Source organism: Hylobates moloch, unplaced genomic scaffold, assembly GCF_009828535.3.
Source record: "Hylobates moloch isolate HMO894 unplaced genomic scaffold, HMol_V3 SCAFFOLD_3, whole genome shotgun sequence".
NCBI classification, from domain to species: Eukaryota; Metazoa; Chordata; class Mammalia; order Primates; family Hylobatidae; genus Hylobates; species Hylobates moloch.
This window is the reverse complement of record NW_026652278.1, coordinates 282,315-345,802: the sequence shown is the minus strand read 5'-3', so window position 1 is coordinate 345,802 and position 63,488 is coordinate 282,315. Positions and strand designations below refer to the sequence as shown.

At 58.4% G+C, this 63,488-nt stretch overlaps 3 protein-coding genes across 8 annotated transcripts; 1 reads left to right on the top strand and 2 right to left on the bottom strand.

The window, feature by feature from the left end:
- Positions 1 to 10,554: 10,554 nt before the first annotated feature.
- On the bottom strand, positions 10,555 to 25,881 carry ADAM8 (ADAM metallopeptidase domain 8). Of its 2 annotated transcripts, XM_058435860.1 has the most exons (23): positions 25,766 to 25,881; positions 24,506 to 24,609; positions 23,171 to 23,247; positions 22,965 to 23,043; positions 22,776 to 22,852; positions 22,265 to 22,454; positions 21,963 to 22,025; positions 21,805 to 21,873; positions 21,424 to 21,593; positions 20,848 to 20,929; positions 20,461 to 20,609; positions 20,183 to 20,360; positions 19,838 to 19,927; positions 19,519 to 19,708; positions 19,374 to 19,443; positions 18,980 to 19,133; positions 18,330 to 18,407; positions 17,885 to 17,969; positions 17,186 to 17,300; positions 16,299 to 16,488; positions 15,720 to 15,785; positions 11,909 to 11,986; positions 10,555 to 11,365 (listed from the first exon to the last, which is right to left on the bottom strand). In XM_058435860.1, exons 1-23 carry the CDS (start codon positions 25,809 to 25,811, stop codon positions 11,288 to 11,290), a joined length of 2,478 nt encoding a protein of 825 aa, XP_058291843.1. In that variant the 5' UTR covers positions 25,812 to 25,881; the 3' UTR covers positions 10,555 to 11,287. The 2 variants fall into 2 exon arrangements, with proteins under 2 accessions (XP_058291843.1, XP_058291844.1); XM_058435861.1 differs by lacking the exons at positions 10,555 to 11,365; positions 17,186 to 17,300 and having other exon boundaries at positions 11,910 to 11,986; positions 16,299 to 16,436.
- A 2,729-nt stretch (positions 25,882 to 28,610) lies between these two features.
- TUBGCP2 (tubulin gamma complex component 2) lies at positions 28,611 to 55,605 on the bottom strand. 4 transcript variants are annotated; one of them, XM_032174507.3, is made up of 18 exons: positions 55,554 to 55,602; positions 49,699 to 49,887; positions 47,313 to 47,441; positions 46,657 to 46,833; positions 45,135 to 45,294; positions 40,756 to 40,963; positions 40,232 to 40,431; positions 39,704 to 39,893; positions 38,320 to 38,465; positions 37,347 to 37,527; positions 36,720 to 36,900; positions 34,075 to 34,247; positions 33,708 to 33,836; positions 32,454 to 32,574; positions 31,748 to 31,891; positions 30,859 to 30,978; positions 29,875 to 30,038; positions 28,611 to 28,872 (listed from the first exon to the last, which is right to left on the bottom strand). In XM_032174507.3, exons 2-18 carry the CDS (start codon positions 49,846 to 49,848, stop codon positions 28,737 to 28,739), a joined length of 2,709 nt encoding a protein of 902 aa, XP_032030398.1. In that variant the 5' UTR covers positions 49,849 to 49,887; positions 55,554 to 55,602; the 3' UTR covers positions 28,611 to 28,736. The 4 variants fall into 4 exon arrangements, with proteins under 4 accessions (XP_032030398.1, XP_032030405.1, XP_032030413.1 ...); XM_032174514.2 differs by lacking the exon at positions 30,859 to 30,978 and having other exon boundaries at positions 55,554 to 55,605; XM_032174522.2 differs by lacking the exon at positions 55,554 to 55,602 and having other exon boundaries at positions 47,313 to 47,428; positions 49,699 to 49,769.
- A 35-nt stretch (positions 55,606 to 55,640) lies between these two features.
- ZNF511 (zinc finger protein 511) lies at positions 55,641 to 59,988 on the top strand. 2 transcript variants are annotated; one of them, XM_032174553.2, is made up of 6 exons: positions 55,641 to 55,826; positions 56,244 to 56,317; positions 56,629 to 56,830; positions 57,017 to 57,141; positions 58,641 to 58,766; positions 59,632 to 59,988. In XM_032174553.2, the coding sequence occupies exons 1-6, from the start codon at positions 55,674 to 55,676 to the stop codon at positions 59,708 to 59,710; spliced, it is 759 nt and encodes a 252-aa protein (XP_032030444.1). In that variant the 5' UTR covers positions 55,641 to 55,673; the 3' UTR covers positions 59,711 to 59,988. The 2 variants fall into 2 exon arrangements, with proteins under 2 accessions (XP_032030444.1, XP_032030434.1); XM_032174543.2 differs by lacking the exon at positions 59,632 to 59,988 and having other exon boundaries at positions 55,646 to 55,826; positions 58,641 to 59,624.
- Positions 59,989 to 63,488: the final 3,500 nt, after the last annotated feature.

Genomic DNA, 63,488 nt, shown 5'->3' with positions numbered 1-63,488 from the left:
GTGAGGAACTGGGTGATGCCTAGAATTGCCCAGGGCCTCCCTGCTGTCTCTGTCTCTCTGTCTTGTGCTGTCTTGGGCTCAGGCTGCCGGGTGGAACTGGTCAGAGGGGCAGGCGGCCGAGGGACCAGGTGTCAGTGTCGCCTGGCCATCCCGGCTACGAGTCCTGGAGGTCCTGAGACCCCTCAGGGGATTCTGTGAGGTGAAGGGAGGGACTCAGAGCAAACCCCAGCCCCTGAGGGCCGAGGACCCCCCCAGGTGGACCCCAGGCTTCCCGACAGGCGCACCCCACACACCTGCCCCGTCCCGAGCTCCCTGTGGCTCGCCAGTGCTTTGAATGAAACCCAGCCTGTGAGCAGCAGCACAGGGCCCATGGGGGCAGCCCCACCTCACCCACTGGAGGCCGCACAGCCTGGCTCCCACCCATCCTGGGGACCTCCTGCCGGAGATTTGCAGAGCAGGGGTGGAAGGGCCTGAAAGGAGAGGACCCCCACCCTGGGCATCCTTCCCACCATCCCGGGGCCTCCTGCTGCACCGCCCACCCCAAGAAGGCCTCCGCAGTCCAGCCAGCACCAGCCGGGAACTGTGTCCTGGTCCTTCCCCCATCAGCAGGGGTCAGGATGGCCACCTGGGCAGGGGCCCCGCTGCGGGTCCAGACACTCCCTGGGCACCTCGGACCCCAACAGCAGCCCCTCCACACCAAACACACCGGCCACCCTCCCTCCCTCCACCAGAGACAGAAAGGATCTCTGTGGGTCTGGCAGACGTGCTTGGCACGGAGCTGGCAGTGATAACGCATGGCCTTCAGGCAGCTCCACTCCCTCTATTCCATTCCTTGTGGGGCCTGGTGGAGGGCGGGTGGCGGGGGTATCCCTGCAGCTGTCTCTGGCCAAAGGCAGCCCACGGTTAACCCTTGGTGGACTCTCCCTGCTGAAGTTTGCGAAGAGGGTGGCCTGCTCCTCCTGCGTCGCACGTGGAGACCTCAGCCACACCCTGAGGCTGGGCCCAACCCTGCCCCGCAGCCCGTCCTGCCCTATCTCGCCCTGCACCCCACCATGCCCCACTCTGTAGCCCGGCCTGCCCTGCCCCCCATCCCTCCCTGCACCCCAGCCTGCCCTGCACCCCAGCCCACCCCGCACCCCAGCCTGCCCTGCACCCCGCCCCACCCTGCACCCTGTCCTGCCCTGCACCCCATCCCTCCCTGCACCCCATCCCTCCCTGCACCCCAGCCCACCCTGCACCCCATCCCTCCCTGCACCCCAGCCCGCCCTGCACCCCATCCCTCCCTGCACCCCAGTCCGCCCTGCACCCCATCCCTCCCTGCACCCCATCTCTCCCTGCACCCCAGCCTGCCCTGCACCCCAGCCTGCCCTGACCCTGCCCCACCCTGCACCCCAGTCCGCCCTGCACCCCATCCCTCCCTGCACCCCGTCCTGCCCTGCACCCTGTCCCTCTCTGCTCCTGACCCTGCCCTGCAGCCCCCACCCCGTAGGGCCAGTGTCCCGGGAGTCAGCACTTCCCTCAGGTTATATGCTGGCCCCACCGACCCCTGAGTTGCAGGTCAGGCAATGTCAGTGGCTACCCCAGAGAAGCAGCCAAGGCCTAGAGCAAAGCTGACCGCTCCTGGCCTCAGTTTCCCCACCTGTCAAAGGAGGTGCTGGAAATAGAGTTCCCTCAGAGATGGGCAGAGTCTTACAAATGAAACCTGTGTCCACCGTGTGACCTGGCAATTCCTAAGCATTTAGGAATTGTGACCTGGCAACTCCTAAGCATTTGCAAAGAGGAATGAAATCATCCGTCCCCAGAAAGACTTCAATAAGAATGTTGTGGGCCGGGTGTGGTGGGTGGCTCACGCCTGTAATCCCAGCACTTTGGGAGGCTGAGGCGGGCAGATCACCTGAGGTCGGGAGTTCGAGACCAGCCTGACAGCCTGACCAACATGGAGAAACCCCGTCTCTACTAAAAATACAAAATTAGCCAGGCGTGGTAGTTGGCATCTGTAATCCCAGCTACTCAGGAGGCTGGGGCAGGAGAATCGCTTGAAACCGGGAGACAGAGGTTGCAGTGAGCCAGGATTGTGCCATTGCACTCCAGTCTGGGCAACAAGAGTGAAACTCCATATAAAAAAAAAAAAAAGAAGAAGAAAAAGAAGAGAAAGAGAAGGAGAAGAAGGTCTTCAAACAGGAACCACTCCAAGTCCCCAAGTCCCCTTCATCCACAGAGAAATGGATAAAAAATCGTGACGACTGTACAAAAAAGCAGCAGATACACAGGTTCTCGGGCCTCCCCAGAGCAGGCCAAACCACATGGGGTGACAGGGCCCCCGGTAGAATGTTCCGTGGCCTGAGGAGCAGGTGGTTACACGCTGGGCGCATTTGCCAGAACCCTGGGCTTGTACGCTTGAGACTGTTCATTCCACAAAAAATAAATAAAATAGAAATAAAACTTGGGGCTGTGCGGCGGAGCCGTGGGGGTGCCCGCTCTGCAGTGGTCAGCTGACCCCGGGATGCCCTGGTCAGAATAACACGGGGCACAGGGTCAGATCTGCGTCTCAGAAGAACACTGACCATTTCTCAGGATAAATATGTCCCATGAAATATTTAGGACGCATTCACACTAAGTTTTCATTGTTTTGCTGAAATTTGAATTAACTGTTGTCCTGAATTTTTACTTTTGCTACGTCTGGTGGCCCCACACCAAGTTTACGGAGAGGACGTGAGCTTGGAGCAGTGACCAGGACCCAGGTCAGTTCGTCTGTCTTTGGGGGCTCCCGGGATCCAGGTCAGACTGAGGACCTGAGGCGTGTTGGGGCTGCCCCAGATCATGTGTGGAGGGCAGTGCAGCTGGTGACCAGGCCCTGAGGCTCCTGAGGCCCTGGGCCCCCATGGAATGTCCCCTTGCGGGCCAAGCCCTGGAGTCTGTGTTCCAGGCCGGCTGTAGGGGAGACGGAGCGCTGGGCCTGCACCCAGAGGCTGATCACTGCCTGGCCCCTGGCAGGGTCTGGGATGGTCTCAGGGGGCTGGTGGGCCAGGGGCTCAGCTGAGCCACTGTAGGCAGCCCCCAGCCCCGGTGGGAGAGGGAGGCAAAGAGTTAATCCCCGGCCCTGGGAGAGCCCTGCCCCAAGCTCAGGGCCGGCGTTTCAAGGCTGCGTGTCTGTGACTCCCTCAGAGGAGATAATCACGGCTTCTTGATATTTTCTTTCTCTTCTCCTGTGCACACCCACATATCAGGAGCACTCGCTGGGCCATGAGAACTTTCTTCTGCCCTCCAGGGCCACGGCGGGCGGAAGGGGCCAAAGCCACTTTGTTCAGGAGCCTTTGTCCCCTGGGAGCGCCTGGCCAGGAGCTGGGGCCACCGGGCTGGACCCCCTATGTCTCACGTGCACACGTGCCACCCAACACACACACCACACATGTATACACTACACATATATACACACCCCTCACCCCACAGGTACACACCACATATATATACACACCCCACACACCACACATGTATACACGACATATATACATACCCCACACACCACACCACATGTAGACACACACCACACACATACACACGTCACATGATGCGTACAGCTCTACACACACACCCCCCACACTCACACAGCACACTACATGCACACTCACTCACTTGCAGAGCCTACCCCTTTCTCTACCACCTGGGGCTGGACCCCACACTCAGCCCAGGTCCCAGCCCCGGGTCTCAGGCCCCTGTGCGGTCACCACTGTCCACTCCCGGGGGCCGGGGGTCTTTCTCACTGAGGACAGGGCTGAGCTCCCCCAGGCTGAGGAGGGCTCTGCCACCTCCAACCCCCGCTTAGCGGCTGCAGCCCCTGCTCAATCTCCTTGGGTCCTTGGTGCCCTGAGCCGATGCCGGGGCTGACCCTCAGCAGCCCCAGTTAGGCTGGCCTCAGTTGGGTCGCTGTGTGTTCCTCTGGGAGCCACAAAAAGGCAGGTGAACTCGGCTCCACACTCCGCACCCAGGTCCAGCTGCCGGCACCACTTGGTGGCCACCCAGGGCAAGGGTGGGATTACCCAGGATGCACAGCCCCTCTGTCCCGTGGTCCCGCCGCCCACCCTCCTTGATACCCCGCCACCCCTCCTTGGGCAGCCATGGGGAGCTGTTGGAGGGTGGAGTTCAGCACAGAAGGAGACAAAGACCCCCAGGGACAGATGGGGTGGGGACCACCCTGCCAGGGCACTCTGGCCTCTGGACACCCCCATCAACCCTCTCCGGTCACACGGCTCTGTTTTTCCTGGCTAGGGCGTTGCATGGATGGTGGGTGAGGCCCCCGCGCTGGGGTTCAGCGGTGCACACGATTCAGCCACATCCACAGCTTTTCTTTATTTCAGGGTCTCACTCTGGCCCAGGCTGGAGTACAGGGGTACAATCTTGACTCACTGCAGCCTCCATCTCCCAGGCTCAAGCGATCCTCCCACCTCAGCCTCCCAAGTAGAGGGGACGACAGGCACCACGCCGGGCCAAGTTTTATATTTTTTGTAGAGATGGGATTTTGCTGTGTTGCCCAGGCTGGTCTTGAACTCCTGAGCTCAGGTGATCCGCCCGCCTCAGCCTCTCAAAGTGCTGGGCTTACAGGCGTGAGCCACTGCGCCCGGCCTTCAGTGGTTCTTTGAGGAAGTTATATGTATATTTTAAACATATGTGTCCTTCTCAGAGTCTGTGAGAAGCGCGCATACAACTGTAAACAGATTCCAGAAACACCGGGAGCAGCAGGGCTTTGCAGCCGCCTCTCTCCAGCAAGCTTTGAACAGCCATCGTTTTCATTTATTCCTGCTTGTAAAACGATACATTGTTATGATGGAGAAATGTGAGCACTGCAGAAAAGAAATAAGTTTTGCCACCAAAGGCAATCACTGTGGATCAGGCCGGTTCCTGTCCAGCCCGGTTCCTGCACACCTGTGGGGTGCTCCGAGCCTGGACTCCCCACGCGAGCTCCTCGTCCAGACGTGCTCAGGGTGGCCTCTGCCCTGCTTACTCCTTTGTGCTTTCATTGCTAATAATTTCAGTCAGTTGTGTCTGCTCTGCTAATTTACTATTTGAAGTTATTTACAGCTTGATCTAAAGAAGCTGGCCAGTCGCTGTGGCTCACACCTGTAATCCCAGCACTGTGGGAGGCAGAAGCAGGAGGATCGCTTGAGCCCAGAAGTTCAAGACCAGCCTGGGCAACACAGTGAGACGCCATTGCTACAAAAAATGAAAAGAATTACGCAAGACGCAGTGGGTGACGCCTGTAATCCCAACACTTTGGGAGGCTAAGGTGGGCGGATCACCTGAGGTCAGGAGTTTGAGAGCAGCCTGGCCAATATGGTGAAACCCCGTCTCTACTAAAATACAAAAATTAGCTGGGTGTGGTGGCGGACGCCTGTAATCTCAGCTTCTTGGGAGGCTGAAGCAGGAGAATTGTTTCAACCCAGGAGGTGGAGGTTGCAGTGAGCTGAGATTGTGCCACTGCACTCTAGCCTGGGCAACAGAGTGAGACCCTGTCTCAAAAAAAAAAAAAAAAAGGAAAAGAAAAGAATTAGCTGGACGTGGTGGCACGTGCCAGTGGCCCCAGCTGCTCCGAAGGCTGAGATGGGAGAACGGCTCCAGCTGCAGTGAGCTGCTCTCCAGCCTGGGCAACAGAGCCAGATCTGTCTCAAAAATAAAAAACAAAAAACAGAAGCTTTAAGAGATTTTTAAATTCTTTTTTACTTTTTTTCTCCTTCATCTACCCAAGATCGTACTTTGTGTGGTGGGTTTTTGAAGTAAATTTCATGACAGCACATCATTCGGCAGTGAGTTTCGGACCATCTGTTCCCATTTTTACAACTTTTGTGCACCCTAGGGTGTTTTCCCCTTAAAATTGTTGTTATATTTCACACATGCAAAAATTAACGCCAGGTGATGTGAGGGGCGCCCACATCCACCTTCCCGCTGAGAAACGCGCTGGCCGCCCCCAAGGGGAGCCCTCATCCTGCGGGTTCCTCCGGGGTCCTGGAAATTTAAAATGCGCTCCTTCTGGGAGGCCTGGGACTCTTCCTGCCAGCTCCACCTGGGAAAGCTCCTCTCCACCTCCCCGGCTCCCTCCGGGCCTCTCACGGCTCCCCCCGCCCCTCCTCTGCCCTGGGGCCTGTGCTCCTATATCCCGGGCCGGCCGCAGCCCCGACAGTTCCTCCTAATTTCCTGACACTCCCCGCTCCCTGGCGGGACATTTTACTCCTTGCTCTCCTTCCCACTGGAGGGCGCGCGCTTTCTAGCTGGCCGCGTGGGCAGGGAGAGGACCAGGTGCAGGCGGGCGCCGGAGGACAGGACGTGGAAGTCAAGCGGCATCTTGGCCGTCCAAGGTCTCAGCACGGGCACTCAGAACCCCTGAGCCCAGGGAGCTCCCAAGGGTCTCATTCTCCTCTGGGGTCTTTGCTGGCCGAGGGCAAGGCCGGGTGAGGAGGGCGAGAAGCAGCTCCTCCCCACCACACACCCAGAGCTGGGAGGGGCCAGGATTTAGCACCCTCTGGGGCCGGGACGGCAGACGCTGCGGGGACCTGGCGCTGAGGTCCTGGCTCCCACTCCAGCGTGGCCTGGTGGCTTCTCCCCAGTTGGGGTACCATGCACAGGGGTTGCGGTGCCTCCCAAGGGCCAGCCCCGCCCTGACAACGTCTCCTCCAGCCAGGATGGGGTCCACACTCCATCAACAGGGTTCCTGGCTTCATCACCCTCCACCAGCCTCACGCCGCCAGGGCCCTGGTCATGCTGGGGACCCTGCAGAGGGCCTCCGGGGCCTGTCTTCCGGCGGGTGAGCGGGCCCTGCCTGTGGGTGTCTGGGGTGTGGCCTCCGGGCACCAAGCACCCGCTGGCTCCTGATACCTGCCTTTCTGGCTCTGGTGTCTCTGGCCTGGCGCCTGCTTCTGAGTCCTGGAGAGAGCAGGTTCCTCGCAAGTGGCAGGCAGCCCTGTTTGTGTGTGCATGAGCGTGTGGGGGCACCTGGAGCTGAGCGGTGGCCTGTGCTGTCACCACCTGGGGTGGCAGGGCAGGGTCTGGCGCTGCCACAGCTCCTGACGGAAGCTGCCTGGGCCTGGGTTGGCTCGGGCTTCTCGGCCAGGCCCTTCCCCAGCACTTCCTGCCCAGCCCCAGCTGCAGGACCTGCTGAAATCTGTGCTGTGGGAGCCCTGTCTCTGAGGCAGGAGCACCGCTCGCAGCCTGCCACGTTCATGACCCAGCATGGCCTGGACTCCTGAGCCAGGACCGAGAGTCCCCAGGACAGCAGGGAAGCGGCGGACCCTGGGGGCTGGTACCTGCCGTGGCCCTCCCCAGCCCACTGTGGCACTGAGGGGTTGCTCCCCTGGGAATGGCCCCTTCCTAGAGGCAGCCCTGGCCTGGCTTCGAGAAGGGCTCTGGGAACAGGCGGCCCCGGGTAGCTGACCACACCTGACCAGGCCAGTCTTTGGGAAGCCACCCTCTCAGCCTATGTGCTGCAGGGACACTGGATGGAGAGGGCTGTGCCTCAGTCGCCCTGCAGGGCCGTGCAGCAGCCGGCCATGCAGGGGGAGGGGGCCTTGCCTTCTGGCTCAGGGAGGAAGCGGCTGCTTTCAGCTGCCTTCGCCTCGCCTCTGGAGGCGGCTTTGAAACCCTCCTGAGGTTTGTGGCCCTGAAGTTCCTTCCTGAGACCCCGCAGGGGACCAAGCCCTTGGCCCAGGGGCACCGGGGAGGGCAGAACCTCAAGACAGGGGCCCAGGACGCAGGATAGAGTGTGTGGGGCAGGTGTGCAGGCTGTGCCCAAGGTGCCTCGGGGTCAAGGGGCTCTCGGAAATGATGTCGACATCACAGCTCCTGAGCGGTGCCCAGATCTGGATGAGCTGTTTTCTGGAGAAAGCAGGAAAGTGACGTCATTTCGTGGCTTCAGACTGACCGCAGCCTGGCAGAGAGGAAGTGGTGGCAGGAAGTGAAGCTGCTGGCTTCCCGGCCACGGCCTCCATGGTCCACGTGTGGCAGCGTGAATCACAGCCGCATTATGACGCCCGGAGGGAAAGCAGCTCAAGCGGCAGTTTAAGGCGACTCCACGGAGTGCCCTGGCTTAGTTGTTGCACAGCATGGGGTCAGATGGATGCGCTGGAGGAGTGAGCAGAGACTCCCCAGCAGGGGCAGCGAGTGGCCCGGGCCATGAAGAGCAGGCACCTCCTGTGTCCTCTTGCAGAGGCCCAGCACCCTGGGCCGTGCTCCTCACGTGCAGGCCGAGGCCACCCTGCCCTTTGCTCTGAGCAGGGACACTGTTGGGATGACCGGCGAGTGGCGTTGGGTCCACATGGGGGCCCTGGTCCGGCTGAGTCCGCTGAGCACAGGCCTGCCCCTTGCCACCTAGCTCTGCCATATGTGGCCGTCACTCCTGGGCTTCACCTGGGAAACGTCGTTTGAGGCAGCTCAGCTTTTCCACGGTGGAAATCACGCTGTTTGCTGCTGGAGACTGGCTGGGTCTGTGCTTCCAGTATAGGAAGGTTTAGGAGGCAGTCAGCAGACCTGTCGCCACTGTGCCTGAGGCAGGTGCCTGGGGTGAGAGGGATTCTTCCGGATGCGGCCGTGCACTGCCCAGCAGGCCTGGAGTGAATGTCTGTGTGGGGCCAGGGCTCCCGTCCAGCATCCCTTAAGGGTCCTGATGGCTGGAGCTGGGGGAGGCAGGTATGGCGAGGGGCTTCCTGCATGCAGGAAAACTGGAGACCCCTGGTGAAAGAGCCAGATGTGCACCTGCAGAGCCAGGCCTGGGCCCACAGAGCCTGTCAAGCCTGGTTTACACCACAGAGCCGGGTGTGCACTGAGAACCAGGTGTGCACGGAGAGCCAGGTGTACACTGCAGAGCTGCCTGTGCACTGAGCCAGGTGTCTGTGGAGAACCAGGTGTGTGCAGAGAGCCAGGTGTGCACTGCATATCTAAGTGCTCAGGTGGAGTCTTGGGCTGGGCAGGTGCTGCCCAGGACCCTGGCTCTCTGGCTGTCTTCTGTGCATTTGGGGATCGGAGAAGGGGCTCGGCTGTGGCTGGAGGGCAGCCAGGCAGACTTGCCAGCCAGCACCCCAAGGTGATAAGAGCTGATGCCCACAGGTACTCAGCAAATGTCTGCATTTTGGGGAGGGCTGGAGAAAACGAAGGCCATGCCCTCTCTGCAAGGCTTGGCACAGGCTCTGTTTCCCAGTCCTTCAGCCACAGGGTGTCCAGGCAACAAGGGTGCCAGGTCGCCTGCACCCTGTCTCCTGCGGAAGGGACAGCGCCTGCGCCTTGTCCTCCAGTAGCTGCTGGACTCCGGGGTCTGGGTGCTCTGGCGCCCGGCAGCTGGGTCCCCACTACAAGGCAGACACCAGCCTTGAATCCAACTGTCAAGGAAATGGGGTGGGCGGCGGAGGCTGGGGAGACCGGGAGGGAGGGAGGTATGGGCGGTTGGAGGGCTTGAGAGACAGGAACCCACCCTCTGTAAGTGCAGTGGCCTGTCCCCTCAGGAACGCTCTCATTCTTCGCGCTGAAGGGAGCTGGGGGCGTGGCAGGCCTGCGAGACGAATGGGCGCTATCAGCTCAGGGCTCTGCCTCGGAGGAGCCACCCGGAGGCAGCACCCATGGGTGTGGGGGCTTGGCCACAGGGGACGTAGATGGCCAATGTCAGGCCTCCTCGGTGCAGCACCAGATGCGTCTAACAGCCTCCGCCCCGTGGGCGCCCACTCAGAGTTGCTGCCCAGGTGCCTAGAGCAGAAGCCACCTCCTCAGAGGCCAGCGCGCCAGCCTGGCACCACGGGGACGCTCCCAGGAGGTGCCCACAGGGAACGTGGGCATCGGGCTGGGTACTGCGGCGCGTGTGGGCCGTGAGCCCTGCCCTGTGGTCGGACACTGGAGTCCGACACTGCAGATCTTAAAGGCTGAGTCGGATGCAGCAAAGGCGAAGCGGGGTTCGCAGCCCCAGACTCTGGCGGGGGTCAGCAGCCGGGAGGCGCCCCGCGGGCCATTCGCCGCTTCTCTTGGGCCGAGGGCGCAGGGCCCGGCCGCGGGGGCCCCTCGGACTCCACGACTTCGCTGACGCGCGCCCACCGCCGTCGCTGAGGTCCCGGGCCAGGCAGCGCGTGGGTGGCTGAGCGGGAGCGCGTCCAGCCAGGCGTGGAGGCCGCGCAGGGCCGGGGGCGAGCCCATCATGGCAGGGGGCGTGCGGGGCCGTGGCCGGGACAGGGGGATGGGGCCGGAAGAGGCGGGGCCGTTGCCGGGAGACGAGACGGAATGGGCGGGGCGCGGGCGGGGCCGTTGCTGGGAGACGGGGCGGGGCGGGGCGGGGCGGGGCGGGGGTGGCGCGGGCTCCTCACTGCATCGCAGCGAAGTCGCCTTGGGCGTGGGTTCCTGGATCGGACCGTCTGCCCGCGGGAGGGGCGGGACTGCAGTTACGCTGGGGAGGGCCTGAGAAATCCAGGGAGAAAGGAAGGTGGCTGTTGACCTCATCTATTCGCAGTCTGCATTTTACCAAGCGCCGACCCTTGTATCTCGTGAACTGAAACCCGCCACCCTTCCCCGTTGATCTAACAAGAATCTACAGAACTCGGTCAATAATTTATTAGTAAAATATACATTTCTCATTATTAAAGAATAAAAGCTTTCAGCCCTGCTGAATACACATCTGAGGTCTCAAGAAAACCAGACAAGACAGCTGACTCTCCCACGTAACCCTTTCCATAAAGGCGGTTCCTAAGCTTAAACACACACAAAGCTGGGGGGCTGTCCCGCTTGAATCCCATGGGAAACAGGCTGCAAGATCAGGGGACCTGGAGTCGGGAGCCTGGGGTGCAGTCCGCTCACTGACACCCTCTCGAAGTGCACGCAGGGGAACCTGGTCCTGGGATGGAGTCTTTCTGGGGATGCCCCACGTCTGCACTGCCTGGAACCGGGTGCCCAGGGCAGCCGGCTCAGCAGGCCCCGGAGCAGGGGCAGGTGTGGCTGGGAGGGGCTGTGTATGTGGCCTCCTGAACACGGGGAGACCAGTGGCCACCTGGAGACACCTACACACACATGCACCCACAGGCACACAGCTCATCCCAGCCTTGTGCCTGCAGACAGCTGGGGCTACGTGTGGCCAAGGCGGGGAGAAGGAAGTGGCTGAGGGCATGGACAGCAGGCGCCTCTCAGGTAGAGGCATTCCTGAGGTCACAACAGCAGCTGAGCCTGCAAAGTCAGGGTCCAGGGCTGAGCGGTGCTAGCTGGACCCTGGAATGCTGGAAGGCATGGCTTCTCCGCTGCAACTTCTCCAAATTTCCACACAGGCACAGGTACCCCCCTAGGGTGCTGTGGGAGCTCCGGCCCCTTGCTTCCTCTGGATGGGGGGCTTCAGGGCAACCTTTGGGCCAACAGCACTCTGGGAGGAGGAAAAGATAACCGATGTTGAAAAACTACCTGCTGTAAAAGGCATATAAAGGGTACAACTAAATTTTACATCCTTTAACATTTCTTAAAATGTGGATTCTTGGTTCATCCACCAACAACGTGGCTCATCCACACAATGGCACGTGTGGCAGTAGCAGTATATATGGCTGACAGAGGACAGACTCTCCTCCCTGCGGTTGCTGGGAGAAAGTCAGGCACCACTGACAGCTGGGGTCAGCGTCTGCTGAGAAGTCCCTTGATTATAGTACAGATGCCACAGTATACCCAACTGCCAATGCCTTTCCCTTTTCTTTCAAACAGTCACCCAAGTTTATCCACAGATAATCAGAAAAAAACCCCACCCTCCAGGGCAGTGCCACCGTCAGCCCCGTGGGGAGGCCGTGCCACCATCAGCCCCGTGGGGAGGCTGTGCCACCATCAGCCCCGTGGGGAGGCTGTGCCACCATCAGTCCCGTGGGGAGGCCATGCCGTCCGTTGCACAGTGGACTCCGACTGGTGTGTGCTGGGGCCTCACCTCAGCTGGACCAGGGTTGGCCGCACCAGCCCCCGGTTTGACTGGGGGCACTGGGGGCGCGAACGTCGGCTTGATGACCTGGGAGGGAAACAGACACAGCTGACGTGGGTCCCCCAGGCAGTCCCGGCCCTAGCCTGGACATCACCTTCCCTGGACCTGGAACGAAGCTCCCCACAGGACTCGCTCTGACCCCCAGGGGGCCTGCAGGCTCCGCCCTCACTGAGCTTGCTACAGAAAAACTCTCCTGGCTGCCACTGCCCACAGAATAAAGCCCATCAGTGGCAGAATGCCATCCTAGGCCCACCTGCCCAGTCCAGCTCCGGCCACACCTTCCACATCCCCTAACCAACCCCCATATTACCCTCGAAGAGCTTTTTTCCTTTTCTTTTTTTTTTGAGTCAGGGTCTCCCTCTGTCGCCCAAGCTGGAGTGCAGTGGCATGATGTTGGCTCATTGCAGCTTCCTCTTCCTGGGTTCAAGTGATCCTCCTGCCTCAGCCTCCTGAGTAGCTGGGACAACAGGCACGAGCCACCACACCCAGCTAATTTTTTATTTTTTGTAGAGACAGGGTCTCCCTATGTTGCCCAGGCTAGTCTTGAACTCCTGGGCTCAAGTGATCCTCCCGCTCCAGCCTCCCAAAGTGCTGGGATTACAGGCATGAGCCAATGCGCCCGGCCCGAAGAGCTCTATAAATTGCTGGAATGTGGGGTTTTGGAAGCTCAAAGGCCAATAATTAGCTACTAAAACACCTGTTTCTTTGCATTTCAGCTTTCCCAGGGTAGGGAGGCTAGATGTCTACCACACAGAGCCGTGGAGCTCACTCCTGGCTGTGTCACACAGAGCCTGGGTGGGCTGAGCATTTGCAGTTTTCAGCAGCTTCCAAAGGACGCTACTGAGCAGCCAGGGGAGGCCCGTGAGAGTGAAGAGTGCGTGACTTCCCTCCTGCACAGTCCTGCCGCAGCCTTTGCCCCATCTACTGCCACGCCCGGCTCCTGCTGTTCCTGCTGCAGCCTCTGCCCCATCTACCACCACGCCTGTTCCTGCTGCAGCCTCTGCCCCATCTACCGCCACGCCTGTTCCTGCTGTTCCTGCTGCAGCCTCTGCCCCATCTACCGCCACGCCTGTTCCTCCTGTTCCTGCTGCAGCCTCTGCCCCATCTACCACCACGCCTGTTCCTGCTGCAGCCTCTGCCCCATCTACTGCCATGCCTGTTCCTGCCGCAGCCTTTGCCCCATCTACTGCCACGCCTGTTCCTGCTGTTCCTGCTGCAGCCTCTGCCCCATCTACCGCCACGCCTGTTCCTGCTGTTCCTGCTGCAGCCTCTGCACCATCTACCACCACGCCTGTTCCTGCTGCAGCCTCTGCCCCATCTACTGCCACGCCTGTTCCTGCTGCAGCCTCTGCCCCATCTACCGCCACGCCTGTTCCTGCTGCAGCCTCTGCCCCATCTACCGCCACTCCTGTTCCTGCTGCAGCCTCTGCCCCATCTACCACCACGCCTGTTCCTGCTGCAGCCTCTGCCCCATCTACCGCCACGCCTGTTCCTGCTGTTCCTGCTGCAGCCTCTGCCCCATCTACCGCCACGCCTGTTCCTGCTGCAGCCTCTGCCCCATCTACCGCCACGCCTGTTCCTGCTGCAGCCTCTGCCCCATCTACCACCACGCCTGGTGACCATCACTTCCTTGGCCAGAAACCTCTCTGTCCCCTCCAGGCCCGTATTGCCTGTCCAGACCCCTTCTAGGACTATTTCTGCAACTCATGTACAAGTCTGAAGTTAGTTCAAATAAAAACTTAAAAAGGAAAGAGAGAAATAGACAATCACTATTAGGACCAGGCGTGGTGGCTCACGTCTGTAATCCCAGCACTTTGGGAGGCCAAGGCGGGCAGATTACGAGGTCAAGAGATCAAGACCATCTTGGCTAACACAGTGAAACCCTGTCTCTACAAAAAAAAAATACAAAAATTTAGCCAGGCGTGGTGGCGGGCGCCTGTGGTCTCAGCTACATTGGGAGGCTGAGGCAGGAGAATGGCGTGAACCTGAGAGGCGGAGCTTGCAGTAAGCTGCGATTGCGCCACTGCACTCCAGCCTGGGCGACAGAGCGAGACTCCATCTCAAAAAAAAAGAGAGAGAAAATCACTATTAGGCAAACAGCACAGAACAACTGTTGCAGCCAATATTCACCAATGGATGCCAAAACCAGTGGGTCCAAGCTTAAGGTTCAAAGAGTCTCAAGGTATCTCCCCGAGGCATCTGCTAACTATAAAAAGAAGATGGGGCTTTCTAAGGAAAAATCTGTGGACGCTGCTCCAGCTAGGCGCTGTGTCAATATCACCCATGACCAAAGCTGCATGTGGGCCAGGCCTGGGCTGTGCCCTGGGAAGGATGTGTCCAGTGCTGCCCCTGCCAGCAGTGCACGGCCCTCATCCACACGAGGAAAGATGGGACAAACCCAGGCTGAGGGACTCTGAAAACACTGCTGGCCACACTTCCAAAGTGCAAGCTGAGGCAAGGCAGAGGGGCCGGGGGCTGAGTGCCTGGGGGGACCATGGCCAGAGAAGGGCGTCCAGAGGGAGCGGGCGGTACCGACTGGGTTGCACTGGTGATGTTGCGCCTCGGCTGTGCACCCACACCGTGGCCACACGGGAGCTGACCCGGGACGTGGCACCTCAGCTGTGCACCCACACCGTGGCCATATGTGGCACCTCGGCTGTGCACCCACACCGTGGCCATACGTGGCACCTCGGCTGCACATCCACACCGTGGCCATACGTGGCACCTCGGCTGCACATCCACACCGTGGCCATACGTGGCGCCTCGGCTGTGAGCCGACACCGTGGCCGTACGTGGCGCCTCGGCTGTGCGCCCACACTCTGGCCACATGGGAGCAGGCCGGGCGAAGGGCATGCAGGATTCTCTAGGCTATTTTTGCAACTTTTCTGTAAGTCTAAAATTTGTTAATGTTAACCAAAAAAAGCCTCTACCCAGAGGGCAGGGGCTCTCCTGCCCCAGGTCTTCCCTGCACAGCCCAGTCCTAGTCCTAGGGCTGACCAGGAACCTCTGTGGAGGGGTCCCCGGAGATGCACCTCTTCACACAGGCACCTGCCCAGGCCCAGCCTGCCCACCACCGTCCTGCCCTCTCTGAGGACAGAGGCTGCTCACAATGTCCAGCTGAGCCAGTGGCCCCAGGAAGGGAGCTCAAGGGTCCTTCTCCACCCACCGCCAGAGCGGTTCCCCAGGGCTGAGGCCAATGAGCTGCCCCCACGGGGTCCAAAAAGGGCTCCAAGGTTAGCCCAGAGGTGGGAGCCAGGGTGCAGGGACAGGACCCCAACCCTGGTGGGGACACAGAGGCCTGGGAGTTAACCCTCAGCATGCCAGGGCTCCAGTGATTCGGGTTTTCAGAGATCTTTTTGAAACCCCCCAAAGCCCCCAAACCCAAGGGAAGCGCAGAACGTGTCCCTGCCCTGAGCCCCCCCACCCATCTGTCCTGCAGGGCCCCAGGGAGTCCTCTTCTCTGCCACAGCTTCAGCTCTGGGAGGGGCTTGGTGGGCGGAGCAGGTCTGAGTGGAAGGAGAAGGAGCCAGGACCCCCAAACCAGCTCCATCGCAGGACAGGACTGAGCTCCTGCCTTCCCGTGGCCTTGCTGACCTGCCTTTCAGTCTGATGTCCTCATGAGGCTGGGCTAACCAGCCGTCTGTGTATAGCGGGGGCCACCTGGGGATCCCTGGCCCCCAGTGCAGTGCACAGACCCCAATCCCATCGGGAAGGCCTGGACACCCTCAGACGGCTTGTCTGCCCAATCACCACCGCTTACCTGCTTTGGTGCCTGCCGGGTGTAGACAGGAACTGGGAAGGGTGGGCTGGACACAGTGACCGGAGGCTGGAGGAGACAGGGCCGAGAGCCTGGGTCACAGCTGGGACCGCACCCCGTGCCCCTCCGGCACCCCCAGCTCCAGGATCTGAGGTTCCTGCCTCCTGTGTGTGCTGGAGGGGTCTGCGTGGCCCATAGGGCCCCACCCCAGATGAGAGGCCCCACCCCATTCCTCCCCTCAGCCGTGTGATCCCCAGCTGGGGGCCAGAGAGCATTTGCGTCTCGACACTGTCCTCTGATGGGCTCTGTTGAGGCCAGGAAGCTTCCCTGGCCTCGGAGCCCCAAGTTTAAGTTCAAGCTCAGATTCTGTCATGGCTCAAAGGGGTCTGGGAAGTGCTCACTCCCAAAGCCTCAGTGTTCCCAGCAGGGCGACCATGGCAGCTGCTCTGGGCTCGGGGCCACCGCCGGCTCATGCGTGAATTTAATGAAAGGGCTCTGCTGGCCTCGGGCTGGACTTGGGGTCGCAGGATGGGGCCTGGGCACTGCTTTCAGCCTCATGAACCCGGCAGGGGTGGTGCTTACAGCAGGGGGCGGCCTCTTCAGAGCCACCGAAGAGGCCGGGTGTCCGGCGGGCTGGCCCAGGTGGGTGGTGGGGACCGGCTCTTGGGGGCCCCTGGATGGGGCCGGAGCCCCGCCCTTGGCCGGCATGCGGCTGGCAGCCTGGTGGAACAGGGGGTTGGAACGCCCCATGGTGGTCTTGGGAGCCACGTTCCTGGGGAGGAAGCACAGGACGCGTGGTCAGTGTCCGGCCATGGGGCTCCAGCACCATACCCTGAGTCTGTCCCTCTCAGCTCCAGCCGACCCGAGAGGCTTCAGGGCGAGAGGACGCGGCCATGAGACAGACAGGCCCAGGAGACGGGGCGGACCCTGAAGAGGCAGGGATACCCTCCATGTCCTGGGGGCCCCAGTCAGGTGGGCGGGAGATGCTTGGAGGCTGTAGGGCCAGTGTGTCCTGCTGCGTGGGGGTCTCCTGCTGTGTGGGGGTCCAGGTCCCTAGAGCACGGCTCAGCAAGAAACTGGCGGGTGCTCACGGGGCTGGGTCAGGGTATGGGGGACTGCACCGGGCCTCTCTGGATTTGCTCCAAGCCCAACCTGCCACCAAAACCATGCCCTGCCCCAGCCTCGGGGGATGGCGGAGTCCAGAGTGGCACCGACCGAGTGGAGCCAGGAGGGCCCTTCAAACTCAGCCCAAGCTGGGGGGCGTCACAACATCGGGGCACAGAGGAGCCTGGGTGTCCGTGCCGTCCACCGTGCTCCTTCCTCTGGCAGCTGAGCATGGGAAGCACTCACCGTCCTCCGTCACAGCCCCGGCCACCCTCCGTCACAGCCCCCGCCACCCTCCGTCACAGCCCCGGCCACCCTCCGTCACAGCCCCCGCCACCCTCCGTCACAGCCCCGGCCACCCTCACCTGCTCAGGATGCGGCTCCCGGCTTTGTGGTAGACGATGATGCCTGCCACGGTGACCAGCACAACTGCCAGGAGCACCAGAACCACCACCACGAAGACGGGGAGGCTCCCGGACGCTGTGGGACACACGGCCCCACATCGGGCAGGCAGGCCGTGACCTCAGGCAGGAGCCAGGGAGGTTCCCAGACACAGCCTTTCTCAGCACCCCCAGGCCGTGCCCTGTGGACCCCTCAGGGAGGACCCGGTACCTTACACCGGCACTCCCAGCTCACCAGTGACAGGTTGGAGAGCTTGGCAGGGTGGCCCTGGGCCACAGTGCTGTGGGCACGGCTGTGCCTTTGAGGCCTGATGCTCTGGACGACCATGTGCTCAGTGGCCGCCAGGGAGGAAATGCTGGGTGGCCTCAGGGCCCCGGGCCAAGGAGGGGCTGGAAGACACAGGCTGAGGACACGGGAGTCTCAGCTCATCGCCGTGCCCTGCCCTCGGCCACTGCCTCCCTCTGGGACAGGGCTCTCCCCTCCTCTCATCAGCCTGGGGGCAGACAGGCTCTGCCTGTCTCACACCTGTGTGTCGACGCCTGTGGTAGCAAACTGGCACCATGAACACCACCAGCTTCCCGGCCCGCGGCTTCTGCCTGGGCTCTGTTTGGGCCCTGTGAGCTTGGACCTCAGCCCCACCCGCGCTGGCCAGGGAGGCCTACCTGCGTGCACCTCCATCAGCAGCTTCGCGCAGTGGGGTGGGGCCCAGCCTGCGTGGCAGTGGCACTCCTGCTTGTGGTTGCACACCTGCGGGGACGGCTGGGTTCAGGGCCAATCCTGGCGTGGATCCCAAGGGGCCGTCGGGGCCATGCCTCCAGCATGAGGGCCCCGGGCCAGCCCCACCCCCGAGGGCCCCTTGGTCCCCACCCACGTGCACCGACGGCGAGGCCTCTCCATGTAGCCCCTGCCCACTGCCCGGTGACCACGCAGGTTCCATCCACGGAGGCCACCCAGGCCGGGCCTCAGCCGACAGGGGCTCCACAGAGACCCCCACGGACAGGACACGCTGGGCTCCCCCAGCCTCAGGCTCCCGTGTCCAGAGCGGCACCGGCTCCCTCAGAGTGGCAGCCTCTGTGCAGGGGCCCTGTCCCAAGAGGCCACACATACCCCGTGGTTGTGGCACTGGGCAGAGCAGTTTCTGGATCTGTAAACGTGTAAGTCCTGGCAACGTCCTTTCCAGCAAACCTGGGGGTAGGAGGCGTCTCTCAGGCAGCCACTCTGGACCCCTGCCCTGCCAGTGTCCCTTGAAACCACGGGGTAAGCTGGCGGGGACCCTTGAAACCACGGGGTAAGCTGGGGGGGACCCTTGAAACCACGGGGTAAGCTGGCAGGGACCCTTGAAACTGCGGGGTAAGCTGGGGGGGACCCTTGAAACTGCGGGGTAAGCTGGGGGGGACCCTTGAAACTGCAGGGTAAGCTGGGGGGACCCTTGATACTGCAGGGTAAGCTGGGGGTGGGCTGTGGTCACCACATCCAGGGTGGCTGTGCTTGAGCCCATCTGCCGGCTGCCTACCCCCAGAGCCCCTGGGAAGTGGCCCTCCTGGGGCATGTGGCAGCCGGCGATGGCCATCAGATGAACTGAGAACCATGTCTCTCCCCACCCCCCGGCAACCTTTCAGTCTCTACTAGAAGCGCAGAGAGAACTCTGTTCCCACAGCCTCAAGCAGCTGCCAAGCTCAGAAACACATCTGCACCCATGTGGGACACATGCCCGGGATGCCTGGGGGGGTGGCGCGGCCTCTGAGCCAGGGGCTCACCTTCTCTGGTCCGCACTGGGTGCCCTCGGGCACTGGTTCATAGGCAGTGCCATCCTCTGTGGTGAGCGCATGGCACACGAAGTTCAGGGTGCAGGTGCCACGCCCCAGGGGCTGCTGCCCACCCTTGCACTGCAGAACGCCACACATGTCAGCCCTGTGGACAGAGGGCAGGTCGTGGGCCAGCTTGCCCAGGCACATGCTGGGGGGCCCAGTAGGCTGGGGCCACAGTGACCCACCCCCCTCCCACAACACGGTGCGCTTGAGCCTGGGGTCCACGGGTCCAGGGCAGACCCTCATGGGAGCAGAACTCCTTTGTGGAGGCCCTTCTGGGGCTGACCTGCTGTGGGAACATCACATGTCCTGGGCCCAGGGGAATCTGGTCTCGGAAGCTCACCTGTACCGGCTGGTCTTGCAGCCTGGTAGGACGTCGTAGGAGAAGCAGGACTCCTCGGCAGCTTGCCCACCTGCAGGACCAGGAGCGGGTTAGCCCTGGCAAGGCCTGCAGCCACCCTGCCGGGCCAGCTCTGTGCCCACTTCACCTGGCCCCCAGAAGGCCTGGCACTGCTGGGCCAGCGTGGGGCAGGTCCCGTTGTAGCAGTAGCCCCCAGAGCAGGGCATGCCGTTCTCCTGGAAGGCGTCTTCGGGGCACTCAGGGTGCCGGCCGTCACAGAACTCCTCGAGGTCACACGTGTCCTTCTTGGGACGGCACGGCTCACCAGCTGGCTTCACCTGGCCCAGCAGAGAACAGCTCACCATGGGGACAGGTCCACGCAAGCTGCCTGGTCCCTGGCGCCCCAGGGTCCCTTCCCACCTGCCAGCCATGGGCTCTGGAGGTCCCCGGTGGGAGGCTACACTCACCCTGCACTCCTGGCAGCAGGTACCGTGTGCACACTGGGCCCCCTCAGCCAGCTGGCAGGTGGTGGAGTTGCAGCAGCGGTTCCGGCAGTCCTGGGGCGACGGCAAAGGCCTTGGCAGGCTGCACTGGGGACGGGCCAGGCTCCAGGGCGGACCTGGCTGCCTCCCGACCACTGGGGTGCCCCCCGACCACTGGGGTGCCCTGCAGCCACTCCCTCCCTGTGACCACTTTGGACACCAACGGAGCCCCAAGTTCCACGTGTGGCTGTGCAGTGGTCATCCTGACCTGAAGGGACCGAAGTTGTGGCACCCCATGCTGACAGGAGCAGGTGTGGGGCATGGACGCACCTCGGGGGGGCCGCAGTCGCACTGCTCCCCACGCTCCACAAACAGGTTCCCGCACACAGGGCCGCCCACCAGGTGGCTGAGGTCAGGGGCGTTGGCGAGGCAGGCTGACTGCGGCCGCTCCAAAAAGCTCTCCAGGTAGGCCTGGCTGCAGTCACTGAACATCCTGGGGAAACTGGAGCTGGGGAGAGGGGGTGGCATTGGGGGAGGCAGCCCAGCCCCTTCCCCACCCACCTCGCACCTCCAGCATTCGCTGGCTCTGCAGGGCCTGGCCGCCTCACCCAATGCTGCCTGCCATGATGCAGCGGCCAGCCTCGGAGTGTTCCCGGCAGTGGCAGCCCTGGACGTTCTCATCGTGGTCCATGCCCAGGTTGTGGCCCATCTCGTGGGCCATGGTGCAGGCCACACCCACGGGGTTCCTGCTGTGGTCCTGCAGGAGGGTCTGTGCTCTCAGGAGCCATGTGGCCAACTCCCCACGCCTGCCACCCTCACCCCCCCAGGGCCCAGGACTTGGCACAGCTTCCCGCCACCACCACCTTAAAACACAAAATCAGGCGTTAAACCTGGCCTGAGGGGAGGTGGCCTGCTCCAGAGACCCAGACCCAGGCTTCCCCTCCCCTATCCAGCTCTGGCCTCGGCCTGGCAAAGCCGAGCAGGAGCCCCCTCACCTGGTTCACAGCCCCTGAGCTGTGGGAGCACATGGCAGACACTCTGGCAAACCCCACGGTGGTCCCGGTGAAGTCGACGCCCCTGGAAGTGGGAGTGACACAGATGCCCTGGATGTGGCTCCCTCCCCACTTCCCTCCCACCCCAGCCCTGCTCTCCCTTCCACCCCAGCCCTGCCCGCCCTCCCTCCCCAGCCCTCCCCACCCTGCCCACCCTCCCCCCCAGCCCTCCCCACCCTGCCCACACTCCCTCCCCAGCCCTCCCCACCCTGCCCGCCCTGGGGGGGTGTTGCCACGGGGTTCATTCCACCTGCTCCAGCTCTGCCTGGCACCTGTGCCTGGCCCCACCTCGCAGTGGGACAGGTGCATCCTCCGCCACCCACCCTCCCTGCTGCACCTTCCGCTACCCTGCCTGACCCCCAGGACTCCACCACCTCTCCAGCTATATCAGAAACTCAACTTCCGTGTGGTCCTGGTGGCCCTGCAGATTTCCCCTAGCCAGGCCAGCTTCCACGCCAGCCCTCCCCAGCCCTCCCCACCCTGCCCGCCCTCCCCACCCTGCCCGCTCTGCCAGCTCACGTGATGAACTGCACATTGTCATGCAGGTGCCGCTGTGTCAGTTGCCGCGCCTGCCAGGCCAGGAGGTTCTCCAGTGTGTCATTGGGGTTGGGGCTGACGTGGAACCTGTCCTGACTATTCCAAATCTCCAGGCCCACCAGGACCACACGGAAGTTGAGTTTCTGATATAGCTGGAGAGGTGGTGGAGTCCTGGGGGTCAGGCAGGGTAGCGGAAGGTGCAGCAGGGAGGGTGGGTGGCGGAGGATGCACCTGTCCCACTGCGAGGTGGGGCCAGGCACAGGTGCCAGGCAGAGCTGGAGCAGGTGGAATGAACCCCGTGGCAACACCCCCCCACCTCCCGCCAGGGGCTCCAGCACCTCTACAGCCAGGACTGCTGCCCACCTTGTCCACGTGGTTCACCACCTCCAGCACCCGATGGCGCACGGCTGCTTCGCTCCCCAGCATCTGGAACTGGGGACACGAGACCCTCAGGCTGGAGCCCACACACTCCCCATGCCCCCCCGCTGGCTGCTCTCCCACCTTCCCCACCCCCAGCGCACCTCTGCATTGTCCACGACCACATACAGCTCCACGTAGCGGGTCTCTCGGGATGGCACAGAGCCCTGGGGAACAGAACAGCCACAAGAAGCCAGTCAGCCTTCCCAGCCCCAGGGCCTGGACCCTCCCTCAGGCACCCGGGGCCACTGTCCAGCCCCTGTCCAGTGCTGGGGGAGCGTGGCCAGGCCTGCTCCAGGCTGCAGACGATGGGCAGCACCCAGTGCATGGGGAGCCAGGAGGACTCACAGGCCAGGCAAGCGGACACCGGCAGGACCAGCCAAACACGGCAGACGAGGGTGCTCACCCCGGGCCGAGGCCTGAAGACAGCTGCCGTCCGGGGCCCCAGGAGGCTGCCCAGGCTGTCGTCGCTGACCCCGCAGGTCCCGGCCGTCTGCAGCAGGTGCTCGGCCTGGTACATGGCGTGCCGCCCGCCCTCGCCACCTTCATCCAAGGGCTCGATCAGGTGCAAGTCTGAGCCGACCTGGAAGAAACCCCTGAGGGGAGTGGGAGCCGGGTGTGCCGTGGGCTTCAGAGTGGCCTGGTCCTGCCCTGAAGGACCAGAGGCTCCAGTTTGCTGCCTACAGCTCCTCCTACCCTGCCGCCAGCAGCCCCCCCCAGCAGGTGACTTCAGGCCCCAGGGTACAGGAGGGTGAGTCTCTTGGGCTTGGGGTCGCCTGAGCAGACCCCTCTGCAAGACAGTGAAGGCCTGAGTGGGAGAAGGAGGCACCCTACCTGCCTCCCTTCCCCAGCCCCGCCCCAGGCTTAAGGCTTCCTCTCCACCTGCGGGAGCCCTGGCGTTCATCCGCCGCACCCACCTGAGGCCGGCACAGGTGCTGAGGCTGGCGGCTGAGTCCGGGTGCCCCTCCACGTGGCCCTGGTAGAAGCAGTGGTCCTGCGGGGAAGCAGGAGAGGGGTCCACAGGCTGTGCCCCCACGGCCCCACAGGCTCGGGGAGGGCCGCCCAGCAACCTACCTGCCTGCCCAGCTGCTCCGCCCAACCCGTACCTGCCCGCGAGGCTGCTCTGTCACCTCGGAGCCATTGGCAGCCGTGTAGGTCTCCGTGTAGCCGGAGCCCAGCAGGTCCCTGGAAAAGAAGTGCTGTGGCTGCCTCGGCCCCCTTGGTGAAGAGGCTGGCCCAGAGGCAGGACGCCGCGGACACCAGTGTGCTGGGGCCAGGCCCAGGCGGGGGGGCTGACCCGAGACCCACTCACCTGTTCTTCCGCAGGTGCAGGGTGAAGTTGTGCCCTGTGGCCCCAAGGACATAGCTCACCCTCTCTGGGTGCAGGCCCTGAGCGAGGAGGGAAGGGTCCCGGGTGAGCAGCCTGCCCGGGCTGTGCCCACCTCCATCCTGGGGGCCAGAGAAGCTCAGCTTGGGGGGAAGGGGTGCCGGCCTCCAGCCCCAGGTCAAGGATCCATCCTGGAGGGTCCACAGCCTCAGGCAGGGTAGAGGGTGGAGGGTGGAGGGTAGGGGGCAGGGGGTAGGCTGCGGTGGTTGGAGGGTGGAGGGTGGGGGGGGGGGTTGGAGGGTGGAGGGTGGGGGCGGGGGTTGGAGGGTGGAGGGTGGGGGCGGGGGTTGGAGGGTGGAGGGTAGGGGGCGGGGCTGTGCTGAAGGCGACCGGAGGAGCCCAGCACTTGGGTGGACAGGAAGGACACAGTGCTCCTCGGTCCTCCCAGGCCTCAGTTTCCCCATCTGACCATGCATGGGTAACGACAATGCCCCTTCCCCGAGAAAGCATAGGGTTGGGGAGACACAGCCTGGGCCAGGCAGCAAAGGAGGTGGGCGGCGGGGATAGCACGCACAGGCCCCTCCAGCGACAGCTGCCTGCCTCCAGGACCCGTCCCTCCCAGCAGCTGCCGGACCTGGTGGTGCCTGCAGAGCCTCCTCCTCGACCACTGCGTCTCCAGCCCCCATATGCAGGCTGGGACTTGGCCTGCTGAGCCCTGGGACAGCCTTAGCTGTGCCACCGGCTGGATGAGCCCAGGGCAGCAGGCAGGTCAGTATTAGGTTCCCTGGATGCTGAGGTAAGGACAGGGCTGGAGCCAGTACTGCCCTCCCTGGAAACATGCACACACATGCATGCAGTGCACATGTGTATATACCCACCCACTCAGGTTTCAGGAATCACCCTCGGGCAGCCCCAGTCGGGGAGGGGGGCCGTTCTCAGTTCCTAGCCCCGGGAAACCCCCGCCAGGCCCCCCCATACACAGGAAGGTGTGTCAACTCTGCGGTGAGCCAGCGTCACTTCTCAAAGAGGAATTTGGCTTATCAGCCTTGCCAAGGGAAACTGGGGAGGGGCCCGGGGCCAGCACAACCTGCCCCTGCTCCCTTCCAGGGGCCCATAGAGTTCCTGAAGGAACGAGGAGGCCGTGAGACCCCAGGCAGCGCTGGAGGGAGGAATGGAGATGGGCCCCAGGGGGCTAGAGCTGTACAGGGCAGCCCCAGACGCTCACCTGGCCTCTCACCACTTCCCATAAGCTAAAGCTCCTTTCACAGAAACAGGCTCAGGGGCCAGCCAGGGACCCTCCCCAGGCCAGCTTAGACTCACCAAGCTGGAGGGCAGAGCTCGGCGGACTCGGGGTCCCGGCAGACGCCGCGGCACCACCACCTCATACTGCTCCACGTGGGCCCAGGGCCGGCTGGGGGCGATCACTGCGGGAGGGAGGGTCAGCAGGCATGAGGGGCCGGGGGGCAGGGGGTTTCCTTCCCAGAGGCCTCCTGGGCCCTCCGATTCTGTCCCTTGCTGGGCTTGACCCTCCCCTGGGGAACTCACCAGATAGCTCGGGGACAAAGAGTCAAGTGAGGGTTCTGTGCCTAAAAGACCCCAGGAGAGCCCCCAGGCATGGCCAGCCGGTGGGCCTGTGTCCTGCAGCACCCACACACAGTGCTCAGAGACCCTGTGGGTGCCAGCGACTCCACAGGCCTCCAGGCTGTCTCAGATCTCTGGAGGGGCCCGAGGGCAAGGATGAACCTTCCCCCCAGGGAGGAGGACTCGGGCCGCCGACCTGCCCGTTTCCATCTCCTCCTCCATTCTTCTGATCATCTGATCGCATCTAACTGGGGAGCAGGAAGGGCCTCCCTGAGGCTGTTCACCTCCCAAGAACTGGAAACTCCCTGGTATCCGAGAGCAGAGGGCAGGGACCTAGCACGGAATGGGCAGGGTTTCGGAGACCACCAACCCCAGGACCTTTTGCTCCCGTTAAGCACGATAGTGGACGTGTCTCCATGACATCTCCAACCTGGAGAGGCAGCAGGGGAGCGAGCAGCCAGCCCCCATATGCCCAGGAAACTGGTGGGAAGCACCTCGGCCTCCAGCACACCCCAGCCCGAGTCACTCCAGGAGCAGGGGTGGGATCCAGGGTCAGCAACCCCGCGTCCTCCCCCAGGCAGGAGACGGGTCCCCTCAGCCCACACCCCTGCACTCCAGGCCTCAGCTCCTCTGCCCTCCCTTCCCTCCCTGGCTAAATAGTGGGGGTGGGTAGCCCCACAGGTGAATCCCAGGAACCCAGGGCAGCAGGTGAAGCGTCCTGCTTGGCCCGGCCCCCACCCCACTAACAAGCTCAGAGGCGGGACTTCCCTCTCACAGTTCACCTTTGAAGGTTCCCTCCCACCTCCCCGGCCTTCCCGGCCCAGGTCTCCCCACCCAGAGACCACTGTGCACCTGACGGCCCGCTCCCAGGGACCAGCCCGAAGCCGGGCCAGGGTGCGGGGTGCGGGCAGGCCAGGGGCTCGGGGCCCGCGTCTCGTCCTGCGGGGAGAGCCACCCTGCCCCGCGCCGCGCCCGGGACGGCTCCCTGGAACCACTCACCAGGCAGCGTCACCGCGCCCAGCAGCCAGAGCCCGAGGCCGCGCATGGCCGGGTCGGGGCGCGGAGGCGGAGGTGAGAGCCCCGCGGGACACGGTCTGGTTCCAGCGCTTCTGGCGGGAGGCTCTTTTCCGCGCGCCCCGCCCGGGCGCCCCGCAGCCAATGGGCCCCTCGGCCGGTGGGAGGGGCGGGGCGCGCGGCACCTGGGGGCGGGGTCCGTTCCCCTCCCCCCACAATCCTGCATCCTCCCTTGCACAGGTGAGGGAACTGAGGCACAGCCTGTCCCAAGTCCTGCCAGAGCCCCGAGAGGGGGCCTCTCGGCGGACCCGGCGTCTGGAAGGAGGTGGCGCCAGGCAGGTCCTGGAGGGGAAGGGACTTGTGAGGGCCGCCTGGCGGTTTCAGGAGAGGGGGGCTCTGAATTCCTGGGGGACAGAAAGCCCCAGGCAGGGGCAAGTCATGGCTTTGGGGGCATAGGTTCAGCCCTGTGGGAAGCTCTGCCAACGCCCCTGCCCAAGCCCGCGCCCTGTCCACCAGGCTGAGGCCTCACTGGAGTGGGATAGGCATGGGCCTGCAGCTGTCCAAGTGGGGAGGGGGAGCCCTAGGTGGGGGTCCCAGCCCAGGTGATGGCAGGTGCAGGGGCTGTCCCCAGCCTAAGATCCCCAGACAGCAGCTGACGCTGGCCGACGTGGACCAAAGCCTGCAGCAGCCCACTGTGGCCTGGCTCCGGCTTCTCCAAGCCTGCGGCCAAGCGTGCTTGCCCTTGGTAGCTACATTCCCCGTGGTGGGCTCAGCCTCGAGGGTGCAGGTTCAGGCTGACACCACAGCTCCCCAGACGGTCCACCCAGCACCCCTCCCTGGGGCTTTCACAGCCAGGCCTCCCTCCTGGGCTGGGAACAGTGGTGGTGGCAGGAATGGCAGCTCAAGCTGACCCTGGGGAGAGGCAGGGCAGGGCCAGCAAGGGGCTGGAGTGAGTCCTGCCTGGAGAGTGCCCCAGGGCAGGGCGAGTCAGGGACCTGCACGGGCCTCAGGGCAGAGGACAGAGATCAAGGGGCAGTGGCAGGAAGAGGCCGGGGCCTCGGACGTTATCCTGGGAGGACAGGGAACCCTGAGGATCTAAGCTGGCCTGAGTGATGCTGTCACATTTTGTCTCAAAGCCATTCTTACCCCAATGTGAATGGCATGAAAAGCAAGAAAGCAGAGGCTGGCACTGGGCTGCAGGTGACTTCTGCTGCCTGGGGGTGTGTCTGCTTGCCTGTGTGGCACAGGACGAGGCCCCCCAGGCTGCCAAGAGGCGCCCAGGTAGGGCTGGGGATGCTGGCCTGTGCCTGAGCTCATGCAGGTGACCCTGTTACTATAGAACAACGGCCAGCCGGCAATCACCCTTCCCTTCCTTGACCTTGTGGTGCAAGTTACTCAACAGCAAAGTGCAAAGGCGGCACGCTGGTCACATCAGAGGCACAGCAAGGCCCCTGCCGATGCTGAGCTACCAGGGATTTATTCTTAAAAAGACAGGACCAGCTCGGGCCAGAACAGGCTCCTCCCACGCTGAGGAAGTCCCACCCAATCCCACAGAACACAGCTCTCGTCTCCAGCAGGCGCGGGGGGGGGGGGGGGGGTCTGGGAGCCTGAACCCCACAGCCCTGGAGGCTTCCATCCCCTCCTCCTGTCACCACCTGCAAACCCCACTTCTCAAGGCCCAGGGCTTCTCAGAGCCCAGGACACAAGACCAGGGGTTTCTAGGCCTCAGCGCCAGGCAGGAAAGCTCGCAGGCTCCTCTCTGCTCACAGGTCCGGTATTTGCACAACACTGAGACTGTGACAACTTGGGTTGCTGATAAATGTGTTTACTCACAGGCCAGACCTGCACAGGCTGCAGACAAGGAGGAAGCAGTTTGTGGCTGGAGAGTTGGACACCCCCACACCCCCGCTCTGCGGTGCTCTCAGCGAGGCAGCCCCGGGTGAGAGCCGCCCACACCCTTCCCCACAGGATCCTGTTCTAGCTATCCTTCCTCCCAACCTCGCCTCCAGGGCCCTTCCTCACTGCCCAAGGGGACCAAGGTGCTGAGAGCTAAAGGTGACAACAGTACACATGCAGGTCAGCAGGAAGGGGCAGCTTAGCCAGAATGTAGCCAGAGCAGACCAACCTGGCCGGGGCAGCCCTGAGGCTCCCAGGACCGTGTCACACTGGGGATGGCTGTGCTGCCCACTGTAGCCCTGGAGGTGGGAAGACAAAGGGCAGATGATCGCCCGAGGGGGACTGGGTAGGGTGTCAGTCTGCTGAGTAACTTCTACGTAACAAGGCGATACCGGATAGGGCGGGGTGGGGGTTCCGGCCAGCAGCAGAGCCTGCCCCTCGACCACTCTTCAGTGGGTGCGTCCCACGGAGGGGGAGGTGTGGACTCCCAGGGTGCCTGAGGGCCCTGTCTGTGGCCTCCGGCCCGGACCAGTTGGAGCAGCAGCAGGAGGGGCGTGGAGTTGGGTGAGTCATCAGGAGAAGGAGCCGGGCTGCCTCTGGGGCCGAAGCAAACCCGACGCCCGATGCCCGGTGGGTTTCTGCAATTCCCTGACCGTTTCCAGAGGCTTGTCCCGGTTCCAACAGACCTCAGGGAGCCCGGCCCCAGCTCACCTGGAAGGATGTGGACACCAGGCCTGGATCTTACCCCGCATACATCTTTGCTTGCTCCTGGCTTAAACACCATGTATTTCCACTTTGAGGCCAAAAACACCCAAAAAGGTGATAGTGTAATTTTAAAAAGCAAACAGATTAGCGAATCCAGGGAGACATCCACCCTGTCTGGGCAGCTTCTATAAAACGAAACCCAGCGCCTTGAGAAACAAAATGAGCTGAGTTGATCATTCCTGCTTTATATTTAAACTGCAAAGACAGAACATACAGCATTCGATTTGAAAATTCTGGATCCATGTGCGCCAGTCCCTGCTGACCCCATACCCTTCCTTCCTGTTGCAGCCAGGGCTCACTGTGCAGTGACTGCGACCCTGGGTGCAGGAACCGGGGGCCCCCGCAGGACAGGCACTTGGGGGGCGGCCTTCTGGCTCCTCTCTGCAGACAGGCGCTCCAGGCGCTCCGTGTAGAAACCATTGAAGTCAAGCCTGTGAGGAAGGACAGTGGAGCTGGGGCGCACAGCCCTTCTGCGGGTGCGTGCTGGGCAGCAGGAGTGTGGAAGGACAGTGGAGCTGGGGCACACACCCCTTCTGCGGGTGCGTGCTGGGCAGCAGGGGTGTGGAAGGACAGTGGAGCTGGGGCGCACACCCCTTCTGCGGGTGCGTGCTGGGCAGCAGGGGTGTGGAAGGACAGTGGAGCTGGGGCGCACACCCCTTCTGTGGGTGCGTCCTGAGCAGCCCTGCTCCTGCCATGGGGAAAGTGTTCAGCTACAGAGACCATAAGAGGCCCTGCAGGGTGAAGGTGAGGCACATCCCTAACGTTTCCACAGGAAGGTTTTCAGTCCTGTTCAGTCCTGCTCAAAGGCACAAACACAGGTTTCTTCTCTCCTGGCCCCAGAAAGTTGGGGCTCCTGTCACCCCAGCAGGGCCTGAGGTGTCAGGGACTTGGAGAACCAAGCAGTGGTTCTCAATGCAGGGTGGCCTCAGAAACCCCTGCTCAGAAAATCAGAACATTTGTGGGGGCACAGGGCACAGGGTGGTCCAAAAGCACAAATAGGCACCTTCCCAAGGACAGCACCCCCAAGGGCACCACCCCTTCCAGGCTGGCAGCTTGGCCACCTGGCCCTTTCCCCCAGGCTAGGTGTTAGTGCAGCATGAGGGAAGCTGATCCAGGCCTGACCAGCCCCATAGGACACACACAGTCTAAGGGTGCCAAAGGGGCAGCCCAGTTGTACAGAATGTCACACCCCAGGGAGAGCCGGGCTAGCCTGACTTCAGGGAGTGGCACACGACCAGCACGAGCACCAGGACACAGACCTGCCCCACCTTCTGAAGGAGGCTACACCAGGGGGACCAGGGGAGGCTGCAGGGGAGATGGGGCCTGGATGCCGGGGCAGGCGCTGGGCTGGGGCAGGTGCTAGGCTGGGCTGGGGCAGGTGCTAGGCTGGGCTGGGGCAGGTGCTGGGCTGAGCCGGGGTGGCGCCCACCCACCTGGAGATGACGCTGGCCATGCCGTGCTCACAGTCACTGGTGCTATAGATACTCAGCCGGGCCAGGAGGTCCAGCAGGTGGGCTGAGAAGTTCTTGTCAAACTTGTTGATGGTGGCCTCGAAGCCGGACACCAGCTGCGCAGCGTCCGCGTGCTCGGCCAGGTGCTGGAAAGAAAGCCGGGGCGCATTTGCCATGCCCACCCCCACCGCGGGCCTTCCTGGCTCCACTGTTCCCAGCAAGCCGGTGTCTTTTCCCTTCCTCTTTTCTTAAATAGAAAACATGGGTTCCATGATGTTTTCAGGGGATTCAAGGTAAAAAGGACGTCAAAAAACATTCCTGAGAACACAGCACTCAGAGAAACACTCCAGGCCTCGTGGGATGAGGTGGTCAAGGCTCAGACCGCACAGGGCTGTGCCTCGAGCTCTCCTTCTCCTTTGGGGTCACATCTACAAGCAAAGCACAAGCTTTCCCAGCCACTTCTCAGCAAGGAGGTCGGGGCGCCTCTGTGTCCCTCACCTGCGGCCCCCACATGCTTCCAAACCCAACTCCTCTCTGCCAGCTCCAGCTCCAGCGTGTGAACACGGAACTGCCCACCCCACCAGGCCACCCCGGAGCCGGTGACGCAGGGCCGTGCCTCCGAGGACATGCGGCCTGTCGGTGCCTGCTGAGAGCCTGACGGTTCTAACTCAGGACCGCGCTCAGCAGGGACAGCGGGTGCGGCCCCGCCCTCACCCGGACGCCCTGCATAACGCTCGCTCTGAAGATCTGTGGGGTTCCCTTGAGCCCGACTGGCTGAAGTGGGACCAGAGAGCTGAGAAGGTTGTGAGAGGCTGTGCTTGGAAGCTAATTTTAAGTCTTTTCTTCAATCCGAAGGGAGATGGAAACAAAAGAGGGGAGGTTTGTTCTCCCTGCGTCAGGACACTCAGGCTGCCGCCCCAGCCAGGAGGAAGCGTCTCTCTCTGGCCAACCCTGGAGGCCACGCACCTTCCTGGCGAGCTCCTTCCGGGCCCGCTCCTCAGCCCCTGCGGGCAGCCCCGGGACGGCGCCGTGCTCCAGCGTCTGCCCGCCCAGCTCGCCGTCTAATTTCATGCTCTGTGTAAATTTCTAGGGGGTGGAGAGTCGTAAGGAAATGCTTGTCTTAGTTAAAACCACAACGCTTTGCAGAAAAAACAAGTCCTGCAGGTACGTCACCCTCCGCACCTCTGTTGCAGCCTGCGGCTGGAGGAACACACGAGCATCTCTGAGGCTGCAGGGGAAATGACTTATCTCTGCCGACACAACTCCCGGGTCTGCCTTCCATGGTGACCAACTGATTTTCCTGACAACAGTTTTTTTTGGTGTTTCCCTATTTGGGAGCCCGAAGTGGCTCTTACGTGTCAGCAATGGCTCGCAGTGCCCGTGCCCTCCTCCACCTCCCCACTCGCCCTCCTCCGGACCCTCCCCATGGCACTGCCTGGAGAGCCTGATTCTCAGACCCCTGCTTCTGCCACTAGATGCTCAGGTTCTGCACCATCGCCAGTCAGCAGCTGCTTGTGACTAGTGCCTGCAGGTCCTTCATGGAATCAAATAACTCAAGTGCTGAGGAAAAGAGCACGCAAGGGCCATGAGCAAAGGCCCCGGACAGAGACTAGCACCACAGCGGCGGAGGGATGGTTCGGGAGGAACACAGCCCTGCCCACGCTGCCAGGGCAGGGGCTCCAGGAGGGAACCACCCGGCCAGGAAGACCAGGAGTTCTGGAAACACTCAGATCCCAGCGGCTCCTCCACGAACACGAGGGCAGGAAAAGGTGAGCAGGCTGCGTGCGGCCACGCTCGGGACACGGTCTGCCCACCCACGCCTGCCCACCCGACGGTGCTACCCATACCCGCGCACCTGCATGCAGTTGGTGAACATGACGCACACGGACATGAGCTTGGAGAAGACCTTAAGCAGCTCGGGGTTGGTGAGCATGCAGTCCTTCAGGCAGGTGTCCAGGAAGCCCGTGTGGTGGCCAAGGACGTCGTCAATGTTGGAGGCCTGCGGGGAACAGGCCAAGCCCCTTCTCAGAAAGACGTGGCCGAAAGATGGGCCCTGCGTGCGCATGTGCTCAGTTCTGGCTTTGCGCATTCCTGTTTACACACTTCTACCTCTTAAATGGGCCTTGGGCTTTTAGGGGAAAACTTCCAGACACCACTAAAAAAATGATGGGCACACCCCGAAGGGGTTTCAGTTCTTAAGGCAGAAGACAAGAAGGGAGGCTGCGGCTGCTTCTGGAATTTGGTACTAACAGATTCTGCCTTCAGGCCCCTCAGCCTCAGATGCACAATGTAGGAGGGACAACCTGGGGGGCAATGACGGCTCAGAGTCCCCAGAGGACGGCAGGCAGCAAGGGGTCCTGTATGTGGCCAGCAATGCCAGTGAAGCCCCACCCTGGGGGCTCCCTGCCTCTCCCCCCGCCCCGCCTCTCCCCCCGCCCCGCCTCTCCCCCCGCCCCGCCTCTCCTGCACTCCCTGCCTCTCCTGCACTCCGTGTCCCTCACGTTAATTATGTGAGAGGAAACTGGCTTTCAAACGTTATGATCTGTGGAGCTAAAACTCACGGATTTCAGGTTTTTCTCCAGGATGTGCCAGGTCGGTTCCATCACTTCGAACATCATGTAGTATTGAATATTCTGGACAAAGTTTAGCATTCGCTGCCGCAGAGTGAAAGCCCCAGCAAACCTGAGTGACACAGAGGACGGAGGACAGTCATGGAGGACGCGGCCCCGACGGCGCCCACTGAGTGACACAGAGGACGGAGGACAGTGATGGAGAACGCGGCCCGAACGGCGCCCACTGAGTGACATTTTGGATGGAGGACAGCTATGGAGGGTGTTCTCTGGACGTGGCTATTTCCTCTGCAGAGCAGGCGCCCCTCCCAGCACACCACTCACGGCCGCTGCTCCTGCGTCTGCCCGCACAAGCTGTCACCGTCTACCAACCTGTGCCCTGCAGGGACACCCCCAGCCAGCTGGGCAGTGGAGACTGGGACGCGGACCCCTCGGGGCCCCAGGAGCCCATGCCAGGAAGGTGCCACACAGCAGGTGCATATTTGTGCTTCATCATCGAGATGAGTTCTTTTTCTTCTAATTTATTTTTTTTTCCCGAGACAGGGTCTTGCTGTCACTCAGGCTGCAGTGCAGTGGCACGATCTTGGCTCACTGCAGCCTTGACCTCCTGGGCTCAAGCAACCCTCCCACCTTAGCCTCCCAAGTCGCTGGAACTACAGGCATTCCCGGCTAATTAAAATAATTTTCTTTTTTTTTTTTAAGAGATGAGCTCATTACACTGTCCAGGCGGGTCTCGAACTTGTGGGCTCAAGCAATCCTCCCACCTTGGCTTCCCAAAGTGCTGAGATTACAGGCATGAGCCACCGCACCCGACTGGACAAATTCTTAAGAAGCTCTGCCATCGACCCCTTTTTTCAACACCCTAGAGCCACAGAGCTGCAAAGCACCTCTGGTCCCAGCAAGATGTGGCTGCCCGCCCTCGGGAAGAGCTCGTGTCCTGCACACCGACCTGGGCAGTCTCCATACCTGGGCAGTCTCCATGCCCGTGCAGTCACCACAAGGCTCCAGAGAGGGCTGAGGGACAGAGCCAGCATCCCCTATGGGGTGGACGGCAGCGCCGCGCAGCCCCAAGACAGGAAAATGAAGCATTATGATCTAAAGCTACCAACGCGCGCTTCCAGATGACACTTCCAGAAGCCTAGAAAACTGTCTACCAGGAGGGCACGCGGGGGGCGCTGCACCACTGGGCGGAGGGCAGCGAGTGCTGCTTCAGGAGGGCACACGGGGGGCGGGGGAAGAACGCACCACTGGGCGGAGGGCAGCGAGTGCTGCTTGGCGGTTTTGTTGCTGATCCAGATGCTGCAGAGCTGCCGCTCCACGTGCTTGCAGTAGAACATGTGCCTGAAGAGCATCTGGTAGCGAGTGAGGGCTTTCCTGCAAGAGAGGCGGCACCTCAGGCAGGCCTCCGTGACCGGCGGCGTCGTTGACATGGCGTCTGTGCTCCACAGTCTGCACGGTGGCCCCCGGACAGCCCGTGAGTCCCCTGGACACTGAAGGCCAGGGAGAGCCGCCTTGGGTCCTCTGTGGGACGAGGTGGCCGCTGCATGGCACGGTTCTCGCTTCTGCCAAACCTGAGTGAAGATTTAGCAATGCCCGAGCAGCCGACCCGCACCTGTTGATGATGAGCGAAAGGGGCCACTTGACGATGTAGTCGAAGGAGAAGGCCTCCAGGCCGCTCAGCGTCAGCTCCGTGGGGTCGGCGTGGGCCATCGCCTTCTCCTGCTTCGTCTCGATGGCCAGAACGCGCAAGAGCTGAGTGATGAGGTCATGGGGCATCAGGTCGATCTTGGAGGGAAGGAAATGAAACAGAACATCCCATTTTAAGGAAAAGACCCGAAGTCCCGCCCTGATGCCATCCACGCTCACAGACCCAGTGCTGACGTAAGGTTCCCTACATTCCGATTCTAAACATCAGAGGCTTTTTGAAAACCCAAACATCTACTGATAAATCAAATTCAAAACTGAACCACTTCCTGTCAGAATAAAACAAGAAAAATTCAGATGAATTAATTTGTAAATACCCACTGCTGCTGTGGGTGGTATAAGGGAAAAACCGCTAGGGACGGTGAAAGAAACGTAATTCCTTAGGATGGAAACCTTTGTACCATGATAAGCACCAGGCCCAGGTTGAAAAATAAAGCGTATTTGATGAGGGACATAATAGTTATTACACACAAGTAATACTGTCCTCACATTAATCATTCAAGTATTTGCTAAGTTCCAACCACCCATGACAGAGTTCCTATAAAACCATTGCACAACGACAGGACAGAAAATGAAGGGCAGAGCGTAAAGCAAGAAGAAACAAGCAGCGGACAGACAAAATCATGACTGTCACGAACGCAGAAACAAGCCCCTGACGTCACTTCTCCATCGAGTAGCCAAGATGGGAGCTTTTGCAGGTGTGCAGACAGCAGCGTCCTGAGACTGGACTCCATCAACTCCAGCAAGGTCAGCCTAGTCATACAAGGGCCAGGTATTCTGACCCAACAATTTTACTACCAGGAATTTTTCCTACGAAAATATTCCTGCTCCTAACAGGAGACCCCAAAATACCTGAATCAAGAATAGACAGAATGACAAGGAGAAAGGCAGTTCTTCAGTGACAGGGAGACTCGGTGCCCTACTTCTAACCATGGAGAGAACTGCTGGACAGATCAGTGAGGAAAGACAGGGCCTCAGGACCCACCTGCAGAACACCGCCCCAACAGCACTGAGGGTGCGCCCTCCTCCCGTCCCCACGGAACACTCTCCAGGATGGATGTGGGGCCACTCCACAAATCAATACATTTCACAAAACTGAAATCACAAAAAGTCTGTTCTCTAACAAGGAGATAAAGTTAGAAACAAGCAACAGAAGGAAAACCAGAAACTTCACAAACATGTGGAAGTTAAACATAAACCACCCATGGCTCCAACAAGAAATCAGAGGGAATCAGAAACACCTCCAGACAAACAGAAATGACGACGCTGGAGGATCAGCGAAGGCCGTGCGCGGAGGGATGTTTACAGCTGTAAACTAACTTTGCAAATTAAGAAACTAGAAAAAAGAAGACCACGCTGAACCCCTAAGCAGCAGACAAGAGTAACAAAGATGACAGAAGAGAGAAACAAAACAGAAAAATACAGTCAACAAACCCAAGAGTTGGTGCTTTGAAAAGATCAATGAAATTGACAAATTTCTAGCTACGTCAGCTAAGAAAAGACAAAGAAGATTCAAATTACTAAAATCAGAAAAAGAAGGGATATAACTACTAATCTTACAGAAATAAAAAGCAGATACTAGAACCCCATGAACTGTGCACCAGACAAGATGCGAGACGGACGGCCGACCAAGAGGAAAGGGACCGAGCAGACCTGTGGCCAGCAAAGGGCCAAGTGCCCCTCAAAAGTCTCCGACAAAGACAAGCCCAGGGCCCAAGAGCTCCCGGCAAACCCTGCCAAACATCCAAAGAATCAACACCCTCCTGGGGAGGTGCAGGCAGAAGGATCGCTTGAGCCCAGGGGTTCAACCAGCCTGGGCAACATAGTGAGACCCCCGTCTCTGTTAAAAATAAAAAGTAAAAAACATAAAATATATATTTACTTTAAAAAACGGCTGGGCACGGTGGCTCATGCCTGTAATCCCAGCACTTTGGGAGGCCAAGGTGGGTGGATCACCTGAGGTCAGGAGTTCAAGACCAGCCTGGGAAACATGGTGAAACTCCATCTCTACTAAAAATACAAAAATTAGCCAGGCGTGGTGGTGCACACCTGTAATCCCAGCTACTCGGGAGGCTGAGGCAGGAGCATCACTTGAACCCGGGAGGTGGAGGCTGCAGTGAGCCGAGATTGCGCCACTGCACTCCAGCCTGGGTGACAAGAGCAAAACTCCGTCTCAAAAAAAAAAAAACAAAAAACAAACAAAAAAAAACAGCAAAAAGGCAAAAACAAAAAGAATTAACACCACTCCTGAAACCCTTTCAAGAAACAAGTGGAGGGACATGTCCAAACTCATTCCACGAGGCCAGCACAACCTGAACGCCAGGCCGGACGAGGGCAATGCAGGAAAACCCGAGACCCGCGCCCCTCGCGAGCACAGGCGCAAAGACCCCGATCCCGGCAAGTCGGCCCCCGCAGCCGAGAGTGAAGCAAACAGACCCTGCGGTCGCCTCACCGGGGCGGGGCGTGGGGGACAGGGCTGGCCTCTGCTGTGCTCTCCTCCCAGCCCCTCCAAGGCCCCTGCCACAGGGGGCAGACCCTGGCGCCCCCGCCCACCTTGAGGTCATCCTTGAAGGGGTCAGTGTTGGCCGTGCTCATGCGCAGCGCCAGCTCCAGCAGCGCCTCCAAACGCGGGGGCGTGATGTCCTCCACCGGCTTCCGGAGCTCCTCCTCCGCGAGGTCCATGAAGTGCACGAAGAAGTCGCCCTGGTCCATGAGGAAGTAGCGCTTGATGGACCTGCGCCAGGGAACAGACGTGACCAGGTGCCCACCCGCAGGTGCCCGCCACAGCCATCACCCTAAAACACACTACAACAGGCTAAGCGCTTGGCTCTCAGGCAGGGGCTGCGTGACCACCACGCAGGCTGTGGCAGGAGGAGCCGAGAAGGGGCTGGTGGGCCCTGGGCAAGGAGGGGAGCTGGGGTCCCTGGACAAGGTGAGCCAGGGCCTACACCACCCACTGTGAGTGCCAGGTCCTTGAGCTAGAGACCATCCGGCAGTGCCCACTTTCAAAAAGACAAGTCAGAGCTGCCAGAAGAAACTCAGCGATCTCAGCCCCACGTCCCACAGCCTCCGGTTTCAGAGGGAGGCGAGCGCCCGCAGAGGGACAGGGCACGGAATCACCTGCTGCGGTTTCAGAGGGAGGCGAACGCCCGCCCGCACAGGGACAGGGCACGGAATCACCTGAGGTGAGCCACCAGCTCCTTTTCCTCCATCAGGAAGTCCAGCAGCACCTTGCTGGCGTAGTTAAATGCCTTCTCGATCTGCTCGACGTATGCCCGCTCTTTTAACGTGTAGATGATCTCTTTAGCCACCGGGCAGGTGACGTCATGGCCACACTCTCTGACCACATTTAGATATTTTCCTGAAAACAGATAGAAATTCAAAATTTTATTCTCCATACGGTCGATCTCAGGCCCTAGCTGTCTTTGTCTACACAGGAGGCAGTGGAATGGACATTGAATGGGCTCTCCACACGGTCAGTCTGAGGCCCCAGCTGTCTTTGTCTACACAGGAGGCAGTGGAATGGAAACTGGGCTGCATGAGGCGGCTCCACACCCTTGCTCCTTCCCGGTAAATCACGGTCAGCAGCTACAGACTGAGCTGGTGGTGGCAGGGCTTTGCTGTGGCTCTGCACATCTGGAATTTTCTAACCAAGGGCACAGAAATAATTTCGAACAGGCATTATGAGAACCGGATGGCTAATCTCTTCCTAACCCTTTCGTGACGGCGCCGATGTGCCGAGTCCAAGTCCCCGCACCACTGCCCCGGGTCCAGGTCAGGCCCTAACCTGTGTGGTCAGAGATGGGGAACACTGCCGGCCGGCAGGCGTGTGTCTTTGCTGGTTTTTCCTGTCATGCTAATGGAGTTATAGAAATCAGAAAGAGAAACAGAGAAGGCACCTGTGAGAGAGCCTAGCTGGGTCAGGGACAAACCAAGTCCTGGCGATGGAAACCTGATGGAACCCGGCAACAGAGACCATCAGCGCCGCAGCCCAGCCCATGGGCCAGTCCTGACCTCGGCCCCGCATCCACAGACACCCGGGCTCAGGCGCCCACAGGGTGAGGCGCAGGCTCCCGGCGGGAGGGCCTGGGCTGCAGGAGACTCTCCAGGCAGAGCTGTGCTGCGGCCCGCACGTCCCCCGTGGGCACCGCACCTGTGCTGAGGATCTTGTCCGCCATTTTCTGCAGGAAGGACGGGATCTGCTGCTGGACGATGGTGTACCGCTGGTCCCAGTACTTGTCGTTGTAATCCTCCTGGATCCTCTCCTTCCGCAGCTCGTGCTCCTCAACCATAAACTCACTAAAACCACAGGGAGCGCTTCGGTCACAGGCAAAGCAAGGGCGCCTGTGAGGCAGGCGACACACTTCTCCAGGCTGGCAGCGCGGAGGGACATTAACAGAGCCCAGCACACTTCCAAGTAACGTTCCACAAGGGCCAAGCCACATCTACCAGTTACTTCTCAACTGTGAGCTAAAACGAACCTAGGGGCCGAGCATGGTGGCTCATGCCTGTAACCCCAGCACTTTGGGAGGCTGAGGTGGGCGGATCGGAAGTCAAGAGATCGAGACCATCCTGGCCAACATAGTGAAACCCTGTCTCTACTAAAATACAAAAAATCAGCTGGGCGTGGTGGCATGCACCTGTAGTCCCAGCTACTTGGGAGGTTGAGGCAGGGGAATCGCTTGAACCTGGGAGGTGGAGGTTGCAGCGAGCCGAGATCGTGCCACTGGACTCCAGCCTGGCAACGGAGCGAGACTCCGCCTCAAAAAAAAAAAAAAAAAAAAAAAAAAAAGAAAACCAACAAACCTACAAACCTCACTCTGGAACAGAGTATTTAACCTGGGCTCAGGGAGAATGTAGGGTCCGCAGAGCTAGCTGGGAAACTGACTTGTTTTTATCTGCACCCGCCTCTTTTTGGAATTTAGCATTTCCTTCCATGATGAGCCCAGGCAACAAAATGATGCTCGTGTGGGGTGCGTGGGGCCTGACACCCAAAATGATGCTCGCGTGGGGTAGGCGGGGCCAACACTGACAGAAACCAGACATCTCCACGTCGTCATCTGAACAACCTCAAACATCATTTACGCACTTCAAGTGTGAAGGTGCTTTCTTTAAAGGTGCCCGTTAAACCAGATTTTATTTGGTCCATTAGTAAAGAAATAATATTTCCACATCACAAATGTATCTTTTGAAAATATTTCAACAACGGTATCTTAATAGACATAATACAATTCTTTGAGAACTAACATATTTTTATGCATTTAAATATATCTCACTGAAGAGAAGCCAACAGACCCCACCAGATCAGGAAATCCAAGCACCAAAGAGGTTGAAGGACTTAATTGGAGGCAATTTAATGTCCTGCACACAAAAGAATAAGGCCATAAGCAGCTGGGCCATTCCTGCCCTGAGCCACATGGGCAGCAGGCGGACATCTGCCCGATGTGTGCTTTCCTGAGACCACGAGCAAAGGAAGGCCAGGGCCCCCACAGAGGGCAGCACACGCCCTCCATGTCCCGTGTCCCGGGGAGCCCTACCTGTACGGGTCGTGGATGATGCCCCTGTAGATCCACTTCTCCAGAACCTCGAAGTAGGGAGCGCTGGCTGCCTTGGTCAGGTACAGGCATAGCTCCTGCGCCTGGCTGTCCCCTGTGTAGCTGAAGCTCCTGTCGTGGAGCAGGCTCAGCGTGGACCCCCCAAGACACTCGCCTTTGTCCACCGAGGTGGCTGCGGGGAGAAAGGAGGGCTCACTGCCGAGAAGGAAGCGCACGCCCAGCCTGCCAACAACACTGCTGGGGCCCCTCATGCTTCTCCAACCTTCTTCCTGGGACGGAGCTGCTTCTTTGGGATATGTATGAACTGTAAGGTTGTAGTTGCTGATTTAAGCTGACCAGTGAGAGCTTCCAGGGCTTTCCTCTTGCAAGTTAATAGCACATGAAACATGGGCTTTGGCCGCACGCCCCTGCCCTGGGCAGCTGCTCCACGGCCCCTGCAGTCTCTCCTCACAATGGGTGCTATGTTCAACACCTGCCACCCACTGCCCCCTGCCCCCGGCGGGCACACACCGAGGGAGGCCAGGATGTCCATGGTGCGCATGGCCGGCTGGATGTAGAACCAGAGCTTCTGCAGCGAAAGGAGGCCCTGCCTGTGCAGCTGCTCCAGCTGCGACACCAGAATCAGGTGCTCCTTCACCAGGGTGCGCATGGCGGCTGCCAGGGCATGGTTCACCTGCCCGTACTCGAAGGAAGACTTCTCTTCAATGAACCTATGAGAAAAGCTGTCAGACTTCCTCAAAAAGGCAAGCTGCAGGCACATACAACGTCCGATATTCTGAGTCTCATCCCAAACAGGAAGCAAATGACTCACTCGAACCCCACATCCCAGAGGGGAATTTTTGCCCCTAGGAGGAGATGAGTCAGGACCCTGGATGGTGACTCACAGACCCTCCAAAACTGAGTCGGGCACGGAGTTGTCACCAAGGCGGGCACTCTCTTTAGAAGCGACGCAGATGTCCCCATGGTTATCAGGATGGGACCTAACCCCTCCCCCGCAACAGCGCAGGCCCCCAGGGACCGCGCCCAGTGCCCACCTGGTCACGGTGGAGTAGCTGGCAGCCACCGGAAGGATCCTGTTCACCAGCTCCCTGATGGACAGGTCCAGGTTGGGGTCCACGAGGAAGGTCCGGCTCTGCCTCCCAGCCAGGGGCTGAGCAGTGACATATCTCCCATCCACGCCCACCAGCACGTACAGCAGGTCCTCCACCACGGCCGACTCCTGCGAGGCCAGGGGCAGCGTGCCTGCGGACAGACAGCACTGTGGCTCCACGGCCCCCAGTCCCACACCCCCACAGCCACGTGTCCTCATCTGAGGGTTGGTCTCACTCTTGCTCATCTTTGTTTATGGGTATAAAAGGTCAGCCGCTGCACTTGGCTTTGACTGACCCCACTGGGGAGCCACAGGCTGAGTTCCAACCGCCGCAGGATGGGGCCGGCCTGGGAGGCGCGGTGGCTCATGTCAAGATCTCACCACACTGGGCTCCACAATGCTCAGATACGAGGCTGACATTTGAAAAGATGAAGTTAGGAGTTGAAAAGGCAACTCCAGCAGAAGCTGCACTTTCAACATTGGTAAGTACAACTTGGTAAGTCTGGGTTACTCTGGGACAAAAAACCTTGTCTTTAAAAAGCTATCACTTAAACGTTAAGAAACTCTGATAATTTCTATCCAGAGAGCATGAGACGGCTGCAGGACACACAGCTAAGTTTCCTCATGAGGACGGCCACGGGTCGTCACCCACCAAACCCCTCACGTCCCAGGACCAAGTTCTCAGTCCACGGCCTCAAGCGGGTCATGCCTGGGGGGCCGGGAAGAGCACCAGAGGAAAGCAGGATGTTGAAACTGTCCCCACGAGGGCCTGACAGGGCCCCGTGCCAGCAGACCACACCCAAACCAGGCCCTGGCAGCTCAGGAAGACTCCATACAACACGCTTTCGGTTTACAAAATCACTGTGTCAGCCTCACACATCTGCTGGGAAGTGTCCTGTGACTGCAGGCCTCAGGACTCTGAGCGCAGCTATAATCCGTCACCAACGCAAGCCCTTCAGCAAAGGCCTCAATCCTGATGCAGATCCACGCTGTTCTTGTTTTTTTTTCCTTTTTTATTTTTGAGACAAATCTGGCTCTGTCACCCAGGCTGGAGTGCAGTGGTGCGATCTCAGCTCACTGCAGCCTTGAGCACCCAGGCTCAGGCGATCCTGCATCCTCAGCCTCCCTCAGAGCTGGGACCACAGGTGCGTGCCACCATTCCGGGCGAATTTTTAAATTTTTTGCAAAGGTGGGGTCTTGCCGTGTTGCCCAGGCTGGCAGATCTACACTTTTCAACTTCAAGTTCCGTTTCTTTCTATTACTCCAGTGGCCTTCTCAGGATGACCAATAAAACCGAGACCCTGATGTCCGCCATTCCTAAGGCAGTGGGTGTGGCTTGGCGTTTCAGGAACAGTGAGTGCATCTTCCAGGAACTGCCTCTGACTCTGCATCACTTACTTTCCACCATGTTGGCCTCATTCATCCACAGCCACGAAGCCTCGGCCAATGCCCTTGTGGAGAGAAGCTTCACAGTGGGGTGGGGGATAGTGTGGATCTGGCCACCTGACTGTGGAGGGACCTCAAGGGTTGCTTCAGGCCAGGCGCGGTGGCTCACACCTGTAATCCCATCACTTTAGGAGGCCAAGGTGGATAGATCGCTTGACTCCAAGAGTTCAAGACCAGCCTGGGCAACATGGCGAATCCCCGTCTCTACTAAAAATACAGAAATTAGCTGCATGTGATGGTGCGCGCCTGCAGTCCCAGCTACTCGGGAGGCTGAGATGGGAGAATCACCTGAGCTTGGGAGGTCGAGGCTGCAGTGAGCTGAGATTGTGCCACTGCACTCCAGCCTAGGCAACGAACTGAGACTCTGTCTCAAGAAAAAAAAAAAGTCAGTTGCTTCACCTCCCCAATATTCAACATCCTCAGTGTCACCTCAACACCTGCAACGTCGCCTGCAAATCACCACGTCCGAACGACCACCGACCACATGGCTCCTCCGTGCCGGTGTGGGGAAGAGGCAGGACGCAGGCAGAGAAACACCTTCACACGCTGCACAGGAGCGACGAGAGGGAGGGGCACCGCTGCAGCGGCGCTGGCCAGGTGGACGCCCACACGGTGTGGAGAGCGCGGCGGGCACGTGGAGTGCTGGCAGCCGCCTCATGCTCACAAGGTCCTGCTGCTTTCCACGGCACCGTCTTCATCACACCACTCCACGGGTGTTTTCCAGAGGACACTGACCCGAGGTCACACAAGGTCCCCTGGTGTGGCACTGGTCAAATCGTGGGGTGAGGGGCTAGACAGGCCCCGGCATGAACACCATGGTGAGCTCCATTCTCAAGTCTGCACAGGCGGCACGAGGGGGCAGGGACAGTGCGGACAAACGGAGACGAGGCAGCCTCGATGCTGGAGGCACCCCGGGACCTGTGGCACGTGGCCACAGGGAGGGAGGGAGGTGGGGCGAGGCCACCCCTTTCCTGGGATGCTGAGTGTGCCGAGGACACCCGCACCCTGACCTGAGAGCCGGCTGCAGGGTTCACAGCCAAGTCTCACACACTTGCTGCCAATCACCGCCACGCTCAGAGCTGCCCACGGCGCCGCGGCATTATTGGACAGTGCATTCCTCTTTTGTACAACCCCTTCCCTGAATGGGGAAACATGGGGGGAAAGCCTGAACACCCCCTCAGTGCTTCCTGCTCCAAAAAGCCGGCTCCACTGCTGGGATCCCAGGCACAGGGCCCCACGCTTCCTTCTCTGAAGCCTGCCTGGGCATCATCAGGCGCTCTCAGACGCCCACCGCCACCCCGGCCGCCCGCTGAATACCCGCTAAGGGAGCAGCTCTCTCTCCCTAAGTCTTCACAGTTGGGTTTTCACAGTTGGATTATTACTGAAAACACACTGCACAAATCAGACTGTTTTCTTTGTTTTTTTTTTGAAACAGGGTCTCGCTCTGTTGCCCAGGCTGGAGTGCAGTGGCACGATCACAGCTCACTGCGGCCTTGACCTCTCAGGCTCAAGTGATCCTCCCACCTCAGCCTCCTGAGTAGCTGGGACTACAGGTGCACGCTACCACACTTGGCTAATTTTTATATTTTTTGTAGAGACTAGTTTCGTCCTGTTGCCCAGGCTGGTCTTGAATTCCTGGGCTCAAGTGATCCACCCACCTCACCCTCCCTAAGTGCTGGGATTACAGGTGTGAGCCACCGCGCCCGGCCAAAGTAGACTGTTTTCTATACCTTTCATTAACTTACAGCAAGGTTTTCTATACTGCTCATTAACTTACAGCAGGGTTTTCTATACTTTTCATTAACTTACAGCAGCGTTTCTATACTTTTCATTAACTTACAGCAGGGTTCTATTTGCTTGTGGATGAGGAAAACAGGTGGATTTCACGTCACCATTCTCCAGGGTTTCTGGCAAAGGCAAGGGTTGGCCTCTTGGTGCCCACACCGCAGAGCCGCGTGAGTAGTGGGGAAGCAGACCGCGCTCCACACTGCCTCTTGAGTTTGGACTAACAGGGATGGGGCAAAATAAGCAGGTACTCTCTGTCCTTAGTTTGTGAAATCTCATTTTTCAATCTAAAAATGTACTTGACTAGGCGTGGTGGCTCACACCTGTAATCCCAGCACTTTGGGAGGCCAAGGCGGGCAGATCACCAGAGGTCAGGAGTTTGAGACCTGTCTGGCCAACATGGCAAAACCCCGTCTCTACTAAAAATATAAAAAATAGCCGAGTGTAGTGGCACCTGCAGTCCCAGCTACTTGGGAGGCTGAGGCAGCAGAATCACTTGAACCTGGGAGGTGGAGGTTGCAGCGTGTCGAGATCGCGCCACTGCACTCCAGCCTGGGCGAGAGAGAGAGAGTCCATCTCAAAAGAATTAAAAATAAGTAAAAATAAAAATGTACCCATGAATTGTGACAGATGAACACATCCCGGGTCCCCAACGTCTTGAAATGACTGTGTGGTCTCACCTGCATCTTGTTTACACGAACACTACTTAAGAGGCCTCTGAGAACACTGCCGTAACAGAATCTATGGGAGTTATGAATCGTTGTTCAGAAATAAGTGCCGCACACAATTCTGGTGCCTGCAGGTCTGCACCAGGGTACCAGGATGCTGGCTGGGGAGGGGCCTGCTGCAGGCTGCCCCACAGCTCTGGCAGAAGGGACAGGAGAAGAACCCTCAAGGACCCGGGTGAGCCACTCTCTGCTGCCACCCTGGGATGGGAATATGGATGCGGCAGCCAGTCAGCACTGAGCCTCACAACCTGAGGAAGGGCAGGCCCGGGGGAAGGGCTGGGCCTGCAGAGTGTCCTGCCCAGAGGCCAGAAATAAACACATGACATACCTATCGGCAGAGCCCGGAAATCAACGCGTCACATACCTATCGGTAAAGCGGTGTCTGTGCTGATGCCAGCACCAATCAGGAAATCCCCGATCAGGGCAGGTCTCTCATACACCCACGCTGGGAAGATGGGGAGGTGCTGGCCTGAATTTCTTTTGTTCTGCTTGTCTCGAAGCATCTTTCTTTTAAGTTCCAGAGACTAGCAAGGACATTTTAAAAAACAAAATCAGAAAGATACACTTTAGCACAAACACTCAACTTAAGACACGCATAGAAACTAGCATCTATGGCAAAGATGATTAGTCAATTCAACACCCACAAAGAGTCAATCACATACATATGAAATGTGCCTCGACATCCCTGCCTGCCACAACGTGAGGGGCTGGGGAGAACAGGGCAGACGGGGAGCCCTAGCCCCTCTTCTCAGGAGTCCAGGCCCAGCAAGGGCCCCCCCCCGGGAAAACATGAGCACCAGAAGTGGGAACCATGGGAGAGGGTGCACCTAGGCACAGAGCCGCTGTTTCAAAGGAGGGCGTCCCGTGAACAAGCTGAATTGCTTCTTCCTGGCAGTGACTAGGTCTGAACACCACTTGCTGGGTGAAGACAGGCTTCAGCAACAGACATGCATCCTCACCCTGCCGGAGAAGGGCCCCAGTGCGACAGGATGGCTCCTGACGTGGTCAGAGAGCCTGCCCTCCTGTGCCAGTGGCCGCCAGAGGCTGATGGGGTCGGCCTGCACTGGCCCAGCTTTCGGAAGTACTAACTCCCACTCGGGGCTGGTCAGGGACAGGGGCAGGTGCAAACTGTCTCTGCACGTGGCAGTAAGACCCAGTCTCCTTATGTGTCACACAGGGAGAGCAGTGCCAGGGCTGAGGGAGATGTGGACAGAGGCCTAGCACTAAGTCCAGCACAGAACGTGCCCAGCAAGAACCGGCCGGGTCCTTGGGAGCCGCTGCGCTCAACACGCACCCACGAGGCTAGGATGCCTCAGGGACACAGCTCCAAGGGGAGTTTAAAGGTCACAAAGGCAGGAACGTGGCAGCTCCAAGGAGAGAGACTGGGAGATGACTTACAGCAAAAGACCAGGGTAGGACATAAAATCAAAACCAAGAGCAAGTAGCAAATACAGAAGGAATAAAAATTACTGTATTTTCAAGAATCTTGAAAATATAATAATCTGAAAGCATTCCCTCAAAATTGTCAAAAATTAGAGGAGGGAAATGGGGAGTCAGGATTGGGTAGGCTCAGAGTCACGTGGCCACCTGGCAGCACAACTGTCACGTGGCCACCTGGCAGACACTGTCACGTGGGTCAGAACCTTGTTGCTATTGATTCTTGTGGTCCAGAATTCTTGGTTAAAAAAAAAAACTAAACATATAGAGCTAGGTCATGACCAAGCATTAAGCCTTGGCCTCTCTAAGGGATTCATTTTCAATAAATGACAGAGAGACATGTCCTTCCAGCAGGGGCCTGGCACAGCACTGAATGTGGGTGCCTGTGGACAGCCACAGACGGTTACTTGCTGCAGTGTGGAGCCTGTGGACAGCCATGCACATAGTACCTGCTGCAGCGTGGAGCCTGTGGCCACGCTGCCAAGCTGCTTCCTCAGCTCCTCAAGCTCCTGCATGGAGATCTTGGAGGCCGTGGCAGGGATGTTGACGCTGGTGGTACTGCTGCCCGCAGCAGCGGCTGCAAGCTCAGCTCTTTCTTTTGCATTCTGTTGTAAGTACTGCAGAGTCTGAAAACGTGTAAAACTGTGCTCACACCAGGCCAGCAGCTCTTTGGCCACAGGGGGAGAGTAGGGACGACACTGCCAGGATGGCTCCCCCACCCTGACAGGCCCCCGTTAACAGCAAAGCGACACGTGCAACAGGCAGGAACTGAGCGTGACACAGGCAGGAAGCTCAAAGTGCCCCAGAGGCTGCTTCTCATGTTTACACCCATCATGGGGGAAGCTCAAAGTGCCCCAGAGGCTGCTTCTCATGTTTACACCCATCATGGGGGAAGCTCAAAGTGCCCCAGAGGCTGCTTCTCATGTTTACACCCAACTTGGGTTATCTTTCATTCTGATCCACCAAAAATGTCCTACATGGCCTAGAAGCATTACTGGTGTGAGGGAGGAAGAGCTGACAGGAAGGTGGCACGGAGTGAGCAGGAGACGTGGCCTCCCAACACGGGCTGTATGGGCGCAGTGTGGCACGTGGCATGGGCACCTACCTCTTTGTCTTCCGTGAGCTTTGACAACAGATACACCAGCGGGTCAAGGTTCCTTGTATTTTTAGATTTTAGTTCATCATATTTCTTTAGAAAGTCTTCTGGAGTACGAGAAAACTCTGCAATTTTAACCTCAAAAGCACAAACATGAGTGACTTAATGACAGTAATTAATAAAGCACTGTAAAAAAAACCTTTAAGAAAATTAACCACAATTAGCCAATGGAGTTAAATTGGGTAGGTTAAATAATCATCCCTCTGAAATAAACTAAGAAAACTCATCTTCATATTGTGTTAAACTTATCCATATTTTGAGCTAGGCAGTGGCTCACGCCTGTAATCCCAGCACTTTGGGAGGCCGAGGCAGGTAGACTGCTTGAGTCCAGGAGTTCAAGACCAGCCTGGCCAAAATAACAAAACCCCATTTCTACAAAAAGATTCAAAAATTAGCGAGGCGTGGTGGCACCCGCCTGTGGTCACTACTCGGGAAGCTGAGATGGGAGGATCACATCAGCCTGGGAGGTTGAGATCGCAGTAAGACAAGATCGTGCCACATGCATTCCAGCCTGGGTGACAGAGTGAGACTCTGTCTCAAAACAAAACAAAACAAACCTTATCCATATTTCCTATTATGGTTCCTTTCCTTTTGTGCTTCTTCGTATTAATTTAATTGTTTGTAGAGACAGGATTTCACCATGTTGCCCAGACTGCTCTCAAACTCCCAGGCTCAAGCCATCCACCTGCCTCGGCCTCCCAAAGTGCTGGCGTTACAGGTGTGAGCCCCTGCGCCCGGCCCTTTTATGCTTCTTCAGGTTTGTACTGGAGAGTAGCTGTATTCCCTCTGGAATTTATTATTATGTGCAAGCCTAGGGGTTATGTTTTTTTTTTTTTTTTGACGGAGTTTCGCTCCTGTTGCCCAGGCTGGAGTGCAATGGCGCGATCTAGGCTCACCGCAACCTCCACCTCCCCAGTTCAAGTGATTCTCCTGCCTCAGCCTCCCGAGTAGCTGCATTACTGGCACACACCACCACGCCCTGCTAATTTTTGTATTTTTAGTAGCGATGGGGTTTCTCCATGTTGGCCAGGCTGGTCTCGAACCCCCAACCTCAGGTGATCCAGCCACCTCGGCCTCCCAAAGGGCTGGGATTACAGGTGTGAGCCACCATGCCCGGCAGAGGTTATGTTTTACTCAGTGATTTACAATGCTTCCCTCAGAATGAACTAAACATGGGTGTCCCTAAGCTCTCTAGTCCGCTCGACTAATTTGCCTAATTATCCTTGTGCCATTGTTAACCTGTTTAAATAACTGAAGCTTCATAATGTATTTTTTAAAATAGACTTCAAATTCAAAATCACTTTTTACTGAAAATCTATAATTCTGAATTACATATTATTTGAATAAAGAAATAATACCTTAAAGGGATTTCAACATGGCTAATATCAGTCCCTCCCTCTTTTTTTTTTGTGAGGTGGTGTCTCGCTCTGTCGCCCAGGCTGGAGTGCAGTGGCGCAATCTCGGCTCACTGCAAGCTCTGACTCCCGGGTTCACGCCATTCTCCTGCCTCAGCCTCCCGAGTAGCCGGGACTACAGGCGCCCACCACCGCGCCCGGCTAATTTTTTTGTATTTTTAGTAGAGACGGGGTCTCACTGTGTTAGCCAGGATGGTCTTGATCTCCTGACCCCGCGATCCACCTGCCTCAGCCTCCCAAAGTGCTGGGATTACAGGCGTGAGCCACCGCGCCCAGCTCAGTCCCTCCCTTTTTATCCACAGGAATGCACATGTCAGGACTCTCCCGCCTCATGGCTGCAGGGGACAGAGTGGGGAAGAGGGAGGGTTCTAGGCCCAGCTTTCTCCTTAGGCCTCCATTTACTCATCTGCACAGTGGGGTGAATCACAGGAGCTGCTGGGGGGGTCAGTAGAATCAGAGCTGAACACACACACAGACCAAGTGCTGTCTGCCATCGTCGCCAGTACCATTGAGGCCACCCAGGAATGGGCACTCACCCTGCATCTCGCATGGCACACAGCCCTGCACCAGGGGCGGCACTCACCCTGCACCCGGCACGATCTGTGGCGCTCACCCTACACCCTGCACAGCCCTGCGCCAGAGGTGGCGCTCACCCTGCACCCTGACCCAGGGACAGCACTCACCCTGCACCCAGAGGCGGCGCTCACCCTGCACCCTGACCCAGGGACAGCACTCACCCTGCACCTGGACCAAGGGGTGGGTTCACCCCGCACCATCCTGACTCAGGAACAGTGTTCATCCTGCACCCTGACCCAGGGGTGGGCTCACCCTGCACCCTGACCCAGAACGGTGCTCACCCTGCACCCTGACCCAGGAACAGCGCTCACCCTGCACAGCGCTACACCAAGGGCAGTGCTCACCTTGGCACTGTGAGCAGAGACAGTGGTAGTGACGTACGGGGTCCTGTTCTTTTGAAGCAGGTCAATGTAGACCTCAGCCCCATCTCCTCCGTGGACACGCAGCAGGCTAAGCAGTTCATTGACGTCATGGTGAATCCGAAATTCACTCATAGTTTTAGCTCTGAGGCACCAACATCACAATATGTTCTCCTATAGATAAGAGGGCAGCTATTACACAAAATTTAAACTGTAGAAATAAAAAAAAAAATTTAAATACTCAAGACTGGCCAATGTCAGGCCTTTGACAAACCAAGTTATCACCCGGCCTGCCTGACCTAGGGCCCCTCCCCCAACACCCCAGCAGCCTCTCAGAGGGTCCTCTGGATGGGCCTAGGATTCACCTGCCTCCAGCTTCCAGGCGGCCTCCACAGCTCTGGGAGCCAGCCCTGTGGGCAGCATGAATGGGGCCTGAGACCTGGGTTCTCTTTCCCCTGCACCTCCCTCCACACATGGGTCTGGGCCTGCAGGGAGTGCTCTGCTGTGCGCCTCGGCTGGTGGGCAGAGCCTTCTGGTCTCAGATGTGCAGTGTGAGGCCATGCCTGCGGAGTCTACACAGGTGAGCCTGTGCCTGTGGAGTCTACACAGGGACCTCTGCACAGGTCCGAGCCACTGATACCGTGCCAGCTCCCGGCACACACAGGAACATCCCAGCTTCCACCCGAGAGGCCCACACTGGTTCTCGGACCCCACGGTGCTCAGCCGCAGCTCCATTCACTTTGCCGGCTCTGCGTTCCTTCTTCACTCTGGTACCCATGACATCTCCTTTTGTTGCCCAAGCGTGGCTACCGACAGAGATGCTTCTGGTAGGACTTCTACACGTTCCCTACGCGTTTGAGCTAGGTGAGGTTCCACTGCAGCTCCAGCTGCCCCAGGGGCTCACCAGGAGACACATAACACATACGAGATCGAAGCCATCACAGACACACCCAAGTGGGCAGCAGAACACTGCGTGGGGTCAGGGTGTAGGGCGAGCCCACCCCTGGGTCAGGGTAAAGGGTGAGCGCCACCCCTGTTCTCCCACCAGTGGCTGGTCGTTAGTCTCTGTCATCGAGAGTTCTGATACCAGGCCATTAAGACAAACACATGGCTGTGTGCAGTGGCTCTCGCCTGGAATCCCAGCATTTTGGGAGGCTGAGTCAGGTGAGTCGCTCAAGGCCAAGAGTCAAGACAGCCTGGGCAACATAGTGAGACTCTGTCTCTACAAAAAATACAAAAATTAACTGGGCATGGTAGCATATGCCTGTAGTCTCAGCTACTCGGGAGGCTGAGGTGGGAGGATCGCTTGAGCCATTCCAGCCTGGGCAACAGAGGGAGACCCTGTCTCAACAAAAAACAAAACAAAAAACAAAAAATACAGGCAAGGCAACTGGCTATAGATTACAAAACAAATACAAGCAAACTTTACACGCTTCACAAACATTTCAATTCATCTATACAAGGGTTCTTAACCCGGTATCCATGAGTAATCAATAACAGATGAGCCCTTGAAAGTTATGGGCAAAATAATTTGTGAATTTTCTGAGGAGATAGTCCTTCAACAAATTCTCAAAGGCTCTATGACCCAAAACGGTAAACTACCACTCTGCCGACAGCTTCAGGGAGACAAGGATGAGTTCAACAAAACATCGAGTGTGGGCGGCAAGCCACCCAGGTGCCGAGGCAAGAGACGGAGGGCACGAGCTGTTCCAGTGTAACAAAATATATAAAACAACAAAAGTTATGCTAGATCTAGATCATAGATATGATCATATATGAATATCATTAATCATTAGTTTGTAGCAATTACTCTTTATTCCAATATTATAATAATCCTTACTCTATAATTATAACCTAGGAAAAACCAGGCCATACAGAGATAGGAGCTGAGGGGACATAGTGAGAAGTGACCAGAAGACAGGAGTGCGAGCCTTCTGTTATGTCCAGACAGGGCCACTAGAGGGCTCCTTGGTCCAGCGGTAACGCCAGCATCTGGGAAGACGCCCGTTGCTAAGTGGACCGTGGTCTAGCGGTAGCCTCAGTGTCAAGGAACAACACCCACTACTTAGCAGACTGGGAAAGGGAGTCTCCCTTTCCCTGGGGGAGTTTAGAGAAGACTCTACTCCTCCACCTCTTGTGGAGGGCCTGACATCAGTCAGGGACGCCTGCAGTTATCCGGAGGCCTGTCTCCCTGTGATGCTGTGCTTCAGTGGTCACGCTCCTGGTCCGCTCTCATGTTCCACTCTGTACATCTGGCTCCGCCCTCTAGAGAGCAGTAGCAAATTAGTGAAAGTATTAAAGTCTTTGATATTTCTGAAAAGAACATAAAAGAAATAATGACATAAGCTGTCCTCTCTCTCCGCCTTGGCTACCTAACAGGGAAGGGCCCCCTGTCCGGCAGACATGTGACTCACATGACCTTATCAATCATTGGAGATGACTCACACTCTTTACCCTGCCCTTTTTGCTTTGTATTCAATACATAACAGTGCAGCCAGACATTCGGGGCCACTACCGGTCTCTGCATCTTGGTGGTAGCAGTCCCCTGGGTCCAGCTGTCTTTTCTTTTATCTCTTTGACTTGCATCTTTATTTTTACAATCTCTCGTCTCCTCACACGAGGAGAAAAACCCACTGACCCTGTGGGGCTGGTCCCTACAACAGAGTACAGAAGACTCGGCACACACTCCCACAATATGCTAATTCACTAATGACTGTTAGCGCGGGACTCGACACGGAGATTCTAATCCTGTGTGATGGAAGACAGTTTATCTGTAGATGAACATCAAATACTGGTCACAGGCAGGGTATCTCCAAAAATAGAAGGAGAGCGATAATGAGACATGGTGCTGAGTTGCTCACACACATGCTTTTGACTCAGGAGGCGCTCACGGTAACTAGTTCAAGCACAAAGCCAGCACGGCATGCGCCATGGAGCCCCACACAGTCTGGACACTGACGTGGCTACTTCTAGGCTGTGGGACCCTGAACGAGGACACATCCTCTCCAAGCTTCTTCTGAAAAGGGGAAGCCCTAGGTCCTGCCTAGAGCTGTGGTGGAGAAAAGTGAAATCACCCTGAGAAAGCACAGAAGGGCCCACATGTGGTAAGTTCTTACACTGTCGTTACCAGGAAACCAGAAACAAACACGTGGCACCGTTACCACCTGGAGGTGTTAACTCTGTTATCTGGGAAATGGTTAGGTTTACAAAAGGAAAATTGGGTCCCAATCACTGACATCTTAAACTACCAGATGCTTTTTTAACAGTAATGGGAGCCCTGGAGGAGGCCCTGCAAACTACTTGCGAAGCAGAAAAGACAGCCCAAAACTTTCCGGCCAGCGGCCCCTTCCAATCCAAGGGCGGCCTGTTTCACGCACATTCTACTCGGCTCCCCGAGGACTGCAGGTTGTCCTGTAACTGCTGGACTGAGGAACACTTTGGTCATGCTAGGTGGCAAGAAAACCATCTGCCACCAAAACAAAGCACTCCCCCACCAGACACAAGTCAGGAGAGAAAGCTACCTCTGAAGAAAAATCATCTGAGTATTTATTTAAAAACTACATGCTGGGCACGGTGGCTCACACCTGTAATCTCAGCACTTTGGGAGGCCGAGGTGGGCGGATCACGAGGTCAGGAGATCGAGACCATCCTGGCTAACATGGTGAAACCCCGTCTCTACTAAAAATACAAAAAATCAGCCGGGCATGTTGGTGGGCACCTGTAGTCCCAGCTACTCTGCAGGCTGGGGCAGGAGAATGGCATGAACCCGAGAGGCGGAGCTTGCAGTGAGCCAAGATCGCGCCACTGCACTCCAGCTTGGGCAACAGAGCGAGACTCCATCTCAAAAAATAATAATAATAAAAATAAAAACTACCGTCAGGAAACTTCATATTTCTTCTAGAAATAGAAGCACAGATGCCCGCACATCACGAGTGTTCATCCTGTGAGGAGCTGCTGCTCTCCCTGAATGTGGGGACCAGGCCTCCAAAAGGGCAGCCGGCACCCGCACAGAGTCCCTCCCCCCAGGAGACCTTTGGAAAAGTCCTAGGGTGACTCTGGGGTGTCACGGTCACAGAAGGGTGCTCTCGGTACTTAGAGGGCAAGGGCCAGGGACGCTAATCATCAACAGAGCTGTCCCGCCAGAAACGTGCAGTGTCCCACTGAAAACACAGCTCTGAAGAACATTTAGCCGTGGCCGCTTACTTGGTCTTCTTGATGCCCCTGAATTCTTACTATTAATCACACAAACGGACAGGCCCAGCGTCTGTGACTGGGCGGTACTGAAGTCCTCCTCACAGAGGCTGTGAGCTACCGCAGGGACGCGTGCTGAGGAAGCAAGGCACGCATGCCACACTCCACCACGGACAAGCGGGGCACACACTCCTAGTGGGCAAGTGATTAAAGCACAGAGGAACGTGAAAAAGAGCCTCTGTTGAGAGCTCAAAGCTAACTGTACAAATTGGTTTGAAAAATGTTATTTTACAACTTGTGGAAAATGTCAAGAGCCCAAAGGCTTTTACAGAGACAAAAAGTACAGTCATGCGTCACTCAACATTCTGAGAAATGCCTGGCCAACATGGTGAAAACCAGTCTCTACCAAAAATACAAAAATTGGCCAAGACTGGTGGCGCACACTTGTAATCCCAGCTACTTAGGAAGCTGAGGCACGAGAATCGCTTGAACCCAGGAGGCAGAGGTTGCAGTGAGCCCAGATCGCGCCACTGCACTCCGGTCTGGGCGGCAGAGAGAGACACTATCTCCAAAAGAAAAAAAGAGAAACCTAATGATTTCCTTCTGTGTGATCATCACAGTCACTCGCAGACGTAGATGGTGTACGGCCTACGATGCACCTAAATCACCTAGTGGAGCCTCTTGCTCGTGGGCTACAAACCTGCCCAGCAGGTGGCTGTACTGAACACTAGACAACTGTAACAAAGACGTATTTGTGTATCTAAACATGGAAAAAGTACAGGGGCAGGCATGGTGGCTCACGCCTGCAGTTCCAGCTCTTTGGAAGGCCGAGGCAGCAGGACCACTTGGGCCCAAGAGTTTGAGGCCGCAGCGATCTATGAGCTATGATCGCACCATTGCACTCCAGCCTGGGTGACAGACGAGAAACCTGAAGCCTCTATCCGCCACCGGGCCTATTCTCTGCAGTAGATCTGAAGCGACCACTGCTTCCCGCGTGTGTTGTTATTCACCATTTTAATTCGGTGACTCTTTACTCTGACGTCTGTCTCTCCTACTAGGCTGCCGCGCTCTCCTGTGATGCCTTCCCCCACACGCCCTGAGCACCTAGCACAGGTCCTGTGTTTCACGGGAGCTGCGAGGACTGGAGAGGTCGACAGGACCCCGACAAACCAGGAAAGGGCCTTTGAACTAAAGTAACGGGAAGTCACCCAAGGGCTTTAAGTTAAAAACGGTTACAATAAAACTGGAGCCACTTTGGCTCCAGTTCGCGACTGGTTTAGAGGGAACAAGATCCAGGGGCTGCAGCGGTCCGACAGGCGGGAGACGACAGCCGGGGCAAGGCGGACGGGAGAGGGCGTGAGAGACGGGGACCTGAGACCTGGCTTCCCAGGGCTGGGAGGGGACACCCGGGACGACCCGGAGGCCCGCTCTGCCCCGCCCCGGCTGAGCGTCGGGCCGCGGGGCAAGACGCTGGCCTGGCCGGTGCAGGCTAGAAGGGCTTCGGCCCAGAGTTCGGGGACCGCTGCACAGCCAGAGGGAGCGCGCGGGAAGAGCCGCGTCCCGCCAGCCCCGTCGCCTCGTGGGCCCCCGGGCCCGGCAGTCCCCCAAACCCCTCATCACTCCCGCGCCCGCGCTCGGCCGGGACTCACCGCAGTCCCGGAGCCACTGCGCCCGCTCAGCCCCGACGGCGGCGGAAGTGCGCGTGACGTCACGTCCGGCTCGGCTCGTGGACGGTGGCCGACAGGCTGCGCCCGCCCGCGCCCGGGGTGATGCAGCTGCCGCCTGCGCTGTGCGCCCGCCTCGCTGCGGGGCCCGGGGCGGCGGAGCCACTGCCTGTAGAACGGGACCCCGCGGCTGGGGCCGCGCCCTTTCGCTTCATTGCGCGCCCCGTGCGCTTCCCGCGGGAGCACGAGTTCTTCGAGGTGCGTGAGCAAAAGGGGGAAAAAGTAGTTGTAGGATCCTGCGGGGCCTACGGCTGCTGGGCGGGGCCGGAGCCTGGAGTGGGCGGGGCCTGAGTCTGCAGGGCGGTGCCGGAGCCGGGGTAGGCGGGGCCGGAGCCTGGAGTGGGCGGGGCCGGAGCCTGGGACAGGCGGGACCTGAGGTAGTGGGGCGGGGCCGGAACGTGGAGTGGGCGGGGCCTGAGGTTGCCGGGCGGAGCCGAAGCCTGGGGCAGGCGGGGCCTATGATTGTGGGGCGGGACCGAGCCGGGAGGGTGGAGCCTACGGCTGTGGGGCGGAACTGGAGCTGGGGATGACTGGGGCCACGGGTGTGGGCGAGGCCTGACCCGGTGGGCGTGCCGCGAGTCACCTGGCCCCGCCCACGGTGCACTTTTTCTGCAGGATGGGGACGTGCAGCGCCACCTCTACCTCCAGGACGTGCTCATGCAGGTGGCCGACGCGCCTGAGAAGCCCAGGTAAGCGGCTGGGCAGTGCCTAGCCAGTGCTACTCCTGCGCCGCCTCCCTGACCGGTGCCTGGTCCCTGGGACTGTGCTGCCGCCCCTCCATGTGCGGCCGCGCCACCAAGGCGCTGTGCCTGTCCAGCTTTGGCGTGGCCGACTACTTCCACCACCTAGCCTGTTTGTGAAACTTAGTTCATAAAAAGAGGGTTTGGGATTGCAAAAGATGCATGGGGGCTTTATTGGAGGTCTCAAAGGGAAACTGCAGAAAGTCCAGTTTGGTTCCTCGCACCGGAGGAAGGGCCCCTGAAGCAGGTCTCCTTGGCAGGGTGCCCGCGTTTGCCTGCCAGGTGGCCGGCTGCTGCCAGGTGTTCGATGCCCTGGACGACTACGAGCACCACTACCACACACTGCACGGAAATGTTTGCTCCTTTTGCAAGCGGGCCTTCCCTTCTGGACACCTGCTGGACGCCCACATCCTGGAGTGGCACGATTCGCTCTTCCAGATCCTGTGTGAGAGGCAGGACATGGTGGGTGACGTCTGCACAGCCGCCGAGGCCACCCCCCAGTGGTGATGGGCTCAGAGTGCTGCCCCCAGCTCTTGCGTGCACGGGCAAGGCCGGGGACACCTTTCTGCCCTTGGCAGCCCTGCTACAGGGGCATGGCGGTGGGGGAGGGCCAGGGGTCAGAGGGAGGTGACACGGTCTCCATTTCAGTATCAGTGCTTGGTAGAAGGCTGCACAGAGAAGTTCAAGACCAGCAGAGACCGGAAGGATCACATGGTGAGGATGCACCTGTACCCCGCGGACTTCCGGTTTGATAAGCCAAAGAAAAGCAGAAGGTAGGGAGCTGCCAGGCCTAGCACGTGTCTGCTTTTGATTTTAGGAAAAGGCTTCCAACTAGCTGGAATGCATAGATGGTCAGACTTATTATGCACTTGTGTGTCACCTAATGGGGTGTTCACCTGCAGGTACCTGAAGCCCTGGCAGCACAGCTACAGGTGGTTGTGCCAGTGGCCACCCTGCCGAAGGGAGGCTGGAGGGGAGACCCTGGCTGCCCAGCTCTGTGCCAGTGGAGGCAGCAGAGGGGGTGTGGGAATGAGCAGACGCAGCGCCTCTGCAGTCACACCCCTCGGGGCCATGCCTCTACCTCCTGCAGCCGTCGTCCATGCTCATCCGCACTCACATCTCTCAGGGCCATGCCTGTACCTCCTGCAGCAGTTGGCCGTGCTCATCCGCACTCACACCCCTCGGGGCCATGCCTGTACCTCCTGCAGCCGTCTCACACCCCTCGGGGCCATGCCTGTACCTCCTGCAGCCGTTGGCCGCGCTCACACATCATGCAGCCCTGGCTTTCCCTTTGTCCTGGTTGGTTGTGCGTATATGAACTGGATGACAAAGCCGTTGATTAACATGTTCCTGCCTAGAGCGCACTCTGGGAAATACTTCCAGGAACAATCTTTTGCTCTGACACCCAGGCTGGAGTGTAGTGGTGTGATCTAGGTTCACTGCCACCTCCACTTCTCAGGCTCAAGCGATTCTCCCACTTTAGCCTCCTAAAGTGCTAGGACTACCAACACGCATCACCACACTCGGCAAAATTTTCTATTTTTTGTAGAGACAGAGTCTTGCTATGTTGTCCAGTCTGGTGGTGAACTCCTGGGCTCAAGCCATCCACCTGCCTCAGCCTCCCAAAGTGCTGAGATTACAGGTGTGAGCTACCACGTCCAGCCGGAACAATTTTTAAATTGTTCCTTTTTTAACTGATTATTTTAGGTGAACCTTCATAATCATCTAAAATTTTATTGATCAAAGTTTTTCAGACTACATTTTCTCAAGTAGTAATTTGCTCTTTAAAATAAAAGAATTGGGAGAAACCGCTGCAATATGGGAGGCTTTACCAAGACTTACGTGTAAAGTCATTGTCTCCTTTCCGAGGGATCATCTTAAGGAGAAAAACCGTGCAATGCTGGATTGAGACGTTCGTGTTATGGAAGAGACTAGTTTATAGTCTCTGGTTAACTTTAGCAAATTTCTCACACACATAAAAAGACCCGTAGCACCGTTGGAACCATAAAAATACTATTTTCCAAAAAAAGTATGATTGTTACAGTTAAGTTTATAAGATGCAGGCTCTATTATGTAAACAATGACCTTGCTATAATCATTCTCCTTTCCCCAGTATCCTGAAAACCACCCTATAAAATCACACTATGCCAAAACAGTAAGACGATATGCTACTTACAAGGAAATCCAGTTTCTTTCTTGCACATTCATTTCTGGGGAACACGGGGTCTGTAGGAGCCATGCAGGACTGTTGCTCACTGCTCTGTCCCTGCAGCCCAGCCTCAGCGGAAGCCCCAGGGGACAGTGGAGAGCTGTCAGAAGGGGAGGCCATGGAAATCTGCTCTGAGCCTGTGGCGGCCTCCCCTGCACCGGCGGGTGAGAGGCGGATCTACAGTCACAGGTCAGTGTCTGAGCTCTTTCTGAAACCCGTTCTCAATGTGTGTTTGGTGCCAAGGATTCTGGGCTGCACCTGGGCCGCAGCTCTTCTCATACTGAATTCGGAAAGGTAACGCTGGGTAAGAAAATCGGCTTCCGCCAGAGAAGAAAGTCCAGATATTTCAGGTCCTGTGAATCACTTAGTTTCTCTCACATACTCTGTTTTTGAGCCGCTGAAGTGCAGGAATGCCAAGCACCACTCACTTTTCCTCATTGTCTGAGTGGGATGGAAAGAGTCTCACTTGCAGTTGTTTCAGTCACAACCCAGGCGTCTGCCTTAATAGCGTCACCTGTGCCGTCTGCCTTTCTAGCATGACCTGTGCCGTCTGCCTTTCTAGCATGACCTGTGCCGTCTGCCTTTCTAGTTAAAGTTGATTTTAAATTAATTTGGGGAAAACGGTAAACAATTGGGGAAAAACATCACCAAAGACTCCAAACAGGTGGAACGATGAACTTAACGTTCCCTACACCCTCCTTACAGATGCCTGGACTTTGGCCTGTGAATGAGCCCCGGGGGGCTGGGACAGTAGGGGTTTTCACAGAACGGACATGGGGTAGCAGGAAGTCTCAGCCCCAGAGGGCTTGGCAGGAGCCACCCTCTCCGCTGAGTTCTTCCCAGCGGGTGTGCGTCGGTGGCTGACGGGGATCTCCCACAGGAAGTAGGTCTCAGGCTGTGGAAAGGGAGCTGCCCCAGGGCCCAGGAGGGCCGGCTCTGCATCCCGTATGTTCCCAGAGTGAAAGAGAATGAGACGGAGACACATGAGTGCTGTTATGACCTGGGTTGTTGATTGGCAAATACAGCATCTAATAGAAACTTTCTTCCATCCCAGAATACCCTCTACCATCTGCTTTGGTCAGGGTGTCGCTCGAGGATTTAAAAGCAACAAGAAGAAAACCAAACAGTGCTGATAGACTCAGAAAAGGAGTGGGGGGCAGTCGCCACTGCTGGGAGCGGCATCCGCCGTGGGCCTTTCTCCGACCTGGTGTGGCCGCCCTGGGGCCAGGCCCTCGCCATCCTCCCTGTCCTTGTCCCTCAGCAAATGGCATCAGCAGCTGTCATTAGAAACTGTGAGGGACCCACAGATTTTGGAAATGACCTGGACACACTATTGGGAAGGAGATGTGGACGGCCTGTCTCCTCCTGCAGGGCCCACCCTAAGAATGTATTTTTAAACACATGAAATAAGTATTTTTCACTGATGGTCTTGAGTCTTCATTTCTGTATTGAGTCCGGTGCGGAGTAGTTATTGTTACCCATGGGTATTCTGTTTTCCACCCTCGGTTTTCAGGAAGATTTATAAAGTACTGGCACCCCTCAGAAGTGGGTGATGGGGTAGGATACAGCACTCCACCTCGTCCCAGACCTCCTGGCTTTGGGAGCCACACCCAGTTGTCCCTGCCACACCACTCAGGGAGTAGACCTGGTGGGGGTAGGATCTGATGCCCACAGGGAGGGGCACAGTGGCTCTGGGGGTGTGGGGTGCTGGGGGTATGTGGGGTGCCGGGGGTGTGTGGGGTGCTGGGGGAGTGTGGGGTGCTGGGGGTTGCTGCCCCAGAGGGTGCAGGATCCATCACTAGTGCCAGCGGGGACCACAGAGTCTGCATCAGGAAATGCAGGCTGAGAGATTGGGGCTGGCATTGGATTGCAGAGATACACTGGGGGGCAGTGTGTCCTGGAGAAATCGCTCTGTTTTGATAAAATTAGGGTACTCAGGGACTCCCGACCATGTCTTCCTCCAGCGGCCCTGTTCCCACAGCATGTGATATGGGCAGCAAGCCACCCAGGTGCCAAGGCAAGAGAAAGAGGGCACGAGCTGTTCCAGTATAACAAAATACATAAAATAACAGGAGTTATACTAGATATACATCATAGATATGATTATATATGTATCACTAATCATTAGTTTGTAGTAATTACTCTTTATTCCAATATTATAATAATCCTCACTTTACAATCATAACCTAGGAAAAACCAGGCCATATAGAGATAGGAGCTGAGGGGACATAGTGAGAAGTGACCAGAAGACAAGAGTGCGAGCCTTCTGTTATGCCTGGACAGGGCCACCAGAGGGCCCTTGGTCCAGCGGTAACGCCAGCGTCTGGGAAGACGCCCGTCGCCAAGCGGACCGTGGTCTAGTGGTCTAGTGGTAGCGTCAGTGTCAAGTGCGTGGTCTAGTGGTAGCGCCAGTGTCAAGGAAAAACACCCGCTACTTAGCAGACCAGGAAAGGGAGTCTCCCTTTCCCTGGGGGAGTTTAGAGAAGACTCTCCTCCTCCACCTCTTGTGGAGGGTCTGACATCAGTCACGCCCGCCCGCAGTTATCCGGAGGCCTAACCGTCTCCCTGTGATGCTGTGCTTCAGTGGTCACGCTCCTAGTCCACTTTCATGTTCCATTCTGTACACCTGGCTCTGCCTTCTAGATAGCAGTAGCAAAATTAGTGAAAGTACTAAAAGTCTCTGATACGCAGAAGTAATGGTGTAAGCTATCTCCTCTCTCTCTGCCTTGGCTGTCAAAGGAGGAAGGGCCCCCTGTCCAGTGGACACGTGACCCACGTGACCTTACCTATCATTGGAGATGGCTCACACTCCTTACCCTGCCCCCTTGTCTTGTATCCAATAAATATCAGCGCAGCCTGGCATTCGGGGCTGCTACCGGTCTCCGCGTCTTGGTGGTAGTGGTCCCCTGGGCCCAGCTGTCTTTTATCTCTTTGTCTTCTGTCTTTATTTCTACGATCTCTTGTCTCTGCACACGGGGAGAAAAACCCACAGACCCTGTGGGGCTGGTCCCTTCATGTGACTGGGGTGCTCCTGGGCCCCCGCCCCTGGCATTGCCTCACAGCCCACTCCCTTTGGGGCTCTGGGTTGGCTGGAGGCAGTGGGTGGTCATCTGCAGCTGCTGCTCGGCTCCACAGGGTGATGCTGAGAGCTCTCCAGCGACCTGGAGTCAGGGAATCTCAAGGGCCTCAGGTTCAGAGCTGACATCGCACAGTGCTTCCTGCTCTGAAAACTGAAGGCAGGTTCCCAAGCACTCAAGGGAAGACACTAAAGCCTGAAGCCCAGGCCTGGGTGTATCGGTGAAGAGAGGTTTAACACGCACATGTGTGGGGTGGGAGATGAGCACTGGCCGAGGGTGGCTGTGGTGGGGCCGCCCGGGGCCCGTCTGCTGCTTGAGAAAGCACAACACAAGAAAAATGCAAACAAGCAAATTTACTGCTGGTTCTCCATCTCCCCGAGGAGATCCTGCCCCAGCCCGTTGAGTCCTCTGGCTCCTGCGTGAGCTCCCTGCACAAGGCCGGCAGCACAGCCCTGGCAGCAGCGCTCCATGAGGATGTATTAGCCCCTTCCACAACAGCAGATTCTGCTAAAACTCTTTTGTTCACAGCAGGACTGTTTTATACTCTTTGGGGACTGTTGGTCCTGGGTTCCAATCCTAGCTTCATCTCTGCCTGGAAGCTATTTGTTTATTCTGTCTCAGATTTTCTTCTGACAAGTGGAGAGTGTAAAACTTCGGTATGAAGAATGTTACTGATTTTTTTTGAAAGCCAGCATCGTAACTGTGCGTGGGCTGCGTCCATTTCTAAGAAGATGCTCATATTTCTTTTCTTTCTTTCTTTTTCTTTTTGAGACAGGCTCGCTCTTCTTGCCCAGGCTGGAGTGCAGTGGCATCATCCTGGCTCACTGCGACCTCTGCCCCCCGAGTTCAAGCAATTCTCCTGCCTCAGCCTCCTGAGTAGCTGGAATTACAGACGCACACCACCGTACCCGGCTACTTTTGTATTGTTAGTAGATACAGGGTTTCACTATGTTGGCCAGGCCGGTCTCGAACTCCTGACCTCAGGTGATCCGCCTGCCTCGGCCTCCCAAAGTGCTGGGATTACAGTCATGAGCCACCGCGCCCGGCAGAGATGCTCATGTTTCTGCTGCAAGACCTGTGAGAGCTGAAGGCAGCTGGACTTCCTGGGTCGAGTGGGGACTTGAAGAACTTTTGTGTAGCTAGCTAGAGGTTTGTAAAATGCACCAATCAGGGCTCTGTAAAGATGCGCCAATCAATGCTCTGTAGTTAGCTAGAAGTTTTTAAAATGGGCCAATCAGCACCCTGTAAAATGGACCAATCAACACCCTGTAAAATGGACCAATCAGCAGGACATGGGTGGGGACAAATAAGGGAATAAAAGCTGCCCCCCCAACACACACACACAACCCCCTCCCCCGCCCAGCCAGCAGTGGCAACCCTCTGCTGTTCACAATAACTCTAGCTGCTGCTCACTCTTTCGGTCCGTGCCATCTTTAAGAGCTGTAACACTCACCAGGAAGGTCCGCAGCTCCATTCTTGAAGTCAGCGACACCACGAACCCACTGGAAGGAACCAACCCAGGACATACCTGGATGTGGCTTACAGGTTGCAGCTGTCAAGAGAAGACTCAGACAAGACACATGATGGAACGACCGCACCCCCTGGACACAGAGATGGAAAGGCCACACACCCCGCCCCAGGACAGAGATGGAAAGACCACACACCCCCAGGACACAGAGATGGAAAGGCTGCACCCCCACCCCAGGACACAGAGATGGAGAGACCGCACCCCCCCCAGGACACGGAGATGGAAAGACCGCAGCCCCCTCACACAGAGATGGAAAGACCGCACCCCCCCTCCTATGACACAGAGATGGAAAGACCGCACCCCCCC

Coding starts and splice junctions, on each gene's coding strand:
- ADAM8 (XM_058435860.1), bottom strand. CDS start 25,811: ATGCGCGGCCTCGGGCTCTGGCTGCTGGGCGCGGTGACGCTGCCTG. Junction 21,594..21,804: donor TGGTGAACCACGTGGACAAG/GTGGGCAGCAGT, acceptor CCACCTCTCCAG/CTATATCAGAAACTCAACTT. Junction 20,361..20,460: donor ATCATGGCAGGCAGCATTGG/GTGAGGCGGCCA, acceptor CCCTCTCCCCAG/CTCCAGTTTCCCCAGGATGT.
- TUBGCP2 (XM_032174507.3), bottom strand. CDS start 49,848: ATGAGTGAATTTCGGATTCACCATGACGTCAATGAACTGCTTAGCCTG. Junction 39,894..40,231: donor GGACATCCTGGCCTCCCTCG/GTGTGTGCCCGC, acceptor TTCTCCCCGCAG/CCACCTCGGTGGACAAAGGC. Junction 30,979..31,747: donor TGTTCACCAACTGCATGCAG/GTGCGCGGGTAT, acceptor TCCACCCCCTAG/AAATTTACACAGAGCATGAA.
- ZNF511 (XM_032174543.2), top strand. CDS start 55,674: ATGCAGCTGCCGCCTGCGCTGTGCGCCCGCCTCGCTGCGGGGCCCGGG. Junction 55,827..56,243: donor GGGAGCACGAGTTCTTCGAG/GTGCGTGAGCAA, acceptor CTTTTTCTGCAG/GATGGGGACGTGCAGCGCCA. Junction 56,318..56,628: donor GACGCGCCTGAGAAGCCCAG/GTAAGCGGCTGG, acceptor TCTCCTTGGCAG/GGTGCCCGCGTTTGCCTGCC.